The 72,089-nt window shown below is 46.6% G+C and overlaps 2 protein-coding genes across 2 annotated transcripts; one reads left to right on the forward strand and one right to left on the reverse strand.

Moving 5' to 3' along the window:
• Window positions 1-30,672: 30,672 nt before the first annotated feature.
• LOC125546271 (probable aspartyl aminopeptidase) lies at window positions 30,673-34,670 on the forward strand. Its single transcript, XM_048710482.1, has 9 exons — window positions 30,673-30,990; window positions 31,287-31,422; window positions 31,867-32,139; window positions 32,615-32,762; window positions 32,874-33,113; window positions 33,436-33,568; window positions 33,645-33,826; window positions 34,009-34,121; window positions 34,384-34,670. Exons 1-9 carry the CDS (start codon window positions 30,771-30,773, stop codon window positions 34,490-34,492), a joined length of 1,554 nt encoding a protein of 517 aa, XP_048566439.1. The 5' UTR covers window positions 30,673-30,770; the 3' UTR covers window positions 34,493-34,670.
• Window positions 34,671-34,929: 259 nt separating this feature from the next.
• Window positions 34,930-38,825, reverse strand: LOC125546270 (proteinaceous RNase P 2-like). Its single transcript, XM_048710481.1, has 6 exons — window positions 37,749-38,825; window positions 36,370-36,471; window positions 36,096-36,271; window positions 35,734-35,857; window positions 35,582-35,650; window positions 34,930-35,466 (listed from the first exon to the last, which is right to left on the reverse strand). The coding sequence occupies exons 1-6, from the start codon at window positions 38,817-38,819 to the stop codon at window positions 35,233-35,235; spliced, it is 1,776 nt and encodes a 591-aa protein (XP_048566438.1). The 5' UTR covers window positions 38,820-38,825; the 3' UTR covers window positions 34,930-35,232.
• Window positions 38,826-72,089: the final 33,264 nt, after the last annotated feature.

A 72,089-nucleotide genomic window follows, 5' to 3' on the forward strand; every position in this document is an offset into this window, starting at 1 on the left:
ACTAGTAGCGATGGAGAGTAAACACGCTACAACTAGCGATATTAGCAGTAGCACTGGAGTGAACAAACGCTGCTGCTATATGTCTTAGCAGCAGCGCGCGTAGCACGCGCTACTGCTAAGGAATAGCTGTAGCGCGTTATCAGTAGCGCGTCCTCCCGCGCTACTAATAGGCAAAATACCGGCGCTACTGCTAGGGTTTTCCCTAGTAGTGTTAATACATCATCCCGCAACTAACTCATTAGTCACATTGCTTGCAAGGCTTCTTATGATGTGTATTACCGAGTGGGCCGAGAGATACCTCTCCGATACTCGGAGTGACAAATCTTAATCTTGATCTATGCCATCCCAACAAACACCTTCGGAGATACCTGTAGAGCATCTTTATAATCACCCAGTTACGTTGTGACGTTTTATAGCACACAAGGCATTCCTTCGGTATCCGGGAGTTGCATAATCTCATAGTCGAAGAAATATGTATTTGACATGAAGCAATAGCAATAAAACTGAACGATCATTATGCTAAGCTAACGGATTGGTCTTGTCCACCACATCATTCTCCTAATGATGTGATCCCATTATAAAATGACAACTCATGTCCATGGTTAGGAAACCTTAACCATCTTTGATCAACAAGCTAGTCTAGTAGAGGCTCACTAAGGACACTGTGTTTGTTCATGTATTCACACATGTATTAAGGTTTCTGATCAATACAATTCTAGCATGAATAATAAACCTTTATCATGAATAAGGAAATATAAAATAACAACTTTATTATTGCCTCTAGGGCATATTTCCTTCAGCGATTGGTTTTGTCCTACTGTAAGAAGTATGTGCATCATTTAAATAACTACTAGTATGTATTAACAAAAACAATGTGAGGTTTGTAAATGTCCCAAGAGAGGTTAGGTTTGGAAAATTCAAACAATGAGAAAAAAATTGTTGAATAAGATTGATATTGATATCATTATCAGCGACTTTGCATATAGGATATTAAAAGAAAATTTTAGGGTAAAATATAATGGCCCTAGGTTCTTGTTTCTCCGGGGACCCCCAAAATCTCAGGACTGGCCCTGGGAGGAGGAAGAGGTGGCGATGTTGCTTGGCTAAGAGGCATGTGATCGGGCCTTGGCGGCTTCCATCCTTCATTGTACAACGCCACGAAGGGGACGATGGTCGGGTCGATCAATCGAGTTTGTTGTTGTTTTGTGACCGGCAGCCCCCGTGGTCATTGTATATATATGGTGGACCGATCCTACTTCGACTATGATTCTTTGCTTATCCTCCGTATTACCCTCGACAGGCCAGAGGATTGGAACACACCTAGCGTCTCACCCAAGGTTTTGGTTACCGCTCAAATTTTTGAGTTACCGTGTGCGGTTACTGAGAAATTTTTCAGCGTCTACATTGCCAAATAGAAACAATATAAAATTATGTTTGTGGTGCATCTAATGCTATCGTTTTTGTATTCTAGATGTTGATAGTTTCTATAAAACAGTTAGCCAAATTTTATAGAGTTTGACTTAGGATGAAATCTCTATGTACTACTCCCTACGTTCCATAATATGTGATATACTCTATATTGGTTGTAAAACATCCTAAATGGTGTACATACAGTAAGTAGGAGTCAAGTTAACCCGTCACCCTACAAGAAAATAGATGATAAACAAAAAGCATTTCATCATTGAAAAACAGTTGATAAGCAAGCACGCTATCATTTAAAAATAGGTTGATGAGTAGACATCATTACGTAACTCCATTCAGGAAAGACGCGGTATACTTAGATTGCCTTATCTCCAACAATAGTCAGGTGTCGGACCCTAAGATGTCTATCCATGTTAACGAGTTTACATCCCAAAGTTCAGTCCCACTGGTAGAAAAAGGGCCTATAGTCCCGGTTCGTAAGGGCCTTTAGTCCCGGTTCCTGAACCGGGACTAAAGTGTCGGTACTAATACCTCCCCCCTTTAGTCCCGGTTCAATCCAGAACCGGGACTAAAGGCCCTCCACGTGGGCAGTGCGCAGAGCCCAGTCAGGAGACCCTTTGGTCCCGGTTGGTGGCACCAACCGGGACCAATAGGCATCCACGCGTCAGCATTTCTGTGGCTGGGGTTTTTGTTTTTTTTTTGAAAGGGGGGAGGGGTTGGGGGTTTTGGGGGGTTAATTTAGGTGTTTCATATATTGTGTTAGCTAGCTATAATTAATATAGAGAAGTGTCCTCTCTTATGTCCGTGCTTGGTCGACGCTACGTACTATACATACGTATAGAGAGGACTAGACACGTTGGCTAGCTAGTAAAGCAAACGAAGGAAACAGAAGATCGTCATGAACATATATGCATACAGAGAGAAGTGATATCGACCACCTCTTCTTCTCCGAGAGATTGGTCGAACAACAAGTTCTCGTATATCTATCTGACACTACCGGCTACATATATACAATAATTATCTCTTACAAATATAATCATACGAACTCAGGGTCCACATAGAATTCTCCGTCTTCAGGGATCACGTGGTCAAGAAAGAATGCCGCCAATTCCTCTTGAATTGCTCGCATGCGAGCTGGTGCTAGGAGTTCATCCCGCTTCCGAAACATCTAATTTGAAGAAGGGGGTCAATACATATATATATGAATGAATGAAACTCAACACAAATGATGGTAATAAAATAAAATTGTGAATGTTGTTATTTACGTACTTCATATTGTTCGTTAGAGTACCTGCCCCGCTCACACGTCGTGTGGCGGATGGACTCGCAGATGTAGTATCCACAGAAATCATTCCCTTGTTCCTACCACAACCACTTTACAAGAAATAGAGGTCAATCAAACTGATAAGCAAGAATGCTAAATGGTATTGATGAACCTAGCGCTTGAATCACTAGGAGATGTGCGGAACATGCTACTATAGTACTTACTTTCGGGTGTCTAAATTCCAGCTCCTTCGGCAGTCCCGAAACTTTTTTGGTGAATTTTCTCCAAACCCTGCCGGACAAAGAAAACAATTACTTGATATCAGGAAATGAACAAAGTTGCTGATATGGTGGATAATGATCGATTTAACTTACTTCTTGAGGATTTCAGTCATGTCTGCATAGTCCTGGGGATCTTTTCGTTTTGAGTCTAAGACGGTTACTAGTCCCTGCTCAAGCTTAATCTCTAGGAGAATATAGTGGAAACTGCACACGCATGCATAACTCATGAATTACATTACTATAACCTTGACTAATATATAAGGGAAACCGAATACGCACAAGACAGTAACACTCACTTGAAGTTGTAAGGAAAGAGTATTATATCTTTGTTTTGATTTATTACGAACGATTGTAGCAAGTTGGCCTCGGTAGCTGCGGCATGAAGTTTAACCTAAGTTGCATCTATGAGATATGTGTTAATGAACCCAAGATCACCGACTTGTCTTTTCTTCAATTCGACGATCTTGAATCTGCATAATATAGTGAGGATGATTATAAATACATGCAATGAAAGAGCTAAGCTATATAGAGAAACTTAACGATAGAAGTAGTACTACTTACAGACAGTAGCAGGCGACCGTTGTTTTATCGAGGGCCAATTGATTGAAAAACTGATAGAACTCCTCAAATGGAACAGGCAACAGATCAATTCCAGCGAGGTCATGCTCCTTTTTAACTTTCACATACAAAGTACTCCTCCCCCCAGAGTCTCTGCAGATTTTCAAGTACCAATCATGCAATCTTCGCATCATCGTTGATAGAGATCTTTCATCTTTGACGAGAGGCTTCCCGTACTCGTATCTTTGTATCTGCATGTCCATGGGTTCATAATGTACTTCGTCGGGCAGGTAATCTGCAAGATTGCTATAACCGGGCACCATCCTCGGATCATTAGCGACGCTGTGGCTAGGCACCTTGAGCGGGGGGCATGATTGCTTCGCTTGTTTGCCGAGCTGGGCAATTTGTTTCCCAGATCGTCGTTCTTTCAGCCTTTGATCACTGACAGTACTTCCCGACCGCTCCGCTTCGGCAAATTCCTTTCCAATAATGCGGTCATAGTTTCCTTTCGGCGGATCAGACTTCGGTGGTTTTGTCAGGGCAGCCAGAGTGCGCTTCACTTTCACCCGATCTACCTTCTCCTCCGGAGGTGGATGTTTCTTTGCTTTCACCCCTTCAAAGAATTTCCTCACTTCTTCTCGCGCGATCTCGGCGTTCTCCTCCTGGGTCCTCTCGTATGGTAACTTCTCTGGAGTCTTTAGAGAAGGACCGAATCTGTATGTCCTCCCACCTCTGGTTGTACTGCTAGACGCCGACCGAGCAGACGAAGCGGTTGTCTTCTTTACTTGCTTAAGAGGCGGAGGAGAAGGACTACGACGCGCCGGAGCAGCTGGAGCGGCGGCAGGTCTCTTCCGCCCTTGCTGACGAGGCGGAGAAGGAGGAGGCAGGCTGCTCGGGCGCGTCGGCGCAGGCGGAGACGGAGGCGGAGTGCCGCCACGCGCCGGAGAAGGAGCCGGCCGAGGGCCCTGATCGTCACTCGCCGGAGGAGGAGGCGGTGGAGGAGGCGGAGTGCCCTGACTCGCCGGAGGAGGAGGAGGAGGCAGAGGCGTCCAGTTCCGAAGGTTGATGAGCTCCTTCCGCCATAGGCATGGAGTCTTCAGAGCAGACCCCAGCCGAGTCTCCCCTTCACCGGTAAGGTGGTCAAGCTGGAGGTCCTCAAATCCCTCCGTTATCTCATCCACCATCACCCTAGCATATCCTTCTGGAATCGGCCGGCAATGAAAAGTTGCGCCGGGTTCAGTAGGATAAACAGAGCCAACAGCCGCCTTGACCTTCAAATTCATCCATTGCGTCATAAGGTGGCAATTTTGAGACTCCGTTATAGCATCCACGGGATAGCTGGCAGGAGCCGTCAAGGCATGCTCCGGCTGAAGCAGCTCAGAGGAAGCCACGCTGCTTCTGCGCTGAGATGGCGGGGTAGCTTCGGGGGAGGCTTCGGCAGTACGTTTGCTGCGATTTGCTTCTCGTTCCTCTATCGCTTGTACCCTTGCGTGCAGCGCCTGCAGTTCGGTCTGCTGCACTTTTTTCCTCCTCTCATGGGATTTGTAACCGCCTGCGTCCGGAAACCCAACCTTCCACGGAACGGAGCCTGGCGTGCCTCATGTCCGTCCAGGGTGCTCAGGATTCCCGAGGGCTATTGTGAGCTCGTCGTGCTCTCTGTCTGGAAAGAACGTCCCTTCCTGCGCTGCTTCGATATACTGCTTAAGCTTACTGACTGGTATGTCCATTTGTTCGTTCGTCCAAATGCACTTCCCTGTTTCAGGGTCCAAGGTTCCGCCAGCTCTGAAGAACCAAGTCCGGCAACGGTCTGGCCAGTCATTTCTCTCTGGTTCGATCCCTTTATGAACCAGATCATTCTCAACCTTGGACCACTTAGGCCGGGCTACGAGGTAGCCACCTGACCCCGTGCGATGGTGAAGCTTCTTCTTCACAGCATTTTGCTTGTTTGTCGCCGACATCTTCTGACTCTTTTCCGATGTCTTGTGAGCCACAAATGCGGGCCAGTGATCTCTGATCTTCTCATATCTGCCCTTGAATTCTGGTGTCTCATTATTTTCGACAAACTTATTATTCAGCTCTTTCTTCCACCTCCTGAATAGTTCTGCCATCCTCTTCAGAGCAAAAGACTTGATTAATTTCTCTTTAATTGGGTTCTCTGGATTATCCTCTGGCGGTAGGGTGAAATTTGACTTCAGCTCAGTCCAAAGATCATTTTTCTGCATTTCATTGACATAAGACACCTCAGGGTCTTCTGTAGCCGGCTTAAACCATTGTTGGATGCTTATCGGGATCTTGTCCCTAAACAGAACCCCGCACTGAGCAACAAATGTGCTCTTTGTCCGGAGGGGTTCAATAGGTTGGCCGTCGGGCGCGATTGCTGTGATCTCAAGCTTTTCATCCGAGCTCAACTTTTTCTTCGGGCCTCGTCTCTTTACCGAAGTTGTGCTCGATCCGGAGGGCTAGAAAAAAGAACAAAGACTTAATTAATATGTGTACATACCAAAACAATGAATGCATCAATCAGCTAGTCAGCATAGGCTTAACTAATATATATACCTGGCCGGACTCGGTTCGGTCACCGGAGCCGTCATCACAGTCTCCTTCTTGGACCGGCATTGGGTCACCGGAGCCGTCCTCATGTTCTTCTTCTTGCACCGGCATTAGGTCACCGTAGCCAGCTTGTTCACCCTCTCCTTCCAGACCATCGGTTTCGTTGAGATAGTACGAGACGGCATCACTTCCTTCTGCAATTATCTCCCTCAACAACGCTTCTTTTGTTGCTTCATCTAGGGCGGTGTCCATAGTTTCTACAAATATTTACAACATGGCAATTATTATTCAAACATGACAGATGGATATATTAGTGCCAAACGTAGAACTAGATACCTAATCATAGTAAGCTATCGGGAGGGGGTATATATCGACAACGACGACACTACATCTATGTCCCTCGACGACCCTCCTTCCCGATAAAAAAAAGAGGAAGAAGAAGAAAAAAATAGGAGAAGAAAGAATAGAGGAGAAGAATCCTCGAACCCTCGAACCCTCGACCCCTAGACGACCCTCTTCTTCCTCTCATGTTTGAGAGGATCGCCGAGGGGTCGGGAGGTTGCCTACTGTCAAAGGATTCAACAAAACCATGTCTTCATCATTAGGCGAAAGTAACATGTGCATGATGGTACGAAGCTCTTCAAAGTTGTTCTGGAACGGAGTCCCAGATAGGATAATTCGCTTTTTGGTACAAAGTTCAAAAAGAGCCTTCCGAATATCGCTATTTGGAAGGCCTTTGCTGAATTCGTACCAAAAGGCGGATTATTCTATCCGGGACTCCATTCCAAAACAACCTTGCAGAACTTCGTACCAACATGCCCTGGTTACTTCCGGCTAATGATGAAGGCATGGATTTCTTCAATACTTTGACACTAGGAAACCTCTCTCGACCCCTCGGCGATCCTCGACCCCTCGAACCCTCGACGACCCTGAAACCCTCGACCCCTAGACGACCCTCTTCTTCCTCTCATGTTTGAGAGGATCGCCGAGGGGTAGGGAGGTTGCCTAGTGTCAAAGGATTCAACAAAACCATGTATTCATCATTAGGCGAAAGTAACATGTGCATGATGGTACGAAGCTCTTCAAAGTTGTTCTGGAACGGAGTCCCAGATAGGATAATTCGCTTTTTGGTACAAAGTTCAGAAAGAGCCTTCCGAATATCGCTATTTGGAAGGCCTTTGCTGAATTCGTACCAAAAGGCGGATTATTCTATCCGGGACTCCATTCCAAAACAACCTTGCAGAACTTCGTACCAACATGCCCTGGTTACTTCCGGCTAATGATGAAGGCATGGATTTCTTCAATACTTTGACACTAGGAAACCTCTCTCGACCCCTCGGCGATCCTTGACCCCTCGATCCCTCGACGAACCTGGAACCCTAGACCCCTAGACGACCCTCTTCTTCCTCTCATGTTCGAGAGGATCGCCGAGGGGTCGGGAGGTTGCCTAGTGTCAAAGGATTCAACAAAACCATGTCTTCATCATTAGGCGAAAGTAACATGTGCATGACGGTACGAAGCTCTTCAAAGTTGTTCTGGAACGGAGTCCCAGATAGGATAATTCGCTTTTTGGTACAAAGTTCAGAAAGAGCCTTCCGAATATCGCTATTTGGAAGGCCTTTGCTGAATTCGTACCAAAAGGCGGATTATTCTATCCGGGACTCCATTCCAGAACAATTTTGCAAAACTTCGTACCAACATGCCCTGGTTACTTCCGGCTAATGATGAAGGCATGGATTTCTTCAATACTTTGACACTAGGAAACCTCTCTCGACCCCTCGGCGATCCTCGACCCCTCGAACCCTCGAACCCCCGATAAAAATTAAGAAGAAGAAGAAGAAGAACAAGAAAAAAGAGGAGAAGAAGAAAGGAATAGCTAGAGGAGAAGAAGAACTAACAAAGTCTTCTCCTCTATTCCTTCTTCTTCTCCTCTTTTTTTCTTCTTCTTCCTCTTTTTTTCCTTTTCTTTTTTTTCTCCTCTTCTTCCTCTTCTCTTCTTCTCCTTCTTCGGGTAAGCCCTAGTTTCCCGACCCTCGACCGCTCGACGACACTCTCGACATGCCCTCGTTCCCGATAAAAAAAAGAAGAAGAAGAAAAAAGAAGAGAAGAAAGAATAGAGGAGAAGAACTTCTTCTCCTCTATTCTTTCTTCTCCTCTTTTTATTCTTCTTCTTCCTCTTCTTTTTTTCCTCTTCTTCCTCTCCTCTTCTTCTCCCTCTTCCCCGCCTCTCTCATGAATGTTCGCCGTCCCCCCCCCCTCGACCCCTCGACGACCCTCGTTCCCGATAAAAAAATAAGAGGAAGAAGAAGAAAAAAGAAGAGAAGAAAGAATAGAGGGGATCTTTTTTTATCCTCTTCTTCCTCTCCTCTTCTTCTCCCTCTTCTTCCCCTTCCCCGCCTCTCTCATGAATAGAGGTTAACATCATTTGATCATCTATCATCTATGAACAAAAAATTCATCATTTGATCATCTATCATCTATGAACAAAAATATTCCTAGATACATAAAAAATTTCTACAAATGAAAATAACCTAAAAAAAATCATATGATCATCTATGAACAAAAAAAACATCATTTGATCATCTATCATCTATGAACAAAAAAATCATCATTTGATCATCTATCATCTATGAGCAAAAATATTCATCATTTGATCATATATCATCTATGAACAAAAATATTCCTAGATACATAAAAAATTTCTACAAATGAAAATAACCTAAAAAAATCATATGATCATCTATGAACCAAAAAAACATCATTTGATCATCTATCATCTATGAACAAAAAAACATCATTTGATCATCTATCATCTATGAACAAAAAAAATGCAAATTAAGGGAGGGCGCCGGCGGCCGGACCAAGCTAATTAAGGAGAGGTCGGCGGCGAGGATGGCGTCGGGGCAGGGGCGCGGGCGACGGCGAGGGCGGGACCGGGGCGGCGCGCGGGCGACGGCGACGGGGGCGGGCCGGGGCGGCGCGTCGGGGCAGGGGCGGGCCGGGGCAGGGGCCGGGCGACGGCGAGGCGCGGGGCGACGGCGAGGGCGCGGCGACGCGGCGACGGCGAGGGCGCGGGCGACGACGGGCACGGGCGAGGCGACGGCGACGGCGGGGCAGCCTGGCGGCGTCGGCGTCGGGGCGGCAACTGCGAGAGACGAGAGTGAAAATTTCCAGAAGTGTGAACTTATATAGCAAAGCCTTTAGTCCCGGTTCGTGGCACAACCCGGGACTAAAGGTGGGCATTAGTCCCGGTTGGTGCCACGAACCGGGACCAAAGGCCTTTTCGGCAGCCCAAAGGGCGGGAAGCGAGCGGCCTTTGGTCCCGGTTGGTGGCACCAACCGGGACTAAAGGGGGGCATTGTCACGGTTGGTGCCACCAACCGGGACCAATGCCCTTGTGCTGCCCCGCGCCCAAAAGTTTAGTCCCACATCGCTAGCTGAAGGGCGCCGGCACTGGTTTATAAGCGCTGCTCTACCTCCCCATTCGAGCTCCTCTCTAATGCAGGCTTTCGGGCCTAAACTTGCTACTGCCTATGGGCCTATTGGGCCTCTCGGGCCTGAATCCTGGCCCATGTAGGGTTTCTAGTCGTATTCAGGCCGTGGAGGCCCAAGTAGGAGGCATTTTTTTTGGTTTTTTCTTTTTTATTTCTACATTTTTTTGGTTTTTTATTTTTTTATTTCTACTTAAAACTAAATACTTACAGTTTTTTAGTGATTTCTTTTTGCTTTTAGGTCACAAAAATTATAAACTTTCTGTTAGTGCCATTAGTTTTAAATTTTGAATAGTTTAAATTTGAATTTTTAAAAATTTGTGTGAATCACTAGTTTATGAATAACTTTACTATAAAAATAGAATTTTTTTTCTATTTATTTTTTATTTATACTTACAACTAAATACTTATAGTTTTTTAGTGATTTCTTTTTGATTTTAGGTCACAAAAATTATAAACTTTCTGTTAGTGCCATTAGTTTTAAAATTTTTGAATAGTTTAAATTGGAATTTTTTAAAATTTGTGTGAATCACTAGTTTATGAGTAACTTTACTATAAAAATAGAAATTTTTTCTTCTTTGCTATTTATTTTTTATTTATACTTACAATTAAATACTTATAGTTTGATTTTAGGTCACACAAAATTATATTCTTTTTGCTATTGAAGAATATTATAGTTTTATTTTAGTTGATCATAACATAATATTTTAATTGATTGTTTTTATTTTCATAAAAGTTTTGTAGTTCATTCTGTTTGCTATTAATTCATTCTTTGAGCTAAATGACTCTGAAATTGGAAAGCATTTCAAAATGAACTCTGAAAAGGTTGAAAGTTGGCATGGTATCATCATTTCACCCACATAGCATGTTCCAAAAAGTAGAGAGGGTTACGACAAAAACTTGATGCACTTCGTGTACAAAATGGACAATCACTTTCGAAGTATCAAAGTTTCAAACCATAAGACATGAAAGCATTTCAAATGAACTCTGAAAAAGTTGAAAGTTGGGATGGTATCATAATTTCACCCACATAGCATTTGCTTATTGCGGGAGAAAGTCTTCACTTTTTCTTCGCTTGTGTCATTTGCTTATTGCGCCGTAACCATGGATAATCTTCATTGTTTATCAGGATGCTTGGGTCAGCCTTGACATTGAAGGGAGGAATTTCATGAAACTTTTCATAATCTTCAGACATGTCTGTCTTGCCGTCCACTCCCAGGATGTCCCTTTTTCCTGAAAGAACTATGTGGCACTTTGGCTCATCGTATGATGTATTCGCTTCCTTATCTTTTCTTTTTCTCGGTTTGGTAGACATGTCCTTCACATAGATAACCTGTGCCACATCATTGGCTAGGACGAACGGTTCGTCAGTGTACCCAAGATTTTTCAGATCCACTGTTGTCATTCCGTACTGTGGGTCTACCTGTACCCCGCCGCCTAACAGATTGACCCATTTGCACTTAAACAAAGGGACCTTAAAATCAGGTCCGTAGTCAAGTTCCCATATGTCCACTATGTAACCATAATATGTGTCCTTTCCGCTCTCGGTTGCTGCATCAAAGCGGACACCGCTGTTTTGGTTGGTGCTCTTTTGATCTTGGGCGATCGTGTAAAATGTATTCCCATTTATCTCGTATCCTTTGTAAGTCAATACAGTCAAGATGGTCCCCTGGACAACAAGTACAACTCATCACAAACAGTGTTGTCACCTCTGAGACGTGTTTCCAACCAACTGCTGAAAGTCCTGATGTGTTCACATGTAGTCCAGTCGTCGCACTGCTCCGGGTGTTTGGAGCGCAGACTGTTCTTGTGTTCATCGACATACGGGGTCACCAAGGTAGAGTTCTGTAGAACTGTGTAGTGTGCTTAAGACCAAGAATGCCCGTCCCTGCATATTATTGAGTCCGCTCCTAGCGTGCCTTTTCCAGTCAGTCTCCCCTCATACCATGATTTAGGGAGACCTATCTTCTTAAGGCCAGGAATGAAGTCAACACAAAACCCGATGACATCCTCTGTTTGATGGCCCATGGAGATGCTTCCTTCTGGCCTAGCGCGGTTACGGACATATTTCTTTAGGACTCCCATGAACCTCTCAAAGGGGAACATATTGTGTAGAAATACGGACCCCAGGATGACAATCTCGTCGACTAGATGAACTAGGACGTGCGTCATGATATTGAAGAAGGATGGTGGGAACACCAGCTCGAAACTGACAAGACATTGCGCCACACCACCCCTTAGCCTTGGTACCATTTCTGGATCGATCACCTTTTGAGAGATTGCATTGAGAAATGCACATAGCTTCACAATGGCTAATCGGACGTTTTCCGGTAGAAGCCCCCTCAATGCAACCGGAAGCAGTTGCGTCATAATCACGTGGCAGTCATGAGACTTTAGGTTCTGAAACTTTTTCTCTGGCATATTTATTATTCCCTTTATATTCGGCGAGAAGCCAGTCGTGACCTTCATACTGAGCAGGCATTCAAAGAAGATTTCTTTCTCTTCTTTCGTAAGAGCGTAGCTGGCAGGACCTTTATACTGCTTCGGAGGCATGCCGTCTTTTTCGTGCAAACGTTGCAGGTCCTCCCGTGCCTCAGGTGTATCTTTTGTCTTCCCATACACGCCCAAGAAGCCTAGCAGGTTCACGCAAAGGTTCTTCGTCACGTGCATCACGTCGATTGAGGAGCGGACCTCTAGGTCTTTCCAGTAGGGTAGGTCCCAAAATATAGATTTCTTCTTCCACATGGGTGCGTGTCCCTCAGCGTCATTCGGAACAGCTAGTCCACCGGGACCCTTTCCAAAGATTACGTAGTGTAAATCATTGACCATAGCAAGCACGTGATCACCGGTGCGCATGGCGGGCTTCTTCCGGTGATCTGCCTCGCCTTTGAAATGCTTGCCTTTCTTTCGACATTGATGGTTGGTCGGAAGAAAATCGACGATGGCCCAGGTACACATTCTTCCTGCATTTGTCCAGGTATATACTTTCAGTGTCATCTAAACAGTGCGTGCATGCGTGGTATCCTTTGTTTGTCTGTCCTGAAAGGTTACTGAGAGCGGGCCAATCGTTGATGGTCACGAACAGCAACGCCTTAAGGTTAAATTCCTCCTGTCTGTGCTCATCCCACGTACGTACACACCGTTTTCATTCCACAGCTGTAAAAGTTCTTCAACTAATGGCCTTAGGTACACATCAATTTCGTTGCCGGGTTGCTTAGGGCCTTGGATGAGAACTGGCATCATAATGAACTTCCGCTTCATGCACATCCAAGGAGGAAGGTTATACATACATAGAGTCACGGGCCAGGTGTTGTGATTGCTGCTCTGCTCCCCGAAAGGATTAATGCCATCCGCGCTTAAAGCAAACCATACATTCCTTGGGTCCTTTGCAAACTCATCCCAGTACTTTCTCTCAATTTTTCTCCACCGCGACCCGTCAGCGGGTGCTCTCAACTTCTCATCTTTCTTTCGGTTCTCACTGTGCCATCGCATCAACTTGGCATGCTCTTCGTTTCTGAACAGACGTTTCAACCGTGGTATTATAGGAGCATACCACATCACCTTCGCAGGAACCCTCTTCCTGAGGGGCTCGCCGTCAACATCACCAGGGTCATCTCGTCTGATCTTATACCGCAACGCACCGCATACCGGGCATGCGTTCAGATCCTTGTATGCACCGCGGTAGAGGATGCAGTCATTAGGGCATGCATGTATCTTCTCCACCTCCAATCCTAGAGGGCATACGACCTTCTTTGCTGCCGTATGTACTGTCGGGCAATTCGTTATCCTTTGGAAGCTTCTTCTTCAATATTTTCAGTAGCTTCTCAAATCCTTTGTCAGCCACAGCATTCTCTGCCTTCCACTGCAGCAATTCCAGTACGATACCGAGCTTTGTGTTTCCATCTTCGCAATTGGGGTATAACCCTTTTTTGTGATCCTCTAACATGCGATCGAACTTCAGCTTCTCCTTTTGACTAATGCATTGCGTCCTTGCATCGACAATGACCCGGCGGAGATCATCATCATCGGGCACATCGTCTGGTTCCTCTTGATCTTCAGCAGCTTCACCCGTGGCAGCTGTTGGAAATATGCCCTAGAGGCAATAATAAATTGATTATTATTATATTTCCTTGTTCATGATAATCGTTTATTATCCATGCTAGAATTGTATTGATAGGAAACTCAGATACATGTGTGGATACATAGACAACACCATGTCCCTAGTAAGCCTCTAGTTGACTAGCTTGTTGATCAATAGATGGTTACGGTTTCCTAACCATGGACATTGGATGTCGTTGATAATGGGATCACATCATTAGGAGAATTATGTGATGGACAAGACCCAATCCTAAGCATAGCACAAGATCGTGTAGTTCGTATGCTAAAGCTTTTCTAATGTCAAGTATCATTTCCTTAGACCATGAGATTGTGAAACTCCCGGATACCGTAGGAGTTCTTTGGGTGTGCCAAACATCACAACGTAACTGGGTGACTATAAAGGTACACTACGGGTATCTCCAAAAGTGTCTGTTGGGTTGGCACGAATCGAGACTGGGATTTGTCACTCCGTGTGACGGAGAGGTATCTCTGGGCCCACTCGGTAGGACATCATCATAATGTGCACAATGTGATCAAGGAGTTGATCACGGGATGATGTGTTACGGAACGAGTAAAGAGACTTGCCGGTAACGAGATTGAACAAGGTATCGGGGATACCGACGATCGAATCTCGGGCAAGTATCGTACCGATAGACAAAGGGAATTGTATACGGGATTGATTAAGTCCTTGACATCGTGGTTCATCCGATGAGATCATCGTGGAACATGTGGGAGCCAACATGGGTATCCAGATCCCGCTGTTGGTTATTGACGGAGAACGTCTCGGTCATGTCTGCATGTCTCCCGAACCCGTAGGGTCTACACACTTAAAGTTCGATGACGCTAGGGTTATAAAGGAAGTTTGTATGTGGTTACCGAATGTTGTTCGGAGTCCCGGATGAGATCCTGGACGTCACGAGGAGTTCCGGAATGGTCCGGAGGTAAAGATTTATATATAGGAAATCCTGTTTCGGCCATCGGGACAAGTTTCGGGGTCATCGGTATTGTACCGGGACCACCGGAAGGGTCCCGGGGGTCCACCGGGTGGGGCCACCTGCCCCGGGGGGCCACATGGGCTGTAGGGGGTGCGCCTTGGCCTACATGCGCCAAGGGAACCAGCCCCAAGAGGCCCATGCGCCTAGGGTTTCAAGAGGGGAAGAGTCCCACAAGGGGAAGGCACCCCCTAGGTGCCTTGGGGGGAAGGGACTCCTCCCTGGCCGCCTCCCCTTTTCCCATCTAGGGCTGCCGCCCCCCTAGGGGTGGGAACCCTAGAGGGGGCGCACCCTTCTCCCTCTCCCCTATATATAGTGAGGCCTAGGGGCTGCCCATAATACACGCGATCTGATCTCTGCCTCTTGGTGCAGCCCTCCCTCTCTCTTCCTCCTCTTCTGCGGTGCTTGGCGAAGCCCTGCAGGATTGCCACGCTCCTCCATCACCACCACGCCGTTGTGCTGCTGCTGGATGGAGTCTTCCTCAACCTCTCCCTCTCTCCTTGCTGGATCAAGGCATGGGAGACGTCACCGGGCTGTACGTGTGTTGAACGCGGAGGTGCCGTCCGTTCGGCACTAGGATCTCCGGTGATTTGGATCACGACGAGTACGACTCCTTCAACCCCGTTCTCTTGAACGCTTCCGCTTAGCGATCTACAAGGGTATGTAGATGCACTCTCCTTCCCCTCGTTGCTAGTCTCTCCATAGATAGATCTTGGTGACACGTAGGAAAATTTTGAATTTCTGCTACGTTCCCCAACAGCAGCATCATTGGGCACATCGTCTGGTTCCTCTTGATCTTCACCAGCTCCCCCTGTTGCAGCATCACCGTATTCAGGGGGCACATAGTTGTCATCGTACTCTTCTTCTTTGCCGTCTTCCATCATAACCCCTATTTCTCCGTGCCTCGTCCAAACATTATAGTGTGGCATGAAACCCTTGTAAAGCAGGTGGGAGTGAAGGATTTTCCGGTTAGAGTAAGACCTCGTATTCCCACATTCAGTGCATGGACAACACATAAAACCATTCTGCTTGTTTGCCTCGGCCGCATCGAGAAACTCATGCACGTCCTTAATGTACTCGCGGGTGTGTCTGTCACCGTACATCCATTGCCGGTTCATCTGCGTGCATTATATATAATTAAGTGTCCAAATTAATAGAAGTTCATCATCACATTAAAACCAAAGTGCATACATAGTTCTCATCTAATAACATATAGCTCTCCAGAGCATCTAATTAATTAAACCATACATTGAAACTATGTAAAACATTTCAATGCGAAAACAAATGCGATCATAATCTCAACCAAGGTAACAATTGATCCAACGGCATAATGATACCAAGCCTCGGTATGAATGGCATATTTTCTAATCTTTCTAATCTTCAAGCGCATTGCATCCATCTTGATCTTGTGATCATCGACGACATCCGCAACATGCAACTCCAATATCATCTTCTCCTCCTCAATTTTTTTTATTTTTTCCTTCAACAAATTGCTTTCTTCTTCAACTAAATTTAACCTCTCAACAAGGTCAGTTGGCATTTCCGCTTCACATACATCCTAGATAAATAAAATCTATGTCACGTTGGTCGGCATAATTTTCATAAACAATAAATGAACCAATAGTTATAAAGATAATATACATACCAAATCCGAATCATAGACAGGACGAGGGCCGATGGGGGCGGATACCAAAACCATCGCACTATATAAGATGCAATAAAAATGTAAGAAAATGATACAAGTATCTATCTAAACATACAAGTAAGAATATTTTTCCTTTCAGAAAGAAGATAAGAACAAGAGGCTCACCACGGTGGTGTCGGTGATGAGATCGGCGCGGGTGATCGACGGCGGTGAAGACAGGGACGGGGCGTGACGGACCGCTAAATCTAGACAAATCTCGAGGAAAATGGAGCTTGGAGGTCGAGCTTCGAGAGGAGAAAGCTAAAGTAGTGTGGCTCGGGCATTCCATCGAACACCTCATGTGCATAGGAGGTGAGCTAGAGCACCACAAAGCCCTCTCTCCCCCTCGGCCAGAGAAAAACAGAGCACTGGGGTGCTCTGCTCGCGAGCGAGGGGTATATATAGGCACCTCATTGGTCCCAGTTGGTGACATGAACCGGGACTAAAGGGGAGCCTTTGGTCCCGGTTCAATCTACCAACCGGGACCAACGGTAGTGGACCAGGAGGGAGGCCCATTGGTCCCGGTTCATCCCACCAACCGGGACCAAAAGGTCCAGACGAACCGGGACCAATGGCCCACGTGGCCCGGCCGGCCCCTGGGCTCACGAACCGGGACCAATGCCCACATTGGTCCCGGTTCTAGACTGAACCGGGACTAATGGGCTGATGCGGCCTGGACCATAGCCCTGTTTTCTACTAGTGTCCCAGCCAGAAGAGGGACAACAACTTTCGTGACTATGTGAATGAGTGGGTGGTTAAATTTCACAGCACATGAGAAATGGGAAGATCGGAAGGCTATACCATAATCTCCATCAACATCTTCATCAACACAATCATCTCCATCAACCCCCTTCATCCCTTCTATCTGTTCTACGAACTTTCTTCTTGGATTCCATGTTGAGAGTAGTTTCTAGTGTTGATTGCTACTTGTAATTGATGCCTAGCTAGAAGTATTATCTATGAAAGATTCATATGTTCAGATTGTTAATCATATATTCATCTCCACTAATCATGACCCATATGATGCATGTGTTGTCAATAGTTCGTTAAGTTCTTGAGGACTTGGGATAAATCTTGTTGCTAGTAATATTTTAAAGTTGAATCTAGTTCAATGTTTTGATATTGTGGTGTGGTGTAATTCTCTAGTGGTGTTGTGCAAACATCAACTGCTTACCACTTCACCTATAAGAGCCTAGAGAAGAGCATTGTGTGACTAGTTTGTTTATAGTTGGGTGGTCGGAGTGACAGATATTAGTGTACCCTGAGTTTATGAACTGTTACATGAGGGGTTATGAAACCCTAGAATTTATTTCTATGGTTAGATTGTTATCTTAATTACTCTCATGTATTTTTGGATGCTTACATAGAGGTATAATCATAAGTAGGTTTCTTGTTGAAGTAAGAACAACACCTTATCATTGGTTGCACCGACAAATTATCAAAATAATGAACGGGAACTCAATGAATCTTAATGGAAGTAATAAAATGAAAGTCCCATGTGTCCAGGAGAATGCTTCCATCCATATAAGTAATGCAATTGGTTTGTACTTATCACAATTAAGGATTGGTCCATCAAACACTCTTTGCAGCTTCTACAGTGATCTTTTTCCAGTTGCCACAAACCAATTCCTTCTGCTCATCGTTGAAGTCGAAACTCTTACTTATCAAAAAGGTTGCGATCGATCTCCTATACTTATGTGATATCAAGCGGCAGCGGAAAAATGCTCAATAATTAGGGTGCAGTTTTCAGTGTATATATATAGACCTTGGGGCACCAATGGCCACCTGGGGTCACCATAGGTCACAGGTGCCCCTGTAAGGTGGGCACCTATATGGAGTGCCTACACCTTGTGGGGCCCACCATGGGTTGGGTCTTGGCACTGGTACTCTCCCGGCGTGAAACTTCAAGAATTTTTTGGTTTCATTTTTTCTTGGACATTCTTTGTGGTGTTTTCATGAAATTCCGAAAACACCAAAAACTGGGTAATGGATTAATATGTTAGTCCAATAAAAATAAATAGAAAGAATGCCCAAAGTGTAGGTAATTGATAGCAATGTAGCATGAACAATACAAAAATTATAGATAAGTTTGAGATTTATCACTCTCTACTACCGGAAAACCAAAAAAAATATGCAAGGGGTCTTACGGTTGACTATGGAGTCCCCGCCATATGAGAGTTGAGGAGGCCCCCACACTGTTGGGCCGCACGATCTAAGTGGACCATCTTGGGGCCCTTATGGGTCCTATGGCCGGGCCTCCTCCCATTAGTCTATATTCCCTTTAGTATCTCTAATTTTTGGTGTTTTCTTGGTTTCCATGAAGTTTCTAGCATATGACATGAATAAACAGAATATGCTGGATTCTCTTAGCTGTTTGTAGATTTTAGTTTTAGAAACTATGAATTCTAAAGGAAAACAATATTTAAACTTGAAAACACTAGATATCTTTTGAACAAATCACTTATACAGAATAATAAACTAGAAAGGACTATTAAGATATATTCCGTAGGTCATCCACTTTGAAGATATGTACCAAAGTATTTAGGGATATTAAACACACACACACACACACACACAGAGAGAGAGAGAGAGTTTGTACATTAGAACTCATGCAAATATCACAACTTAATCCATCGGGTGTGCAATTTCTCCTTTTTTATCTTTCTTACATTTCAGATAATTTAATTCATTTAAAAATCTAAGGCATGATATACCAAAGAGGGGAAAATAAGAAAGCAACTGTTACAAAACATTAATTAACGAGAGTGCAAATATTTATTTAATTATAAACCTTAGAAATGTATAACAAAGGCATGGTAACGACATTGTTATGCAAGTTCATGCTAAATAAATGATATAAAAATTTAAAATGTATAAAAGTTTGACATAAATGTATCTCTTTATAATCATTTTAACATATTAATTAGTAAGGGCAAAAGAAGGATTTTACTTGTTGTATATAACAGTTCTTTTAAGGCCGGTTACGATTTCACATGTGCTTGCACACTACACCTCACAAGATGTATAGTATTCGATTATGTCTTTAAAATTTCATATCTACAAAAGTTTTAAACCAGAACCTGCAAAATCCGAAGATATGATGGCTAGTCATTTTTCTAAACATATGAATTTCACCGAAAATCTTCCATTAAACAAAACTCTTTCAGCCGATGAACAGGGCTTCTCAACTCTTTCAGCTGATAAAAGTCGGTACGGGAAGAATGGTCATGTTGTTGGAGGGTGGTTATGATCTTCCTAAACAAGGCGATTGCGTCTCCCAATGTGTGAGGGCGCTTCTTGGTGACACAGATGTATTGCTGGATTGAAGCGAACGTGATCTTCCATTTCGATCAACGAAGAAAACCATCAAGGACCATAAAGCTCTACTATGGAAGTGGAATTGTTTTAAGTCAGCAAAAGACCCATCCTAGATACTATTGTAGAAGTCTTGTTTTACTCTAACCCTATCTAGCTCGACGGTACAAGGATGATGGTAGAAGAATAACTCGACGGTACAAAGGACGATTTTACTTTGTTCGATAAAGGAGAAGTTTTCGAACAAGTCGTGCTCTGATACATAAATCTTCCGGTCTATTTTCATGGTTTTTAGCCTACGCGATTTTGAATGAGAAATTGATAAGTGATAACTCGGTAGGAATAGTTGTTTTTTCTTCTTCGTGTTATAAGTTTTCAGCTCGCCTTCACCTCTCACTCGGACTGGAGTGACTTCAAGATGTCATGGTTTTCGACCATGAGGCTGAAATTGGCGATGAACATCGCAAAGGTGGCAATGCCTGCTTCACTGCCTCCAACCACGCTTAGGCCGTGAGGCACTCCATGCTCCGGCTCCACGTCATGGGTAGAGGTGGAACTCCGTCACCGCCTCCTCCATGCTGAATCCGCCAAGCTCAACCTCCATTCCTGGCACCTCTTCCGGCACCTTCATGCATGGCTCCGACATGTCGTCCTCCTCTGCAAGGGGAGCAACACGATATATCTCGGTGGCGGGCATCTTCCGCGTGATTTCCACCTAGCACTCGAGAATGAGCATTTTGTAATATGTTATCTTCTGCCATACCATTGCGGACAGGAAGGTTGGATATAAATGGGGAAGATGTGGCGACACAGATGGGGGGAGGGAAGGAAAATGGGGCGTCTAGGGTATACCCTCACTGCCCAGCTTAAATAACCGAATTTGACCCCTTCGCCAGAGCGATGGCATGAATGCGTCCTCACCAAACCGGTGACCTCCCTGGTGGTTTCCATGCGGGTCCTATCCAGCTGTCCAAGGTGTAAACGCCTCATCTTTGCCCCACATATGAATTGGATATGTGGGGTGACAAACAACACAGAGTGTACGGGCTGGGTTTGGGGTCTGGTTGGCTAACATTTTTTGGTCCTCTAACCTCTTGCGCAAGGAATCCCACGGGATTTTTTTGGAAACGTAAGGCTGAAGCTGGCAATGGTTAAATGGTACCCGCGTCCCCGTGGGTAATTACTCCATAGGGGATAGGGATGTGCCAGCTTTCATGTCCACGAGAAAGCTGGTGGGTCAAATACATTACCCGCAAGACGGAGATGGGGATGATAACATTACACGCGACTGTTGCCTGCCTTACCCGTGAAGGCCTTAGTAGTAGACCCCATGCAATCCCCGACCTTATCGGTCCACAAATTTTCACCCATCCCACCTCTTGGCCAAAAATCCCTAAGAAAACCCTAACCTAGCCACAACATATTTTTTATTGTGTTGAAATATTTGTTTTGCTGAAATGCTATCGAAGATTGTAGTTGATTACGGGCCTGTTCGAAGACTCTCCCGTTCCCCAAGTCCGCTCCAGGAGTTGATGGAGCTGTAGCTAAAAATAACGGAGTGGGAAAAAGGTAGCTCCACATATTCTCAGATTTCAAGGAGCTGAAGGACTGCCGAATAGCTCCTACGTTTATGAGTTTCCTCACGTGGATAAAAAAACCGACGGATGGGGATGGTATAATATTTTTATCCCTGCAAACTAGTATGAGACATGAACCGATGGACGAACGAAGATGAAAAGCCATCAAACTCTGACACGAGACTAGCCACAATGGGTAGTAACATAGACTGGTAACATATGAATGTTACTGGTCTATGTTACTACCTCTATAGTAGGGAGTAACATATGTGTGGTAACATGCAACACTTCATTTATTATGCTATAGACTCATCTTGCCTTCATATGTGTGATATTACTCATACTACTAGTAACTAGCTATATTACCACTTTCCTCTCTTTCTTCATTTATTACTTGCCACATCATCTATTTTATCTACTGGGGCTCAGAAAAAGGCAAGAGGAAAGCACACTGGAAAGAGCGGGCACATCTTTTGCAACCCAAAGATAGAGGATGTGTAGGGTCCCGTAATTTTCGACTGTTCAATCAAGCCTTGTTTGCGCGTCAGGCTTGGAAGCCCCTATCTAGACCTGACAGTTTATGTGCTCAGTTGCTCAAGGCAAGATACTACCTGGAAGGAAATCTTAATGACACTTTTTTTGCTGGTAACGCCTCATCCTCTTGGCAAGCAATTAGCTATGGGCTAGACTTGTTGAAGAAAGGATCAGTGTGGCGGGTCGGCAATGGTCGAAGTATTAGAGTTTGGAGAGATAACTGGATTCCTAGACCATTCTCTTTCAAGCCAATTTCACAGCAAGGAGTTTGTCGTATTCGTTTTGTTTCGGGGCTACTTAATGATAATGGATCGTGGAATGTGGGGCTTCTCACACAGTACTTCGTTCCTGCTGATGTAAATGAGGTCATAAAAAATAGGGCAAGTCCAAGAGGCGAAGATGATGTTATTGCCTGGGGTCCCAGGAAGTTTGTTATTTTCACTGTAAAGAGTGCTTATCAGTTTGCTTTTAAGGAGGTTTATGGATTGAATGTTCCCTCTTCTAGCTTAGTGTCATCAGGTAGCCGTAAGAGTTGGCAGTACATTTGGAAATGTGAAGTCCCACCTACAGTACGAAACTTTGCATGTCGACTGGCCTCTGATTCCCTGCTTATGTGGAAGAACACACACAAGATAGGCTTAGAGACTACAAGTCACTGCTCAGTGTGTGCGGTTGAGGAGGAAGGTAATTACCATCCATTTTTGCGCTGTCAATTTGGACATGATTTGTATTTGGCAATGATGATGGTGTGGAAACTTCCAAGTATGGAGTCTGTATGCAACAATGGAAAGGAATGGCTGCTACATGCTCTAAGCCCACTTGCTGATATGGAAAGAAGCATGTTGCTAATGACCCTCTAGAGGAGCTGGCATGTTCGGAATGAACTGGTGCATAATAAACCAGCCCCGCCGATGGATGCCTCGGTCAGATTTCTGCAGAACTACCTAGATTCACTGATCGAAATGAAGCTGAACTCCCACTGTGACCCGGTGAAAGGCAAAACTGTCATATCGCCCCACGGTGGAAACCATCGATTGAAGGATGGGTTAAACTGAATACGGACGGGTCGTTTATCTCATACGACGAGGCGGGGGCAGGAATGATACTTCGTGATAATTCTGGAGCGATAATCTTTTCGGCATGCAGAGCCTTATTTGCTTGTAGAGATGCTCTGGAGGTGGAGTTATGTGCGTGTATGGAGGGGCTTTCTTTTGCTATTCAGCGCTCTGATCTCCCCATAGCGATTGAGATGGACTCGCTCGAGGCAGTTTCATTGATATCCAGTGAAGAGGTTGGCCACTCGGTTTACGCTTCGGTGATCAAGGAGATTAAATATCTTTTGAGTCTTAGACATACTTGTATTACTTATGTTTTTCGCTCGCAAAATAAGGCTAGTAATAGTTTAGCTAGCTTTGGTAGAAATAATGGCAGGACTATGACTAGGATTGCTTCAGGTCCCCGGAGGTTTTGGAGTTAGCTATCTCCGATTGTAATGACCTGTACGTTGTGCAGCGTATACGTCATGTTTCCCCTACGCCGCGAGGCTAGGGTTTCCTCTCCTCTCAGGCGATCGCAATCGCCTCCGAGTCTACCCAAACACATCTAGTCCCCGATCACCACCTGTCCGCCCACGCCCTCCGCCGCTCGTGTCGGTCTGTGTCTAGGGTAGGGTCGGCGAACGGTGATGGCGTCCCCCTCCGACGCCCAGTCTGCGACGAGCGGCGGTGACTTTGACGAGGCCGCGAAGACGGATCTGGGCGAGTTCTTCGACCACCTGGACCTCAATGATGAAGTGTTCGAGGACGTAGAGATCGATGAGGATGATCCCGATTTGCAAGCAAGTGTGCGCTGGCTTGCCCTAGCGCGGGTTCACACGAACAAGAGCTTCAGCCCATCGGCCTTCTATAAGGAGATGAGAGCTGCATGGAATCCAGCACAACCAGTGAGATTCAGGCCAGTAGGACCGAATCGGTTCATTGTCCAGGCATCTTGTCTGGGAGATTGGGAGCGCGTCATGTTGCAGGGACCATGGCTGGTCCGTAATATGGCGTTGCTTATGTGCCAGTATGATGGTTTTAGTAAGGCGGAGGAAGTAGAGATTGTGCATATGCCGATCTGGCTCCAAATCCATAAGTTGTCAGACCCCTATTGCAAGCATCACATTGTGGAGAAGCTGCTGAAGGGTGCAGGTGAGATCATGGAGATGCGTCTGAACAGAAATACAAGAGGTGATTACGTGAGGGTGAGAGTGAAACACGATACCCGAAAGGCCCTCAGTAAATTCGTTAGTATTGTTCATGCTGGGGAGAGGCAAGTATTCCTGGTTCGCTATGAGAAGCTTGCTAGGTTTTGCAAGGTATGCGGAATCGTTGGACATGAGCATAAGGAGTGTGGGCTGGGGATCCATGATGAGAAGGCGCTGAAGTATGGGGATTGGTTATATGCTGATAATCCGAGCCGGCCTCGTCAAGATCCCAAACCTAGCAGGGCAAAGGGCCAAGAGCCTACGGTGAATGACACTCCCAGGAAGGGCAAGTCAGCTACAGAATTTGGCCCGATAGACCCAGAGACAGCTGATACTGCTTCAAGCCCGGTTAAAATTCCGGGCGCGAGAATGGAGGTGGACAAGGATCCAAGAAAGCGATTGATCATGGATGGGGAGAACCCTCCGGAAGCCTCAGTCAAACCAAAACCATTGCTGGCCATCACAGACGGCAGTGGCAATGATCAGCAAGAGGGGGCTTCACCCACAAGCAGTAAATCAAGCTGTAAGAGGATGAAACTAGCCTTGGAAACTAACAATAATGAGATATCGGCGGCCTCCCTCGAGGAGGACCGCCGGAAGCAATGAATGTTTTATCCTGGAACTGCCGGGGGGGAACCGCCGGACAGTTTGTGAGGTGTTGGCCCTCTCAAAAGCCAATAACCCCAAGCTTGTCTTCCTATGCGAAACGAGGCAAGCTTCAGATAAAGTGCAGAGACTCAAGTGGAGACTTGGGATGAAAGGATTTCATGGCGTTGATTGTGACGGAAGGGGAGGAGGTCTAGCTCTATTCTGGGATGAATCGTTGACAGTAACAATTCTGGAATCTTGCAAGCGCTTCATAGATGTTCGGGTTGTTGATGGTTCCGCGGATGTCTCGTGGAGAGGGACCTTTGTCTATGGGGAACCGAGAGTGGAAAACAGACATATTATGTGGGAGCATCTGGCTAGGCTTCGAGCTGTATCGCAGGAGCCGTGGCTTGTCTGTGGTGACTACAATGAAGCGTTGTGGCAACACAAACATTTGTCCAGGGCAATGCGTTCTGAGACACAGATGTTGTCGTTCAGGGACTGTCTGATTGTGTGTGAGTTGGAGGATCTGGGGTTCTGTGGAGTTCCATATACTTACAACAACGGCCAGTCAGGCGACTGTAACGTGCAGGTGCGTCTTGATCGCGCGTGTGCAGATGAGGCATGGAGAGACTTATTTCCGGCAGCTAAGGTAGTTCATTTGGCCACCTCATGTTCAGACCATATGCTGTTATTGGTACAGCTGCATGGGGTACCAAACGTGCGGAAGAAAGAGTACAACCCGCGGTATGAGATCATGTGGGAGCGCCACCCAGCGTTTGCAGATGTAATTGCCAAGGCGTGGGAGAATAATAAACCTACTGAGGGTCTGAACTCGGTTGCAAGTTCACTGGCAGGGATGATGAAAGATCTAAAAAGTTGGAGCAAAGAAAATTTTGATAATGTCTTAAAGGAGATAGAAACTTTACGCTCACAGCTCATGGCACTTCAAGTGGGAGGGGCTGAACACTCTCAGATTCGACGAAAGATGTACGAGCTAGACGAGCTTCTGTATAGAGAGGAAATGATGTGGTTACAGCGTTCTCGCATCACGTGGTTGAAGTTGTTGGGGAACGTAGCAATAATTCAAAATTTTCCTACGTGTCACCAAGATCAATCTATGGAGTCGTCTAGCAACGAGGGAGGAGTGGATCTACATACCCTTGTAGATCACGCGCGGAAGCGTTCAAGAGAACGGGGTTGATGGAGTCGTACTCGTCGTGATTCAAATCACCGATGATCCTAGCGCCGAACGGACGGCACCTCCGCGTTCAACACACGTACGGAACGGAGACGTCTCCCACGCCTTGATCCAGCAAGGAGGAGGGAGAGGTTGATGGAGATCCAGCAGCACGACGGCGTGGTGGAAGTAGCGGGATTCCAACAGGGCTTCGCTAAGCGCTGCGGGAGGAGGAAGATGTGTCACGGGAGGGAGAGGGAGGCGCCAGGCCTTAGGTATGATTGCTCCTCCTTTTCCCCACTATATATAGGGCCAAGGGAGAGGGGGAGGCGCAGCTCTTGCCCCTTCCTCCAAGGAAGGGTGCGGCCAAGGGGGGGGAGGAGTCCATCCTCCCCAAGGCACCTCGGAGGTGCCTTCCCCCTTTAGGACTCTCCCCTTTTCCTCTTCTCTTGGCGCATGGGCCTCTTGGGGCTGGTGCCCTTGGCCCATATAGGCCAAGGCACACCCCCTACAGCCCATGTGGCCCCCCGGGCAGGTGGCCCCACCCGATGGGCCCCCGGGACCCTTCCGGTGGTCCCGGTACAATACCGGTGACCCCGAAACTTGTCCCGATGGCCGAAATAGCACTTCCTATATATAATTCTTTACCTCCGAACCATTCCGGAACTCCTCGTGACGTCCGGGATCTCATCCGGGACTCCGAACAACATTCGGGTTACCGCATACTAATATCTCTACAACCCTAGCGTCACCGAACCTTAAGTGTGTAGACCCTACGGGTTCGGGAGACATGCAGACATGACCGAGACGACTCTCCGGTCAATAACCAACAGCGGGATCTGGATACCCATGTTGGCTCCCACATGTTCCACGATGATCTCATCGGATGAACCACGATGTCAAGGACTTAATCAATCCCGTATACAATTCCCTTTGTCTAGCGGTATTGTACTTGCCCGAGATTCGATCGTCGGTATCCCGATACCTTGTTCAATCTCGTTACCGGCAAGTCTCTTTACTCGTTCCGTAACACATCATCCCGTGATTCAACTCCTTGATCACATTGTGCATATTATGATGATGTCCTACCGAGTGGGCCCAGAGATACCTCTCCGTTTACACGGAGTGACAAATCCCAGTCTCGATTCATGCCAACCCAACAGACACTTTCGGAGATACCTGTAATGTACCTTTATAGCCACCCAGTTACGTTGTGACGTTTGGCACACCCAAAGCACTCCTACGGTATCCGGGAGTTGCACAATCTCATGGTCTAAGGAAATGATACTTGACATTAGAAAAGCTTTAGCATACGAACTACACGATCTTTGTGCTAGGCTTAGGATTGGGTCTTGTCCATCACATCATTCTCCTAATGATGTGATCCCGTTATCAACGACATCTAATGTCCATGGTCAGGAAACCGTAACCATCTATTGATCAACGAGCTAGTCAACTAGAGGCTTACTAGGGACATGGTGTTGTCTATGTATCCACACATGTATCTGAGTTTCCTATCAATACAATTATAGCATGGATAATAAACGATTATCATGAACAAGGAAATATAATAATAACTAATTTATTATTGCCTCTAGGGCATATTTCCAACATGAAGGAGGGCGAGAGGAATACAAAGTACACGCACAGAAGGGCGGTGTGGCGAGCTCGCTGTAATCTTATTCAGCGGCTGCTCAAAGCGGACGGCTCTTGGTGCTCAGCTCCAACAGAAATGGAGAGAATGGCCAGGTCGTATTTCAAGGAGGTGTATACTAAGGACCCAACTCTTGATCCCAGTAAGGTCCTAGATTGCATTACTCCTAAAGTCACAGATGTTATGAATGAGTCACTGTGTAGACCATATTCCGAACAGGAAATTTCGGACGCCCTATTCCAAATCGGCCCTCTGAAGGCCCCTGGCACGGATGGCTTTCCCGGCCGGTTCTACCAACGGAATTGGGCGATGCTAAAAGAGGAAATCGTGGCAGCGGTCCAGAAGTTCTTTGTTACAGGAGTCATGCCTGAAGGGATCAATGATACGGCCATCGTCTTGATCCCAAAAGTCCAACACCCAAAGGAACTGAAAGATTTTCGACCCATCAGTCTTTGTAACGTGATTTACAAGATTGTGTCGAAATGCTTGGTAAACAGGTTACGACCTCTTCTTACTGAGTTGATCTCGGAGAACCAGAGTGCGTTCATTCTGGGAAGGCTCATCACGGATAACTCCATTATAGCTTTTGAATGTATCCATCATATTCAGACACTGTCGGAAAATTCGGAGGCCTTGTGTGCATACAAACTTGATATGTCCAAGGCATACGACCGTGTCGACTGGGTGTTTTTGGAGAAGGCCCTTCTTAGGTGGGGTTTCTCTCAGCAATGGATCTCCCGTGTCATGGCCTGTGTAACATCAGTCAAGTATTCGGTAAAATTCAACGGCAAGTTAACGGAGTCTTTCACCCCTTCTAGGGGACTTCGGCAAGGTGACCCATTGTCCCCCTTTTTATTCTTGTTTGTAGCTGATTCCTTGTCAGCTCTCTTCAACAAGTCAATGGTGGAGGATGGTTTGAGAGGGGTCAAAATATGTCGAGGTGCGCCCGAGATATCACATCTTTTATTTGCAGATGATTCCCTCTTATTCTTCCAAGCGTCAGAGCAGCAGGCTCTGCTGGTGAAGGGTTTGTTGAGCACTTATGCAGAGGCCACGGGCCAACTTATTAATCCATCCAAGTGTTACATTCTTTTCTCCGAGCATTGCTCACTTGCGGTCGCTACAGAAGTTAAAGGAATCCTGGAAATTACACAGCAATGTTTTGAACCTAAGTATTTAGGACTCCCTGTGCCGGAGGGGAGAATGCACCAAGGCAACTTTGAATCTATTCAGGAAAGACTAAGGAAGAGGTTGGTTGATTGGGGGAGCAATATTTGTCCACTGGCGACAAAGAGATTTTGATCAAGTCAGTGGCCCAAGCAATTCCGACTTATGTGATGAGTGTTTTAAGCTCCCTGCATCATCAGTCTGTGATGAATTAACTCGCATGATTAGACAGTACTGGTGGGGGGTGGAGAAAGGGAAGAGGAAAATGGCATGGCTGAGCTGGGAGAAAATGAAGCTTCCAAAAGCCATGGGTGGTATGGGTTTTAGAGACATGAGAGCTTTCAATCAAGCTCTACTTGCTAAACAGGCCTGGAGACTTATTGATACACCAGATAGCCTTTGTGCAAGATTGTTGAAAGCGAAGTACTATGCTGCCGGTAACCTTCTGGATACTGTTTTCAAGGGCAACGGGTCAGCGGTCTGGAAGGGTATTTTGCATGGGCTCGAATTACTAAAAAAGGGCATAATCTGGCGCGTCGGGAATGGCACCCTTATCTGGACTTGGAGAGACCCATGGATCCCTTGGCCATATTCGTATAGGCCTATTACACCAAAGCGTAACTGCCGTTTTAATAGAGTGTCAGATTTTCTTGATGGCAATGGAGCGTGGAGGTTGGACAGATTAACAGAACATTTTTGGTCGATGGACATTCAGCATATACTAAGGATACGCACCTCGTCAAGGCAACGCACCGATTTCGTTGCTTGGGCACCAGAGAAAAGTGGAGTGTTTACGGTGAGAAGCGCGTATTTTTTGGCCACATGCGATCATGATGCTTCCCTCGCAGGTGGTTCTTCTAGTGCGGCTCCTAATGGGAACCGCAATCTGTGGAATTGCATATGGAACTCATCGGTTCCCCAACGGATGAAAATCTCAGCTTGGAAGGCAGCGCCAGAGGCCCTCCCAACGCAGAAGTGCAAAGTTTACAGGCATCTGGCTACCAGATCCACGTGTCCCTTGTGTGGGGTGGAAGAGGAGGGTTCTTTTCATGCCTTAGTGGCGTGCCCTCATGCCAGAAGTGTCTGGCTGGGCATGCGCACTAGATGGCCACTTCCTGGTGATGAGGTTTTGATTGATACTGGTAAGGAATGGTTACTACATCTCTTGTCCAGGTGCCCTGATGACATACGGAACATGATCATTATGATATGCTGGCGTATATGGCAATTGCGATCTGATCAAACGCATGGCAAGGAGATACCTCCAGTCCAAGTTACGGTCGATTTTCTGGATAGCTATTATAATTCAGTCTTGCTGGCTGGCCGGTTCTCATCGGATGAAATCATCAAGGGGAAGATGCCATCTTCGGCAGCCCCTGCCATGCTTGAGAAGAAGACGCCTTTGGCCCTGCCGTGGCCAAATCCAAATCCAGGGCGGTTGGCTCTATCTGTGGACGGGTCGTTCGATAGCTCGGATGGTACAGCCGCCGCGGGGATGGTTCTACGTGACAGCAATGGACATCTCATCTTCTCTGCGTATCGAGTGTTATTTCACTGTAATGATGCTCTGAAAACCGAACTACATGCGATAATGCAAGGTATAGCTCTGGCCATCCAACATACTTCACTCCCAGTGATCGTTCAGTCGGACTCGGCGGAAGCACTATCAAGTTTGGCGAGCAAGGGACTGGAGCACTCTGCATATGGGCACCTGGTTCATGAGATCAAGGAGTTAATGTGTAATAGGGAGTTTTATTCTCAGAAAATTCATCATAGTCAAAATAGAGTTGCAGATCGGTTGGCCAACTATAGCCGTACGGAGTGTACCACTGCTGTATGGTTAACTTCGGCTCCACCTTGTATCGAGGAGCTTTGGCCTCTTGATTGTAACACTATTATCAAGTAATAAAACTCCTTTTACCCCCGCAAAATAAAAGATTGTAATGACCTGGTAACTGAGGAATACAAGTATTTCTATTAAAAAAAGTCATCTATTTTATTTAGATATGTGTGGTGTTACGAGTAGTTTGAGGACGGAGATGCGAGTCTAATACAGTACCCACCTGCGTAACAGCGTAAGGCACGTGGCTGGATTCGTGGACCGGTGGACGGAGCTACACTGCGGCTTGCGCTTCATCCATCGCGTCGTCCTCTCCATACCTCGCCGCCGATGGCGCTGCTCCGCCTCCACCTCCTCCGGCCGCCGCCTGCTCCGCTCGCCGCCTTCTCCTCCCCCTGGCGCCGCGCCCTCCCAACCACCAGACCCGCTGCACCCGCCTCCCGCCTCCTCTGCTCCAACCACCCCGCCGCCCCCTCCTCCCCCTCGCCCTCCATCGTCGGCGGCCTGCTCGACTACCTCAACGAGTCATGGACGCAGTTCCACGCCACTGGTGAGTGAACGAGCGAGCGAAAGCCCCTCCGCTCCATGCTTCTGCTTCACAACCCACGCCACGCCAGGCGTCCCGTCTCTGCTCCGCATGCGCGAGGCCCTCAATCTGTTCGGTCTTATTCCTCACCGGGACGAACGCTAGCTCGCCGCCCATTCTTACCACTAAATGCTGCTAATTATCTTGTGAACTATGTGCACCATGGACCCTGGCATTTAGGCATTGTTGCCTGTTGGTGGCAAATTCAACTATTCAAGTGCTTACTTCGTCCTGTTTGTTTGTGTTGGTCATGGTTTCAGCCGAGGCCAAGAGGCAGCTGCTCGCGGCGGGGTTCGAGCTGCTCAGCGAGAACGACGACTGGGACCTGCAGCCTGGTGGCCGCTACTTCTTCACTCGCAACATGTCCTGCTTGGTGGCCTTTGCAGTCGGGGAAAAGTGAGTTTGTTCGAAGAGCTCCGCTCCTCCATACTCGAAGTGCATTCGTGTTATCACTCAAGATTTCTTGGTTAACCTTGCCCTGCATATCTTATATTTTGGCAATTCAATCTTATCAAACAAACCTCTGTTGTAGCATAAAGCATGACCATAGTATTTAAGTGATTTAGATATCTGTAGTTAAGGAAGAGGTCATGACAGCATTAGAATTTGTTTTTCTTCTCATGCCTGTACTGTATTCGTCCTAATTTCGAAGATCTGTAAAAGCTCTGGATTGCTGGGTGGTATCCCATGGCAACATACTATGAGTTTCAAACTAATAATTCGTATCCCATGGCTCAGTACCAAAAACATGATTTCAAATAAAAAATTTGTGATTGTGAAACTGTCGTAAGTGCATGTTTAATCTGAAAGACATGCAAATGCCTTTGTTCTGTTCTGCAGGTACAGAGTTGGTAATGGTTTCAATATAATTGCAGCCCACACTGATAGTCCATGCCTCAAGCTGAAACCGAGATCTGCTTCTTTCAAATCTGGCCATCAAATGGTAGGTGTACAGACCTATGGAGGTGGGTTGTGGCACACATGGTTTGATAGAGATCTAACACTGGCCGGACGAGTCATCCTCAAGGTTCCAGATGGTTCATTTACGCATAAGCTTGTCAAAGTGAACAGACCACTCATTCGCGTACCGACACTGGCTATACATCTTGACCGGTTATTTCTCATGCCCTTTCTATCACTGTTAATTTCAATTTTCCATTGAGAACTAAAATGCAATCTAAGATGTAGTCTTCTACCCTCTGGCTAGCAATAGAGTTTTAGACATCTCTTCTAGTACTGCAGTCTCGTGTGGCCCTTCCCAAGTATAATGATTTTTTTTTCTATAATAGAAAATTTATCCATATCATGGTATTTGAGACCTATCCCAGTAACATTCTTTCAATGCATCCAGTAGATTGTTGATGTCCTGTTTAAATGGATTTATCTGTAGTAACATTCCTCCATTTTACCCATATAATCCACCATTTATCTGCATCTAAGTTTTTTGAAAGCTTATCTCGATACCATCCTTTCAAGTTCATTGAATCTGCAGCCAAGCATCTAGTAGGTTGTTGCTATTGCTATCCTATTTAGCTGTAACTTTATTTGGCCATTCCATGTGTAGCTGAGTGAGTTGTTTTCCTTTTAGCACAGTGAATTCTGAAGGATTCAAGCCTAATCTAGAGAATCATCTGGCTCCACTTCTTGCAACAAAATGTGAAGAGACTATTATCAGTTCTGATGACAAAAAAAGTTCAAGTTCCACAAAGATTGTCCATCATTCACTACTTTTGCAAGTAATTCCACTCTCTATCCTTTTCCTATTGCCCATCATTGAAGCAAGAGTTTAGTTTTAAATTTGTAAGCTGGCTTCAAATTGCACTTATAGCCAACTTTCTGACCCACAGGTTCTTTCAGAAGAAATCGGTTGTGGATCAGATGAAATTATTGGTATGGAGTTGAACGTGTGTGATACCCAACCTAGCTGCCTTGGTGGGGGGAAGAATGAGTTCATTTATTCTGGTAGATTGGATAACCTCGCTTCATGTTATTGTGCCCTTAAATCCCTCATGGGCTCTTCCAAGATGCCAGAAGATTTGTCCAACGAGAAGGGTATTAGAATGATTGCTTTGTTTGATAACGAAGAGGTATTCGAACAAGTTCTGCTCTCCTTGGTACAAGTATATGTATGCATATCCTGGATTCCTAATACTTGTTTGGAGCCTGTTTTGATGGCTTTAAGACTAATATGGTTGTGAATGAGAAATATCACTGATAAGTTATAGCTCAGTAGTTGCTCATGTTCACATAAACTATTGCTGATTGTTGGACTAAGAGTAGTTCTTAATGATATAGTTATGTATAAAATATTTGCACAAAGGATTTTTGAATTAGAACTATCTAGGGTGTCCTTGTTTGTTTTCTGTGCCTGGCTTCTTCTTCCTCGTGCTATAACATGACACTGTTCAGGTTGGTTCAAATTCGATGCAAGGGGCAGGTGCACCAACCATATTCCAGGCCATGAGACGAATTGTTGACTCCTTGATGCATCAGTCCATGGGGGAGGGGGCTTTAGAGCGTGCACTAACTTCTTCTTTCCTTGGTAGGATTCATGTCTATACTGTCTGTTGGGTATAGCGTGTGACAAGTCTCTGATTGAACTCTGTTCTCCCTTTCAGTTTCCGCAGATATGGCTCATGCCCTGCACCCAAACTATCCAGACAAGCATGAAGAGTACCACAGACCAGAACTACAAAAAGGACTTGTTATCAAGCATAATGCTAACCAGCGTTATGCCACAAGTGCTGTAACAGCTTTTCTCTTCAAAGAAATAGCTCGAATTCATAACCTTCCCGTCCAGGTATTTTTTGACTTCTTTGCTTTTAAACAACGGTTACAAAATTCCTTCTGGTGCAAGGTTCACTGTTTAAACAAATGATGATCGTTTTCTTACTCTCTATTTAACTATGAGATAAAATTTGCTGTCTTTCGAGTATGTGAGTGAGTTTGAGAAATGGTACTGATGCAATGAATACCCTACAGGAATTTGTTGTGAGGAATGATATGGGTTGTGGGTCAACTATCGGTCCCATACTTGCTTCCGGTGTTGGCATACGGACTGTTGATTGTGGTATTCCTCAGCTTTCCATGCACAGGTATGCTCAGCTTTCTCTTCTTTGCACCTGTTGGTTATCGCACACTGATTTAGCATGTATCTGGAAAAATATCAGCTATACGACTTCTCTTTCAGTTCACATACACAATGTCTTACCGAGATGCTGCAAATGGAACACAAATGACAATCACATCTCATGAATAATATGCTTCGATTTGTATCTATCTCTATCCGCATCATGGTTCTTCCTACAATCATGTGTTGTATTACAAGTACTTGACCACTATTGCATTGGTTTGCAGCGTTCGGGAAATGTGTGGCAGAGAAGACATAGACACCACATACAAGCACTTCAAAGCTTTCTTCGAGATGTTCTCGGACATTGACCAGAAACTGAATGTAGACTTTTAGCTCTTGACATCTGAATGTGCAGTCTCTGAATAATGTATGGATATTCAGCTCGGCCTCTGAATAATGTCTTGATCATAGTATCAGTTTTTGTTGTATATCCGATCTAGTTTAAGACAAGAGCACTGGCTTTGAAAATCATTTCCCAAGCAATAATACAAATTAACAGAAATTTCCTTGAGATTGTGTTTATAACTTAAATTTCTGAAGCTAATTGTTTCTCCTTGTTGCTGATCACAGTTAGTTTTATCCGTAAATTAGAAAATTTCTAATTGCTGTAGGCACACTTAACTTAATTGCTGCTGGTACAACTCCGCAAAATGATCAAACAAGAAAAAACAAATAACACATTCTAATAGCTTTTCTGAAACTTAACACTCAACAATGGCCGTTCTTGTTCACTTGTTCACACTATCATTGCCAAGGAAAAACATAGCACGGAAAATAAATGGTATAGCCAGTTTAACCTCCCACTGTTGTACAATGTGATCATGGATGATAACAACTATCCTTTGAACCAATGCAGTTCTTTTTGCCAAAAAAGAAAACTCGATGAAAACTGAACCAAATTGGTGCACAGCTGCACGCAAGTCAGGTGTACTTTACAATGCTTGTAAAACACAAACAGGCTGTTAGGGATGTCGCTAACACTGCATCCCTGTTCCTGGACTACTATAGGAACGCAGAACCAAGCGCGTCGCAGAAATACGGCATGCTTCAGTTGCCCACAAATGGCAGCGGCGTCAATCTCTATCCTTTCTTTTGCCAGTTACTGGTGCAGCCTGTTCTTCAGGTTGCCTCTGCCCAGCTCCGTTAGATGCCTCAGATGGAGATAAATCCTGGGCAACTCGGTTGGCCACCAGAGGTTCACAGGGTGGTTTGGTGAGATCTGTCCTACCAATACAAAGCCAAGTCCTAGCTCTCTCGTCGCCAGATTTCTCCTCTATTGGCACGTGCCAAGATCCTGTCTCAGATTCCTGCGATGAAGACAACATCAGTGACAGCACGTTCCAACATCGGCACATGCCGGGATCCTGTCTCGGATTCCTGTGATGATAGGAAGCTCTATATAAACCTAAGTTGGATACTTACTTGAATCTCCGAAGAATAGGGGGGTGGCAGAACAAGCACCGCCTTCCCTTTATTAAAAGTGTACTTGACCTGCAATTGCAATTAGATTAGCACATTAACAAATAAATAGGAATAGGAGTGGTTATATGATTCATAAGTTTTGCAGTGCACACCCGATGTCTTTGCTTCCACTTGTAGAAGAAGGATGATGATCCTAGGAGCTCAAATATGTGATCTCTCATTTCATCATTAGTCACGAGCAAACAGTTCAATCCAATTGCTGCATATAGCCAATACCTGCAAAGTTATATCACATATATTTAGCAAACCCAGGAAACATAACAGTTGGTAAGATGCTGAAAATCAACAACAATCTAATTTCACATATTAGTCAATATATGCAGTTCAGGGTAAGAGATGCACTTCCAGCTCAGAATAAGGCGAACTTGAACTTAGATTAATATCTGAAGCATACTACAAATGTGAAACAAGAAGTGCAAGAATATCCACGGCTAGAAAGTGGGGAAAACATTACCAGTCATCATTTGACCCACTTGGCGATGTGTACAATGCTCCATTTGCTCTCCAAGTTTCAATAAGATGCCTATTGGATGCAGTTTCCATAAGCTTAGCGATGCGTTTATTATGTAGTATAACAAGTGGCCATTTCCCATTATATCTATCTCGTAGCTCAGTTACAACAGCATCCAACTGCTCTATATTAAGCATGACAAATGGAACATGGGATTAGTACAAATTACTTCAGTGGTGACAGCACATCAGAATACAGTGTAGGATGATGCACAGACCTGAACTAAGCTGAAACCGCCCTCAGCAAAATTTTGTTGATAAAGTGCAATATTTGCACCATCGACTATAGCTTCGTATTCTTTATGTGCTTCCAGCCACTCCTACAGAAGTCAAAATTTCAGCTTGTAAAAGGAAAAACTATGTTCTGAACTTTATAAACATGTATTTCTCCAAATAAAAGCAACAGACAAATCAATACAGTATACGGAACATAATTTGATTGTCATCTTTCCTTAAGCTACCTTAGTTCCTAGACAGGTGAATACGGACTCCCCTGACTACCAGGTTTAGGATCAGTTTCTTGAGCAAGCAAATATTGTGCAGTATGGCAACCAAAAACAAGGCCTTTAGGGGTGACTAAAATGTTTTAACACAACTGCAGTTCAGTTTCCATAAACGAATCAACATATAAACTTACTGTACAAACACTTAATTTGGCTACAGAACAACAACACCAAAAGTAGTCATATGCACAAAACAGGGTGGCGCGCTTTCTTCAGGTATAGTTTTGATAAATTAGTTCTTAGTAATCACACAATGCCAGCTACTAATTGAGTAAAACCAAGCACACATGAGTCTGCCTATCACAATTTATGTTAATTTGATTGGCACTTCTCATTAGCTAGTTTTTATTTCTAGACTAATAATAACTGTCATGCTTTAGTTATATGATTTTTTTATGGATTTCACTAACTACAGCTTTAGGACCAGTTACTTGAGCAAGCAATTATTGTGCAGACATGGCAACCAACCAGAAGGTCTTTAAGGATGCCTCAAGTATGCTAACCAACAGTAGTTCAATTTCTATAAACCAAACATAAAATATAGATGAAGAAAGTAATCATATAAGCCCATTCAATTTGGCCACAACATATCATCACACAAGCAGTTATCTGCACAAAGCAGGGAGGCACACTATCTCCAGGTGAATGTCATGCTTTAATTATATGAAGATTATGGATTCCCCTAACTAAAACTTACGGAGCAGTTACTTCTGCAAGCAATTATTTTGAAGGCATGTTAACCAACCACAAGGTCTTTCAGGATTACTCAGATTGTTAACACAACCAGAGTTCTATAAACGGAGGTGAAAATTAACATAGATGAAGAAGCTTATCATATAAACCTACTGAATTTGGTCACGATACAAGTCACTATCCTCAGAAAACAGGGAGGCATACTATCTCCAGGTCTCGTTTTCCCAATTTAATTCTTAGAAAACCACACGGTGCCAGCTAGTAAATGGAATAAAACCAAACACAATATCTACTCTGCATATCACAATTGCCAGTAAACTAAAGAAACTAACTATATTAACAAAATGTGCAATGCTCCAGGTTAGCTAGGGAGTTAAACCCAAGGGACAGTATATATGCACCTGAAATTGGCTGAAATTTGCTTTGGTCTCCCTCTCAAGGGCCAACCCAGAAATAGAGTCAGCAAACTTCTGTGTCTCCTCCATGTCAATATCAACAGAAGCTAGGCGGCATCCGCATCCGCCACACTCGCCTTCTGCCCCAACTTTCACCCGCTGCACCATCCACGGGCCACTCTGGAGCCACCCCAGCTGATGGCACCCACCGCCATTCGCCACAATGGCGTCCTTCACCTGGCATGCATCCCAATCCATCTTACCAGCCGTCGCCGCCTTCTCGCTCCGAAACCATGCCTCCAACACCTCCGCAGTCTCCTCTTTAACACAGCCGACCGCTCGCCGCAGCTTGTGCATATACTCATACACCTTGTCTGCATCCCCCGCCTTGGCGCTCACCTCAAGGAGCGCAGCGAGCTCAGGCTCCTCCGGCGAGACGGCGGATGCCGCCATGTGTGCCTCAACCGCGTAGGCCTTGCCGGCCTCCCCGGCGCGCCGGAACGCCGCGAGCACGGGGCTGTAGGACCGGAGGCGTGGCGCGAGGCCGTACTTCTCCCGCATGGTGGAGACGAGCCCGAAGGCCTCGTCGGCACCCTCAGCGTCCGCGGCGGCGACGACGCGGGCGAGCGAGGTGATGGTAGCCTCGGAGGGGGGAGCCCCGACCCCGAGCATGTGGGCGAACACGCGGCGCGCGGCGGCGGCCGGGTGGGCCGGGAACGCGGCGCGGTCCGCGGAGGCGAGCAGGTGGAGGAGCTGGTTGTACTGGTGCGCGGCGAGGCGGAGGTCGGGCGCCGCGTCCGGGCCGGAGACGGCGGCGTCGAAGGCGGCCATGGCCGCCGCGGCGTCCCCGCGGCGGGTGCAGTCGGTGAGGGTGCGGGAGAGGTCCGAGTTGGGGCCCTTCCCGCCCCGGCCGCGCTTACGGCGGGTCCCGTCGCCGGCGGCGGCGGCGGCGGTGGCCATGGGCGGCTGGAGAGAAACCCTAACGGGAAGCGAGGGTTTGGACTTGGAGCCGCTCAGCGGCCATGGCCCATATACTCTTGGCAGGAGGGCGCTGCCGGTCGCTGAGATTAGTCCCATACCGCTAGCCGAGAGGAGTTCATCGCGGTTTATAAGGCGGAGTAGGTGCCTCTTGGAGCACTAGCCACAGGATGAAGTGAGCGGGCCTAACCAGCCCTGGAAAGTCCCCGGGCCCCATGCGCAGCGATGCGCCCACGGAGACGTGGACGGCCCATGAGCCGGCTCTCCCTGCCTCGGCGGGGGGCAGAGACGAGTGTGGAGCCCAATCACAGGGGGCCGGCTCTGGGTCAATTGGCCAATCTCACAGTTATTCACTTGGTCCGTAATGGATTAACAGAACGGGGCTTACACTCCTGTGGCACCACCTTTTTTTTTTGTCGTTATATTGAACACCGTTAGTGGTGTCGGTCGTTGTGATCGGACATCTATGCCTCGATTGACGTCGTTGTTCCACTCCAAGGTCTTCGTGGCCCACGAAAATAGCGTAGCAGATGCCGAGGCCTGAATCCAGGTTAAATCATGGCTCGTGGTTGGATTGCACTTGTTAATGATGTACTCCTTCGTCCATGAATAAATGTACTTCTAGCTTTTGTATTAAGTCAAAGTTTTAAAACTTTGATCAACTTTATAGGAAAAAGTAGCAGCATTAATGACACTAAATTAGTATCACTAGATTTGTTTTGAATTGTAATTTCATAATATATCAATTTTATGTCATATATGTTACTACTCTTTTGTATATATTTGGTCAAAATTTTAAAACTTTAACTTAGAACAAAAGCTAGAAGTACACTTATTCGCGGACGGAGCGAGTAGGCATTGATGTGAAGGTTGGGGGTCAAAGACGATGCTAAAGTCCCGGTCTTTCTTGCCATTGAAGTAAAAGTTATCCCGGTCACCGCATGAGACTCCGGGGTTAGAAATCACACACTCAAGGGAGAAACGTTGATAAATAGTATTGTGCATCATCAGGACATGTATGTATAACATCGTTTCAAAGGTACACATTAACTACATACTTGCATTGCCACTTATGTAGGAAATGTGCGTATCAAATTTATCCTAGGCATACTCACTACAGAACGTCTTGCAGCTGAGCGGCGGGCCATGCATCCGCTGCCACCACCTTGAATTCCTTGGGTAGAGTCGCACCTGAGCGGCGGCGCCAACAAATGTGACGGCACAAAAGACCACCATCGCAGTAGCAACCACGGCTACCAATTGCCACAACATGCCGTAGCTCGAATTGCGAGTTCTTGCCTGAGATAGTACGATCCGTATGTGCACTGTATTGCTGCTGCTGCCTGCTGGTGACCGGTTATGACGAGAATTAACTACCTTGTTTATACACGAATTGACCCGAAGGACTTTATTTTAATGTTGTACCCATGGTACTTCCTCCGTTCCAAAATACTTGACTTCCATTTGTCAAAAAAAAAATGTACCTATATACTAAAATATGTCTAGATACATCTATATTTTGATAAATGAAAGGCATGTATTGTGAAACGGAGGGAGTACATAGTTGACATTCACGTGGGTCAGTTGTACTAAACCCATCATGGGTAAGTAAAAGCCATGCAAAAAGAATGACATTGAGTGAAGCTTGACCTACAAATTAACAAATTTAGTCTAGGCCACTCAGAATATGCCAAGAAAAGCAAAAGGAGAAAATAATAGAAGAACAGCTAGGTTTTTCATGGTTCTAGCCACTAGCTAGTGTTACATCACCGCCTGCACATAATCAGCATAGAGGCGAGCCAATGATCCCATGGCTGACCTAGGTAGGCTCAAGAATTGGCTTTTAGACCGTTGGATGCTGGTCATGAAGTGTCTAATTAAAGATGTTTTGCCTTCTAGTTTTCGAAGAGAATATTCTTTTAACATACAATCATATGAATTGATGTGCCATTTGCAAAGGAACCCTCCGGAACAAGACTATTTGAATTTTTAATTTCACATTAATCACAAGTACCTTTTGTTCCTTAATTGTTCAACACTCCTTCCATGAATACTATTTTCACTAACAATTTTCTACTTATTTCACATGCTATTTTTTTTGTTCAACTAGTTCTTCTAGTTCTTTGGGTAGGTTTTTTCCATCCATAAGTTTATATCAATTCCAATTAGGTTGTATTTTTCCAACACGACCTTTAACTGTATTGAAATTCTGAAAATATATTCTCTAAATAGCGTTCCACTATTTCCCTGTAGACACACCCACTGATACCCCGATAAAGTAAACATAATCAATTGGGAGGTAGTATGTCGTCCCTTGGAATATGGTGGTCTAGGTGTCCTCAACATTGAAAAATTTGCGCGTGCTCTGAGACTGCGGTGGCCTTGGTATGAATGGACAGACCCATCCAAACTCTGGGTGGGTCTGGGCAACCCCTGTGACGAGAAGGACCTTGAGTTCTTCTACGCCTCCACCGCCATCACTGTGGGGAACGGAGCGAGAACGCCTTTTTGGAACTCTCCTTGGCTGCTTGGCCGTAAACCAAAAGACATTGCTCCCCTTATTTACGAGGCCTCGACGAGGAAAACATGGAAGATGATGTGATTGTGTGGAAACATAAAAATGATGGGGTTTACTCCGCGGCCTCAGCCTATAGGGCCCAATTCTTGGGCCTGGTGATATCCCCCTTGGACCGCATGATATGGAAGAATTGGCCACCACCAAAGGTCAAGTTCTTTGCTTGGTTGGCCCTTCAGGACAGAATTTGGACTGCCGACAGACTTGCAAAACGTGGATGGGAAAATTGTGGCTTATGCCCGCTTTGCAAACGGGAGCCCGAGACCGGGCCACATCTCTTCTTCAAATGTCGTTACACCATCAGACTCTGGAGCATGCTGGTCGCAAAACTTGGCCTTGAACATGTTGATATATCTACATGGCACTTGGCGGGATCCGTTGAGGAGTGGTGGGATAGAAGAACCGACATGGATATTCCATCACGCAAGGCCATGGCCTCTCTCACCATGCTTGTCTCTTGGGCAATTTGGAACGAAAGGAATGCCAGGGTCTTTCGACATAAAAGTGCACCGCCCCCGATCATCCTCAACATCATCCTCGAGAAAGCGAAACTATGGGTCGCCGCGGGTGCAAAGAAACTAGGGGAAATCATAATACGCGAGTAATTGTCATGCGGTATTGTATGGACACTTGTAAAACTCTGTTCCTCTCTTAATTAATATATGAGGCAAATCTTTTGCCCTGTTTTAAAAAAAACAATAAGAAAAAGAGCCCATGAAATATGTGTATGTGCGTATATATAAGGGTCACTGTGTTTTAAAGAAAAAGCCCATGAAAAAAAACTAGAATACGTAATAAGGGTGATCCTTCCATGGACCCGAGATCGATCGTGCGTTCCTGCCAACAACCACACCGATCCAATCTGCCACAGTCGCGATTTAACAGCGATGGCCGGCGACAGATGGCGGTGGGCCGACCTGCCCAATGATCTCCTCGGCACGGTGTATCTCAGAGCCAACTCCGCGTACGACCGGGCGCGCTTCGCTGCCGTCTGCACTACATGGCGCGCCGCCGCGTCGTGCCACCGGCCGCTGCCGGCTCTGCCCCTGCTGCTCCTGTCGCCGGGAAGCGGAACGAGCCAACGGGAGGCGCTAGCGTACAGCCACGAGGACGGCAGGGCCGTGCACATCCCGCTGCAATGGTTCCCGTGGGGCGATCGTCTTGTGGGGTCGCATGACGGATGCTGGGTCTCCACCGTGTCCCGCTCCGACGATCTCCTCGTCGTGAACCTCTTCTCCGGCACTCGGGTGCCCGTCCCCACGCAACAGAAGTTAGAGCGCAACCGAGTGCGCCTGTCCTAACTACGAGAAAATTCCTTATATAACACTGTTTTAAATATTGGTTCCCTATTTAACACTCCAATAAATGTTCTTCCCTAAATAACACCAAGTGTAATTTTTTTCCCTTTCTAACACTTCCGTCAAGTCCGTTAGCATATGCCGTTAAGATCTGGATTGACTGATGTCAGTATTTTCTCGTTGGACGAAATTACCCCTTTGAGGAAAAAGAAAACCAGAGACCAAACCGGTCTCTCTATTCTCTCCCGACCCGACTCTTCTCACCCCCTTTCTTCCCAACCCTAGAGGCGGCGGCGGCGAACCTCCCAGACCTAGCGGCGGCGGCGGAGGGCTATGGATGGCGGCAGTTCTGCGGATGGAGACGACGCCGCGGACGACGGCCATGGCGCGGCTGCGGACGTGCTTGCCGATGGCGCCGGCGGGGCTGAGGTCAGGTCAATCCAGGGCATCGGGCTAGCCTCGGGCTGCGGTGGGGTTGAGCCAGCATCGGGCCAGGCCGGAGACTCGGCTACAGCTGGCTCGGGCCTGGCCGGTGGCTCGGCTGCAGCTGGCTCGGGCCAGGGCGCGGCAGTGGCTGGGGTCTCCGGCGAGGGCACGGCTGGGTCGTTCTTGGCAGCAGCTTCAGGCCAGGGAGGTACTCAGTTGCCGCCAGCAACATGGGCGTGTCCAGATGGGTAAGGGCCAGTCCATCTAGTAGCAATTATCATGCATAGATTGTGCTAGTTTGTGTAGCTGTGTATTTGAGGAAGAGATCTTTTCACTTAATTTCTGTTAATGATCAGATTGTCTAGCAATACTCATGTATAGGTTTAAAGCAAAGTTTAAAGTTGTCTTTTAATTCACAGGATGGATCCAAATTCGAAATTGTTTGGCAATCCAAAGAAAGCTCGAAAGGACATAAGATGTTTTTGTTTTGAGAAGGTTATCGATTGTGACTTGACAAATTATAAGGATTTGGTCGAGTCAATTGTAGAGCAGTACCCGCCGCGTTATTTGGAAGTTGCACATGTGCAATATTATGACTATGCTCTTAAAAACTATCCAGAAGTAAAATCTGACCAAGATTTGATGATTATGTTTGAAAAACACTCGGAGACAAAGATGTTGCATATGATTATTGCATATTGTGATCCCTCGGAACCATATGAGCCTATCACCGAGTGGGATGAACCTAACAGCAATATAGAACATGAGGATGATACTTACCTTCGCAACCCAAGACCTGAGAATGAGCATGTTGGTGTTGATGAGGAGAATATGTATGAAGTGGACGAACCTATGCCCTTTGATGTGGTTCTTTATCGTAATAAAGAAAAGGATGATGAAGTAGAGGCGTCTGAAGTAGAGGAGTCTGAAGTAGAGGACGATGAAGTAGGGGAGTCTGAAGTAGAGGATGATGAAGTAGAGGAGGATGAGGAGTGCCATGAGGCAGAGCATACTCCACATGTAGAGTATGACAAATTAGACCCTCCAATGACAAAAGGCTTTACATATCCCAGCATGAAAGAGTTCAAGTTGGCACTTTCTCAGCATGCAATCAAACATGAATTTGAGTATAATACCGAGTATAGTACACCTCATCGGTTTAGGGGCTATTGTTCAAGACAAGATGCTGATAATTGTCCATGGAGGATACATGCTTCTACGACGGAGGATAAGTGTACTGTAATGGTAATTGTTTAACTCTATTCATTTGTGAACATTTATTGCATAATTGTCAAGTGTTTTTAGCTAATTACCTCTATCTCTCTTTTTAAGGTGAAGAAAAACCCATGTGGTCATGATTGCTCTAGTACAAGAAGGAAAAAGAAGATGAAGAATGCAACCAAGTTTTGGATATGTGATGAGGTGAAGGATTGGCTGATTGAAGATGCTACTCTCGGAGCGAAGGCATTGCGCAAAAAGATTAAAGAACACCACAAGGTTGACATCCACTACAAGAGGGTATATATGGGTAAGAAGCTAGCTCTGAAAGAACTATATGGTGATTGGGATAGCAGCTTTGACAATTTGTATAGGTTTAAAGCACAAGTTGAAATATCTTGCCCTGGTAGCATAGTGCAGATTGATCATTACACTATAAAAGAAAAGATCAGGTTTAGAAGGTTCTTCTTTGCTTTGAAACCTTGCATAGATGGATTCCTTAGTGGTTGCAGACCATATTTGGCAGTAGATAGCACATTCTTAACAGGCAGGTTTAAGGGGTAGCTAGCCAGTGCTATTGCTGTAGATGGCCATAATTGGATGTATCCACTTTGTTTTGGAATTTTTGATTCCGAAACAAATGAGAACTGGATCTGGTTCATGCAATTGCTTAGGCAAGCCATAGGATCGCCGAGGGGTTTAGCCATAAGCACTGATGCTGGGCAGGCGGTGATGACAGGGGTAAAGGAAGTTTTCCCAGAGGTAGAACATAGGGAATGCATGTTTCACTTGGTGTCAAACTTCAAGAAAAAGTATCACGGAAAGGTATTTGATGACCATCTTTGGGCTGCTGCTTACTCATGGAACAAGTATATATTTGAGAAAAATTGGGTTGCAATGGAGACAGCAAAGCCAGTGGCAACTACATATCTTAGGAAGTGGCACACTAGGTTGTGGACTAGGAGTCAGTTCTCAACCATTTGTAAGGTGGGCTATGTAACCAACAACCTGGCAGAGTGCTTCAATAAATGGATTAAGCACCACAAGTCCTTGAACTTGGATGACTTAATGGACAAGCTTAGGCAGATGATTATGATCATGTGGAATCGAAGGAGAAAAGTAGCAAAGAAGTTAGCTGGCTTATTAATTTTGCCCCACATAATGAAGAAGTTGAATGCAAAGAGTAGAGAGTTAAACCTGGAGGTGGTAGAAAGCTCGGAAGAAGTTGCTGAAGTTACTCAATTGGGAGGCAGCGGGTTTAGGTTTGTCGTCAACTTGCATGACACCACATGTTCTTGTAGATAATTGCAAGTTTCCGGCCTTCCTTGCAAGCATGCTCTAGCATTCATCACATCACTTGTCAATGCACATATACAGAATTATGTGGACTCATATTACTCCATTGACAAGTTTAGGGCAGCTTATGGCCAACTAATCCCTGCTATGTGTGACAAGACCCAGTGGCCTGAATCTAACCATGGATTCTTCATGCATCCACCCTTGTTAAAAGCCGTAGCTGGTCGGCCCCAAACTGAGAGGCATAAGGGTTGTGGTGAGAAAAAGAGGAAAAGTGGCCAGCACGTGTGCCCTATTTGCAAGGAATACGGGCACCATTGGCATAAGTGCAAGAAGGGTAACAAAGATGACATTGTTGCTTTCATGGCTGTGAGGTAATCAACTATCCATTCTACTCTCCTATTGCATGTTAACTACTTTCTTGCATTATTGTTTGTAATCACCTATGAATGTTCACTACTTTCTCATTTCTCGTGTAGAGAACCACCAAAGAAGAGGAGGAAGACTACTAAAACATCCGAGTCATCCATTGTGCCAAGAGGTGATGACGCGCCGACAGCCGCTATGTATTTTCCACCAAGGTTACCTATTCTACACCAATGCTTGTTCCAAATAATAACTGAGTTTTTATTTGTGCCAAACGAAAACTGAGTTCGATTTGTATGTATTCATGCAATCCATAGCCAAAACTTGGAAACTACAACCAAGAAGAAGGGAAAGCATAACCAAACATTGGAGACTACAAACAAGAAAAATGCAAAAGGGGGGAAAAGGTGACCTTTTCTGTTTCTGGATTTTAATATCACATATTATGCATAGTTGATATTGTTGTTTGCTGCCATACATGTATCAAATATATCCATATGTATTGTTGTCATACATGCACTACAATAATTTGACAGCCATGTTGTTATTTTAAGGGCCACAAGGAAGATGGAGCTTGCTAAAAAGGATCAAAACAATCTGATGGTTCCATTTGACAGCCCTGCAATGGGCACTAGAAGCAAAAGAGCTTACCCAACTAGCCCTGCAATGGGCACAAGAAGCAAAAGGCGGCTCAGCTTGTGAACTCCATCTAATTTCTTTCACTTAATGTCACTTTTGTTGCTGCTCATGTCATGTTGTGTGGACTTGGAGTAAGGTATGTGAACCTGGGTATGATGTGAGCCACTTTTGGGTTGCTAATATGATGTATGTGTGGACTTGGAGTAATGTATGTGAATCTGGGTATGATGTGAGCCACTTTTGGGTTGCTAATATGATGTATGTGTGGACTTGGAGTAATGTATGTGAACCTGGGTATGATGTGAGCCACTTTTGGGTTGCTAATATGATGTATGTGTGGACTTGGAGTAATGTATGTGAACCTGGGTATGATGTGAGCCACTTTTGGGTTGCTAATATGATGTATACGCATGATATATGTGAGTCATATATGTGTACTTGGATGTGAATCTGGATGTATATGGAGTGCCTCATGCCATTGGCAAATTTGAAAGGTGTGTGTTGAACAATATATATATATATGAATTGTGTCACAGGTTCTGCACAATTTTGAATTAAATTTTGAAATAAAAAACTGTCCAGAATTGCATGTTTACAAGGAAAGTTCTGCCCAGTTTTGCAATTAACAGCAGGAAAAGTTATTGATCCCCATGTGAATGATTTTGATCACAAGTTGCATTAGGGGTAAGATCGTCTTTTCATGTACCATTTAACACCGTTAGTACTCAAAATAGACGGAAGTGTCACAAAGGGAACAAATTTTAGCATTGTTGTTAGATAAGGAAGAAAAAAATTTACGGTGTTAAATAGGGCACAAAAATTTAAGCGAGTGTTAAATAAGGAATTCTTTCCCTAACTACTCCACCATGTGGAGGGGTCTTTTCCATGGACCTAATCTACGTGAAAAAAGTCATCTTTTCCACGGACCCTTCCTCGACCAGCTGCATCCTCGCTGCGATGACCCAACTGTGCTCTGTAGCGATCTGCAGGGCTGGCTCCTCGGATGGTGATTGGACGACACAAGAATGGGGCACCATGCTCACAGACATCACCTTCTGCAACGGCGAGCTCTATGGCATCCAACGCGGTGCACTCTTCAAGTTTGGCATCAACATTAACAAAGACGGTAATCCAGTGGCAAGCCCAATCCACCGCCTAAACATCGAAATGAAGGTCTTGCACGTGTTGGAGGTGACATCCCACCCAAGATACATCTTCCAACTGCGTAAGCGTAAGAGCATCTCCAGCCGCGCCCTCAAGAAGGCCTCCCATGCGTTTTTTGTCCGCGGGCGTCAAAAAATCGGCCCAGTCGCGTCCCCAAGAGCCCAGTTTTCGCCGGCTCGAGCCGAAATTGGCGCCGGCGGACCCAACCCGAACCCGGGGCGCTGGGGTCGCTCGGGGGCGCCGGGCGAATCGTTTTTGGCGCGAAGAGCCGCGGGCCCGTCGCGTCAGCGACTGTACTCTCTACTCGCCCCTTCGTCATCCTCATCGCCTCGTTTCCCGCGGCGAATCAATGCCAAAGCTGCCGCGTGCTGCCGCGCCGGTCAGCCTCCATTGATGCCTCATGGGCGGCGCAGTGAAGGCTGGGCGACGCGTCCCTCGGCCGCCACGCAATCACGCCACGCGTAACGCGCCGGCCAAGCTTACCACGCGGCGTCTTCGCCTATAAAAGCCGACTGCAAGCGCACCAGAGAGACTCACCCCGATCATCCACCGACGACGCGCTCATTTCTCCCCGTTTCCTTCTCTCGCCGTCACCAATTGAGAAAGCATGGCCGAGCGTTTCCCAGGCGACGGCGTGGCAGCGAACGGATTCGGGCGCCGTCATCTGCACGAGGACGAGGCTCGCCTCCTTTTCGAGGCCGAGTACCTGGTCCCGCCGGACATGCGTGTGCCCGGGGCGTGGAGGATCAGCGCCGGCGGCATGCCGGTGCCCCCGGTACCCACCGGCGAGGCGCGGCGTGCGGAGATCGCACGCATCCGCTCATCCCTGCCGCGTGCGGCGAGGGAGGGGCCCCGATACGTCCCCGACAGCCCAATCTGGGAGCCATACTTCCGCCGCCGGCACGACGAGCAGCTCGAGGCCACCAACGACGTCGTGCCCTCCGGCAGGTTCAACGCCGCCGGCCGGCGTCGGTGGTGAGGCGTGCCCGGGCGCACGTTGGAGTCCGTCCTCGAGTACATCGAGAGCGGCAACACGCCGCGCCTCGAGTACCCCGCTCCCCCGTCCTTCTCACGCCGCCGGGGAAGCTCCTGGACGCCGAGGCGCATGGAGACCGGGGTGTCCTCCTCCTCGTCCGGCGGCTCTCCTTGCCTCCACCTCCGCCCCGTCAAGCCGGAGCCCCAGGACACGCCTGTCAGCGCGCGTACCCACAGCTCCGGCGCCCTCGTCGAGCCCAAGGTGGAGTCCAGCCTCCCCCCGGAGTACGAGGAGATAGTCCGGCGCGACTTCTCCGACGAGGACGCCATCCGGTGGTCGCGCGACGACTACCTGCTCGAGGAGATGGTCCGGCAGCGCCGGGCCCTAGAGGAGATCGCCGCCCGCAAACGTGGGCGTGAGGACGAGGACGGTGTCGTCGTCCTCGATAGCGACGACGACGACGCCCCCGGACTGTCCAACCCGCCGCGCCAACCGGGGGAGGGATGCAGCAGGGACGGCGGAGGCGTAGGCGGGGGCGACGACGACGACGACGGCGGTGACTACACGCGGTTCTACAGCCTCCTCGGCATGTAGAACCGCGTGGGCGGGCGGCGAGGCGGGCGGCGAGGGAGACGGCGGGGGTAGCCCGCGGTAGTTTTTTTTTTCTTTTTTTGTAAAATATGTTTAAATTTGAACGAACTCGCCCGTGTTTGCATTATGTTTGCGCCAAATTTAAATATTTTAAAAAACCCGTGGGGGCCGCGACTGGGGGCATCACACCCCCAGTGCGCGGTTTAGCGCCGATGCGCCTTTAGGGGGCGATTTTTTGCCCTTCCTGAGAGGCCAACGGCTGGAGATGCCCTAACAAGCTAGCAATAGCGGTGGAGGTCTTGCCAGACAGTCACGACCATACCACTAAATTTTTCAGGGTCTTTGAGCTCACCAATGACGACAAAATGTGGGAAGAGGTGATGAGTTTGGATGACTACATCCTGTTTCTTCACCCAGCTTGCTCCAAGGCGGTGGTCGGGCGAGGTGGGGTGGATAGAAACTGCATCTACTACTCCGAACAAGACCCCTGTCTCCACTACCATGTGGAGTGCTTACCAAAGTTGTACATTGGAAGCTGCACTGTGTATTGCTGGAAAAGTGAAGACGTGCATCACTTGCAGAGGATCATATCAGGGGGATACCATTACCGCAAGTGGGATGCTGGTAATGGCCGTAACTGTTGCATGTGGCTTCTTCCTCCAGAGTTTTAGTTCCTCGTACTGCATGTACTTCTGTTTTTATGTTTCCCATTCATTACCTAGAGGTATGCAAATAAATTGAACGCTCAATTTCAAAATATAAGGTGTGCAAATTGTCTAAAAAGTCAAATATATTTATGTTTGATCAAGTTTATACAGGAGAAAAATCAATATCTAGAATACAAAGTCGTTGCCATCCTATTCTTCAGGAAAAGTATTTTCATACTCTATGTATTTTGCAATTTAGATATGTATATATAATTGTCTTCAGATGTTGAGAGGTTTGAATTTTGAAAAAACTAATGCACCTTATATTTTGAAACGGAGGGTGCAATTTATATATAGGCACCAGTTTCTGCACCATAATTTTCATTACTAAAAAAAGTAGGAGTTACAAGGTGGTGCGCTTGAATGCAAGGAAAATATTCACCATGAACAATGTGTTTCACTTTTTTATGGTGTACTTGAATTTGTTTATCAAGCACATAAATAGTAAGTATATGTGCTTATAATTCTTAAAAATATGCAATCTTTTTTTTTGAAACGTCCAACATTGCTGGCTTTCCATTGATTTTAGCAGAGAGATAGATGACAAAGGTGGTGATCAAGTGATTGGAAAGGAAAATTACAGCCAGTCCGAAGATGCAAATCTCCGGACAAAGTAGCACGGTAAGGGAAAACCTTACGTTACATCCCCGAAGAGTTGCTCTATGCATCGTGCACCTGCCATTCTCCATTGCTCTATGTCGTGCTTGCATGCATCAGCAATGTGCCTCGCGTTTGCATGCTTTCCTCTGAAAACGCGGGAGTTGCGCTCCAACCAGATATGCCAGGAGATGAGCACAACCATAGATTTCGTGCCCTTCTTGTGGGATGGAGCTGCTGCAGTTGTGATTCTCTGAACTCTGTTTGTTGTTGATGTGCCCGTGCGCCATATCCGTTGGTTCAGAGCACTGCAGCCAGCCGCGGTGTGCCAGACCTGCAAAGCAATCGGGCATTCCCACAAAAGATTAACGAAGGTCTCAAGATTGCGGAGGCACATAGAGCACAAATATCCATTTTCCCAGCCCCTCCGTTGCAGCCGATCGTTGCACTAGAGTTTGTCTAGGTGCAGCAACCAGAGGAACATCTTGATTTTGCCTGGAGCCCAGATTTTCTAGATGAGTGCTCTGAAGTTGCAAGGCTGGTTGTTGACGAATTGGGCATTGTATATGCAGATCGCGTGGAGTATATGCCCGAATCGCATAGTGTCCATTTGATTGTATCTGGAGTCCCCTGCTCCAAAGTGATGCCAGCTTGCCTGATTTCCCTCGCTAGCTGAACGACTTGCTGGGCTATGCTGCTGGAGTCACCGTCCCGCAGGTAAAGGATCCACCGGTCTGCATGTAGCGCATCTCTCACATTTTTATTCTTCCCGAGGGATCTGGCGAAGATCATCTGTCTCACCCCCCCTCCCCAGCCACGAGCAGAAGCAGAAGGAAGTTGGCGCCCCATCGCCGATGGTCAGCACAGTAGAGGCCGCAAACAGAGCTTGGTCAGAAGTGTCGCAAGGTGTACCAGTGCCTATCCAGGGCCTGTCCGGTTGGCGCCAGGTTTGCCAGAGCCATTGCGCCGCAAAATACGGGCAAACCGAGGTAGGTCGTGGATGCCCAGTCCGCCGTATTGCTCCGGCGTGGTCACCGTGATCCATCCCACTTTACATTTTCCTCCAATTATCTCCTCGTCCCGCGCCTAGAGGAAGCAGCGTCGCGATTATCTATATCCTTAAAGAATTTCTTGGGCGCATGCAGGGTTGTGAGCGTGAAGGTTGGCCTGGCCGAGAGCACGCATCATACAAGAACACGCCGGCCCGCTAGCGGCATCAGCCTACCCTTCTAGCTCGCAAGTCTAGCTCTGATTCTGCCAATTATAGATTGAAGATGGACTAGCCTAACCCGCCCTATCGTAACAGGTAAACCTAGGTACCGAATCGGGAAAGTCGCCGTGGTGCTGCCAAAATTTTGCAGGACAGCCCGTATGTCTATGTCGCGGCAGCCGATGGCCACTGCTGAAGATTTGGAGAGGTTGATGCGGAGGCCCGTGGCGTCGCCGAACCGCTGTAGAAGATCAAAAATTCTATCTATTTCCTGACGCACTTGGTTGATGAAGATAACTACATCATCAGCATACAAACTTGTGCGCTTCGGCGCAACCGTACCCGGAATGGTGTTCAACACTTCCGTCCTAGTGGCCGCCTCGAGAAGTCGATGCAGTGTGTCGATGAAAAGGTTGAACAGCAACGGCGAGAGGGGGTCCCCTGCCGCAGCCCTCGTTGGTGCATAATGCACTCATCGGGATCACCATTGATTTGGCATGTCGAAGAGGAGGACGAGAGAAGCAGTGCTATCCCATCTCTCCACCGAGAGGAGAACCGTAGCTGCTGTAATAATTCCATGATGTACTCCCATGAAACACTATCGAAAGCTCTAGCAATATCCAATTGGAGGAGAAGCACCGCCGTTTTATTCCTATGGAGAGTGTTAGAATAAACCTAAGGCATATCGTTGATCATTCGAGGACCAAGCAATCACATGAGCATGACACCGAGACTTGTTAACGAGGTTCACCGATATGGCTACATCCCCGGGGCCTGACTATGGGCGCTCCTCCCCATGACGCCGCTACAATATCGCACCGGGTCGTCCTGGACACCGGCACATGCCTCCGGCTTCCCCTGCGTTCCGGTGCTATTATGTTGGCATAGGTTACATCGTGTGTCTACCCCCGCTATATAAGAGAGGCCTAGGATACAAGTGTCCTACTAGGACACGACTCCACATCCTATGTAAACACAATACAACTCATAGTCCAACTGTAACCTATCTTGTACACAATATTCGACACAACTCTAACAAACTCCACCTTGGCGAATATACTCCATCATCCTGGATTTGTCCATGCGTCAAACTTCCATGTACATTGGACTTGAGCTTATCCCATGAGCACCGCTGCTACTTCAAAGAATCCATATGACTCCACCTGCAGCTTGTAGTCCCTTCTTTTCTTGATCACAGTCAACACTCGAGCGAAATCAAGTATCACATTACTCTAGTTTACGCTCCCAACTTTCAGAGTATTAGTCCAACGCCATCACACATTGATCACTGACCTGCGTGAAAGTGAACAACTCACATATTGGGTGTCACACATAAGAGTTACCTGAACTCAACATCACCGCTCCTTTCTTGACCGTCTGTCTGAAACTTGAAGGAGTTTCACCGTTGCTTGTAGTCATCCCGAGTCAAATTTGCAGTTGTCTCACCACATGTATGACCACCAGAGCCCTGGCCCGTCTCCATGCCCCGTGCATACCGCACGCCTCGCCGCTATTATCGCGTCGAGCCTCCGCTGTCCCGGTCGAGTCTCAAGCGTCGCGAACCCACACTACTCAACCCCCACTGCAGAGTACCACCGATCATCACCGACCGATGACGAGTTTCACGTTTCCATCAGACCACCGGGCTTCAGTCCGAATTACGTGTCCCTCGCTTTTTCCACTTGCTGAATAGGCTTCGATTCTTTGGATCCTTACACCTAGCCCCTCAATCCAGCTCCACCTTCAACATGACTCCATGATAGATGAGTCCACCCTCGCGCCTCGTCGACTTCAAGCTCTCATGTGCGCACCGTCTTGAATCAACCCCGCGCCATAGTCTTGTCAAAGCCACACAAGCCTCGGGCATGTGCCACGTGTTTCCACGCCCAGAAGTCGGTCACCATCAGCATCACGCTCCTATGTCGCTGTCGCCGATCCCACCACCGTCTTCTGTACCGACCAACTCGCGTCGATCCCCTCAGACTATCTAGTCCGACCCAGGCTCCCAGATCATTCCACGAATTTCCATCCATCACATGATAATTCCATCTTAGCTGACATGACTTCCTGCAACGCCGTCAAGCATCTCTGTTATGCCAACAATCTTTTACCCATATCTGCCATAACCCAAGGTTTTCAGTTCCGTTGAACTTCTCCACCTCAAAACAGGTATCTGTTGACGCCATGGTTCTTCGTACGGTTGACCTTGTGAAAAATACATGAGCAATCTCCTTCTGATGCACAAGTACAGACACATCCGTGTACTACTAGCAATTCCAACCAAAAAACTTTTGATCTCCACGTGGAGTAGCTCTAGCTCAACCTCCCATGCTAGCTGTTGCATTATCACGACGCTTTCCAATGAACGCGCATCCTTGATTCTTTTCATCCGTCGAATTGATCTGGCTGCCTTGCCTCGTACCAAGGACCCGGTCCTCCTTTCTCTTCAAACAAATCTCGAACGTACGCAACGCTCCTGAGCAGCCAGCCACGCGTACGTGCTTGGGCCTCGTCCCGGACACGCTGCCGGCTCCATGATGCAGGAGACGCTCACCCGATCGTCTCACCAGCCGCTTGCACGCGTCTGACCGCTGCACGCTCCCCGATCGATCCTCTTGATCCATCGCCGCACGTCCAGCCTTGTCTGCGCACGAGCCTCCCATTGATCTGCTTTCTACCGATCTCGTCAAGAACCACGCCGATAGCCGGCTGCATCTTAGACTCAATCCTTCCTCTAAATCAACGATCCGCAGCCTTTTCGTAACCTTGCTCATGATACCACTTGTTAGAATAAACCTGAGGCATATCGTCGATCATCTGAGGACCAAGCAATCACACGAGCATGACACCGAGATTTGTTAACGAGGTTCACCGATATGGCTACATCCCCGGGGCCTGACTATGGGCGCTCCTCCCCATGACGCCGCTACAATACCACACCCGGTCGCCCTGGACACCGGCACATGCCGCCGGCTTCCCCTGCGCTCCGGTGCTATTATGTTGGCATATGTTACATCATGTGTCTACCCCCGCTATATAAGAGAGGCCTAGGATACAAGTGTCCTACTAGGACACGACTCCACATCCTACGTAAACACAATACAACTCATAGTCCAACTGTAACCTATCTTGTACACAATATTCGACACAACTCTAACAGAGAGCTCAGACAGAATTCTGAACATATAAGTAACTGTCATGGATACACTTACTCCTTTAGAAGGCCATCTGCGTAGGTGAGAAAATCCTATCTATAACAACAGCCAATCTCATGGAGAGCACCTTTGTGATCAGCTTTGTGATAGAATGAATAAGGTTGATTGGTCTGAACTCGCTCATTCTTGTGGACCCATCTTCCTTCGGTATGAGGGCAATCATGGCCGTGTTAAGCTCTGCAAAGTTTCCATCGACCAACCTATAGAAGTGATCAAAGACCGCCATCACGTCGCCCTTGATCGTGCTCCAGCATGCTCTGAAGAAAGCTCCCAGAAAACCATCAGGTCTGGGTGCTTTCTCGGCCGAGAAGCCATGACTGCAGCCCAAACTTCAGGTCCAGAGAAGGGTTTTCAAGTCCCTCATTTTGCAGCCTTGGCATGTCCAGTTCATCCCAATTGATGGAGCACTGCCTTGTTTCCTTTCTTCCCAGCAAGTTCACAAAGTGATTGTGGGCAACGGAGGCTTTCTCCTCATGCGTAGTGGCAGTGACTGTGTCCGTTTGCAGTGAATGTATAAAGTTCTTTCTTCTTCTTGAGTTGATCTTATCTTGAAAAAATGTTGCGGGTGCGTCCCCCGCCTTGAGCCAGGTGATCCTAGAGTCCTGTCTTTTCCTTGTCCTCTCCACTGTAGCCAGACCTAGGATCTTGAGCTTAAGCTGTTTTCTCAGCATGAATTCACTTTGAGTCAACCCTTTTCTCTCCTGTGCGACACCTAGGCGAAGGATCACCTCACAAGCCAGAAAGGCGTCCTTGCACGCATCATCCACCGGTTCATACACCGTCGTGAGCCAAAGCCATGATCCATCCTGCAGCAGTGAAACCTTGCCTGTGATCGAGAAACATCCGACGGCCTGAGTCACAAAACTGACGGTGTTCTTGTTCCATAGGATAGCAGCCCCTCCCTTAGTGCCCATGGCTGGCAGTACATCGCAGCCTTCCAGTCTATTTCCTCCCAACTCTCTGACGGTATTGGGCAGCCAAGTTTCTAACTTAGTCTCTTGCAGGCAGAGGATGGATGTCCGTTGTGCTTCAGCAATAGGCCCCAATTGGGCACTATTCTCCTCGCCAGTGAATTCAAACCCCTTACGTTCTAGCTTAAGATTGCACAGGTTGTGTTACTCATTGGGCACAGTTGTCATCTCCAGAAACAACAATAACAAGTTCCGACAACTAAAATCACTAATAGCAAACAAGTACACATCCGAGCATGCCAGGGAACACCGCCGACCATCAATAGGCCCCAAACCTCGACAGCGCCAGCTACACCACCTGTCACTACTGATACGGAGTGAAACTGAACCTAACTTAAGCCGACCTATTGTGGACCGCTGCCGAAAACTACTACAGAAACAAATGGCGAGCTAACATGACTACACTACGGCCTCCTGCCAGTGCCAGGCCTACTGCCACCCGCAGGGCTTCCCTGTTGAGTATGGTCAGCTTGGCGATGACGTTGATGTTGTCGTCGGTGAGTGGCTCATCGAACCTGCGGATGAGGGCCTCGGCCGCCTTAGCAGTCATCTTCTCCTTTGGCCCCAGCAACACCAGTCCCTGCACCCCAGCAACACCAGTCCCTGCACCAAGCGGAGCGTGGCGCGCTGGGCCGCCGGGGTGGTGTGGTGCTGCTCATGCCCTAGTTAAGGAAGGATGTTGCGTGGAACTGTGCGAAGTCACGGTTTCCAGGTACGTACGCCCAGATTGTACTGTGGATGCATGCTTTGCACTCGGATTATGCTGACATATATATGAATAAAAGGGGCAATACTTCCAACAGAGAAAAAGGTAACGGTGAGTGGTCGACTTCAATGGAGAAATAACAAAATTTTAACGGAATTGTAACACGCAAAAGTCCTACTACCTCCGTCACAGTTTAGAAGGCACAATTAAATTTGCGTGCATTTTCACAATAGACAAGGTTTAGGGCGCATTGCATTTATTTCTAGTAGCTAATTAGTACTCCTATATACTATTTCTATATGCATGCATAGTGTGACTGCTATTTTTTAGCTCATCTCACAACCAATAGATAACCACCTAGGTCCCAAAGAATTTCCAAGCGCGCCTTCTAAACCGTGACGGAGGTAGTACTAGTATTTCACGTCATGGAAGTAGAAGTTGTTGCCGAACCTGCTGGTGACCGGTTCTTTCTTCGTCTTTCTTAAACAGCGTGTACAACCAGTTCATCAACAAATTACTACTATTCCCGATGAGTTTCCTGAGGGCATCTCCAATGGTTGTAAGATAGTTGTTGGTATACTTTGCCACATAGGATTTTTGATGATGTGTCATACAATAAATGAGGAAAGAGAGGAAGGTTGTATGTACATGAACCAACACCCATTGCACAAGCTCCAATGTAGAATGAGAGAGCACCTCATTTATTATCTCACATTTTATTGGGCAAACTAGCTACAACCCATTAGAGTTGTTGTATGTTAAGGTGTTGGTTGATGACATGGCATATTTTACCAACAAGCTAACATACAAACTATTGGATGCCCTGATGAACAGTCTATTGGAGGTCGTCTTTCCCATTAATTCCTCGTCCAACCCCCTCACATGCATGCACCGCTGACTGGGGTTCAACGGTCGCAAGGGCCGTCCAGATTCCCGAATGAGCTCCTGGTGTGATTAGGCTGGTTGTAATGGGGAGTATCATATAGTAGTATCATGCATATGATACTAGTGTATGATACTACCTTATTAATGCATAGTATCATATATTAGTATCATGTAGTACTCTATTTATTACCATGTATGACACAAAGTAGCATAGCATTTATTATGATACGGTATCATAATATGATATTCCATCATCTTTTTCTTCATTTAATGATATGACACCTCATCAAAATTGCCTAGTTGGCAGGGGCGGAGCCAGGATTTGAGTATGAGGGGGGCGAAGAGGCCAATATCAAGAAATCGTATATAACATATATAAAATGCGATTATAGGCGTCTTTTAGATATATATCACCGGGATCAAATTGCAATGACATATACTCCCTCTGTTTCTTTATCTAAGGTGCATTTTTTATAATTTAAAAGAAAATGACACTTTTATTACTATAAATATAATTCTAGACGGCAAAAATATCAAACAAATCAACAGTATCACTCTCGGAATATATAGCAAACTGAAAAGTAAATATTAGAACTTTATCTTGACGTATAGTTGTTATATAACTTTAAATATTGTAGTAAGAAATGTAACAATAACATTACCTAGTAATTTGCATAGTCTAGTTGTATGTTGGATATACCTTTAGATTTGGTCTAGCTATGACAATATGAGTCATGGGACTGGATAGTATAGGATTTGATACTGACTGAGAAGCAACAACTGCTTCATTGGGATGAGCCGGTGATGACGGTTGGAGGAGACACAAGAACGAAAGGGCAGAGCTTCCTTATATGGCTGATGGCAATGCGGCAATGCCCTAGCGCGCGCAGGCGATCGATCCCAAAATCAAAACAGAAATACTAACAATCAGACTAAGGTTTGGATTCATAAAAAGAAATTACTGCCAATAGCTGCAATCAGGTGCGGAGTATATTGATAATACACTAGTACCTGCTTGTATCCATAGGCTGGCCTCCTGGCGCGTAGCTGTATAGCGTTGTCGTGAGCGACGGCGGCGGCGGCCATCTACAGTCAGGCGCACGTTCGATTGATCTGATCGATAGCATTAGGGCTAGGACCTGGCCTCGACCAGCAAAACAATTACACACATGAGGCAGGCCACGATCGTACATGGGCTACTGGGCTGGGTCTGATGCATACTAGTTACAGGATAAATCAGCTGGGCCATCATTAATCAAGTCATTACTCGGCCATTAGCACACGTAATACACTAGTGCGTATACCAGAAATTTTCAAGGGGGGGGCGAGCGGTTTTGGGGGTGTCCTGTCTCCGCCCCTGCTAGTTGGCATGCATGATACTAGATATGATACTACCATTACGACCAGCCTTAAACTGCTCAGCTTCTCCATGCATGCACCTAGGAAGTCGATCCGTCGAGTGTAAACACGTTCCACGCGCATTGATTTGAGTGAACGAGGCACAGTGCCATCGCTGGTTCTCTGCCATATAAACCCAAGGGCCGGCCGCCGTCCCGTCTCCGTCGCTAGAGGTCTGTAGCCATCTATACTTCTAAACATTGAGAAAATCTTGGAGCTTGCGCTCGATGGACGCCGCCGCCGCCGAGCTGAAGCGTGCACGCGGCGGCGGCATCGGCGTCAGGCAATCCGTGGACCGGCTGAGCGCACTGCCGAACGACCTCCTGCACGCCGTGCTTTCGCGCCTCAAGGCCCGGCAGGTGGTGCGGACGTGCGTGCTGTCCGCGCGGTGGAGGCACCTCTGGCGCTCCGTGCCCTGCCTCCGCATCGACCAGCGGGAGTTCCATGCCGCCGACGGCTCCCTCGCCGAGCTGCAGCGGTTCAAGAACTTCACCCACACCCTGCTGCACCGCCATGACGTCGCGCTCCTAGAAGATTTCCGTCTCCTCGTACACCATGGTAGCGATATGCCTCACTATGCCGACAGCTGGGTCCGCCGCGGCATAAGTCAAGATGAGACATGGCCATGCAGGCTGAAAAAGTTGCACCTAACCAACGTGTTTTTGGATGGTTATTTCGTGAGGCACATCAATTCGCGGTGCCCTGCTCTGGTGGAAATGAAACTGGAAAACTGCAGCTACTTGCTTGCCGATGATACTAGCATCTCCTCCTCCTCGCTGAAGAAATTGGCTATCATCGGGTTCCGCCGTTCATCACTGGAGAGCATTTTTTCTGGATTGATTTTGGAGGCTCATGCTCTTGCTTCCCTCGGTCTGGAAGGGGATTATTGTGATATCATCGATACATGCCAACCAACTTCCATGCCATCTCTTGTCGATGCATCAATCCGTCTCACTGAGAGCGAGGAGTTCAATTACAACAACGATGGAGATAACTACCGGATTCGGAAGCAATTGTCTTTCCTCGAAGAGCTTTCCAATGTGACTAGTTTAAATTTATCTCGTTTCGGGGTCATGGTACATATCATCTCAGTTTCTGCCTATCGATAACGCCCCCCCCCCCCCTCCCCCATGTATTCAGCTTGTCTCTTCTTTACCTATGGCCATTTACTAATCAGAAATTTAATTATGTGTGTATGTTTCAGTTTCTTGTCATTGATGATGATGCTGGTCGGTATCTCCCTGAGTTCAAAAACCTCAAGACATTGTCCCTGGTCGAGTGTGATATCAGTGATCACTTCCTCACGCTGGAGCATTTCCTGCGGAACTCGCCTAATCTGGAGAAGCTCACTTTGCGTTGTTGCAAGGTGCTACTACAACATCTTCTTTCATACCTAAATTTAGTAAGTAATATTAATTCTTTTATTCTGTCAGCAGCTCTCGGATTTCAGACAAAAAAGATCTAGAAAGGATATAATGGAAAAGGCTCACTCATATTCCAATGGCATGGCAAGTGTTGAGTGCAAGAACCTCAGGCTCACTGAAATCATATATGATGATGATGATGTTCACCTATTGGTCAAGTTTTTGTTGGGCATGTCGAAGAATATGCCAAACAATAAGATCGAGATCACTAAAGTCTGATTACCCATACCGTATCCATATTGATAGGCAGAAAGGGAGAAGATATGTTGTCTATCGTTTTATGCCTTCCTTGTTTTAGATGTCATACCGTATCACCAAGTTTACCTTTTGTTCTTTCCTGAAGTCCATGCTTTGATTTAGATAAGTTGTGCATTATGAAGTTTCTGGAAGGATGTTATCTATCGTTTGCTGACTTCCCAATATGCTTTTTGTTCTTTCCTGAAGTCAAAGCTTCCATTGGGATCAACATCCATATGATCTAAGGTTGTGTGTTATGAAGATTATGTTCTTGATTTTTCAAGCTAATGTTCTGTAAATGTTCTTCCTGTGTACTGGCATACTCACATAGTATTGCATATATACTACTGCAAATAGGTTTTTGCTTGGTGCTTGAATGATTTTGTGGAGCCGTGAGTGTATTTTGTCGGAAACTTGGGATACACACAACTTTCTTAAGTGTAAAAATACACTTGGTACTAATCTATAGAGTCAGTACAAAGTAAACAAGTCGACACGTCGTTTTCTCTTCAGGACACTCAGTAAACAATCTTTTCTCTTCAGGACACTCAGTAAACAAGTGGTCACGTTCCTTCTGACAATAGTTAACAGACCGGTGAAACATAGTCCACCATGTTGCAATTAGTTGTTCATCTAGTGAAATAGTACTACTTGTGGTTCCCGTGGGGCAACCGGCTTATTTAGGGCATTTCTAACCGATCCCTAATATATAGTGGAGTATCTGGTGGAGTAAACCCTTAGTGGAATAAGTTTACTTCACTAAGTTTTGGCTGGACCTAGCCAATCCCCTATATATAACAGAGTAAAAAAATCATTTGCATTTCATTTTTGGCCACCGAAACTCATTTCTTTGCTTTTTTATTTCATTCAACGACATTTTGATACACGGCAGTACACAATTCACCAATTCTTTGCTATGAGAGCAATACCAAAGAAAACAAAGAACCACAATTAGTCATCTATAATACCTAAATACTTCATCTTCACTAAGTTATTTCTCTTGACATGAAACCTATCCACATCACTAATCAACATGCAGCCATCCACCTCACTCCACCTCAGCAGTCTAGCCACATCACCAATTCTAATACCCATTTATTCCTATGATTTATTCCTTCGTCAGCTTCCTCCTCTGTCTTTTGTAACAACTGTGATAGTTGAAGAGCCAACCATCATCCGTCATTAAGACCGAGCAGATGGGAAACACTGGAGTCCTATCTCCAATTCGTCTGCTCCCATCTCTCTTCAATACGCCTCCATCAGTCTTGGTGGAAATCATCGTTAGGCTTCCGCGAAGAAGAGGTGTAGCCCGTCCATGGCACAAACTCTCTGTAGTCCCAACCGAGATCCCCTGCCGCAACTTCTCCTCACTATCTTACTGGATGGAGTTCGAGGCTGCGAGGGTCAACTCGGCTCCGCTGCGAGTCTATGTTCAAACAACAACAATGGACATCCATATGAAGTAACGAATTGCTGGACCTAAAATCAGTATGAGCGTCAAGCACGCAACGAGCCTTGCTGAGCGCAACGGAGTTGTGGAGTAGCCGGGGAGGACCACGACTGACGAGGCCGGTGGAGCCTCACAGCGCGTGGTGCCTCTGTCTGCTGTGTGGAGGACCATGCTTGAAGGTGTGGCTTCCCCGACGTGCCGTGGGTTTCTGCATCGACGGCAAGAGGCTTACATGATAGGGCAGTTGTGGAGATTCTGAACCATCGGAGGAGCAGAACAGTGTCAGCTGAGGGGTCGAGCGCATAATCTACTCATCCGATTGCTTTTTGAGAACACATGATTGTAGGATCTATAATAATAACAAAACTGCCCTTAGAGCCCCCGCAGGCTTAGGGCATGTTTGGTTGCCGTCCACACTTTTTTTTGATGATATGGTTGCCGTCCACAATTTGCTACATTTGTGTGCGACAAGTGTGGCATGCCACAATTTTACTGTAGTATTGTCTGGACCACAAAAATGAAGGGCTAAAAAATGATCAGATGTACTGTAAAAGAAATCTAAATTTACACATCTTTTTTTTGCCATACTTACACATCCTTTCATGACTAGCGAAACTTACTGTCTAAAAATGTCTTACATTGCTGCTATTTTCACTTGCATTCATTCGAGCCTCTTAGCATGATGACTTCCCGACTGTCTACTACAACAAGTTTTGCCCGACTCTGACGAGGGAGGGGTGATGACGGCCGCACGCCTTCGGCTCGCTTCAGTACTTGTAATCACCGCTAGATGGTCTACGGATATGAATGCAATTTTTATTATTTCTGGTATTCGTTGTACTGCCATGATTGAAAATGAATAGATCAAAAAATTTCTCGCAAAAAAGAAAAGATGTTCAATGCTTAATTTTTATCACTGATGCTCTTGCACCAGATGCAAAAATGTAGGAGCATATCCATTTTTTTCTGACAACGTATTTTTGTTGTTGTTGTTGTGTGCATAGCACGATACCACATTAATCTTTTAGTTGCGGTCTAACTGTTCCATTGCAATGTTTTGATTTGGATGTACTCCCTCCGTCCTAAATTTCTTGTCTTAAATTTGTTTAGATACGGATTTATCTAATACGTCTATGTGATGTATGTATAAGGTAGTGTCTTATGGAGTTTATGGAAGGATGTTGTCTGTCGTTTGCTGACTTCCCAGTTTGCATGTCTAGTAATATGTGTAATCAGGTTTACCTTTTGTTATACTATATGGCTGCAGTAAATAAATTAATTCGGTTACTACAGCGGTGTGAAGATCGGTCTGTGCTGGTGGAGTGGCGCGTCGAGCGGGACAATTAACGACCGGAGTGTAGGATTAGGCATTCTACGCTCTCGCTTATTTTAGCGCTATATACTATATAGTACGCGTACATACTTTCCGATACGATAGATACTACCTAGAACGTATGAAACAAAAGTGGAAGTAACTACATCCGGTAGTAGAAAAAATGTGTCCATATGTAGTACTTTCTCTGTTCCAAATTACTTGTCTTCAATTTGTCTAGATACGGATGTATCTAGCACTAAAATGAGTCTAGATACATCCGTATCTAGACAAATCTAAGACAAGTAATTCGGAACAGAGGGAGTATATAAGAATGTTTAGGTAATATATATATATATATATATATATATATATATATATATATATATATATATACTATTTTTTTGGTAGTATGCCATATTTTGTGTATACTCTGTTTCGTGTACAAATATGTAGGTATTTCACAAATACAATAAAACTATAAGCTCACTTACAATTTTTTCATATAACTCACTTTGGAGTATTTTAGATATAGTATATAACACACTAAAAATAATAAAGTAGAGTATATACTATCACATGGTAGTATATGAGAAATAGGTGTAGCTACACCCGGTAGTAGGATGCATTTTCCTATAGCTTATTCTACACCTGTAGTAACGCTATATACAAAATCTAGTAAAACAATATACAAAATGTAGTAGGGAAAATCCATCCTACCACCTGGTGGTAGTTACCCTACATGTCTCGTATACTATCATGTGGTACTATATATACTATTTTATTATTTTAAATATGTTCATATACTATATCTAAGATATTTTAAAGCAAGTTACGTGAAAAAATTGCATATGAGCCCATAGTTTTTGTTATATTTGTGAAATACGTACATAATTGTAAGTAAAAAAGAGCATACTCAATTAATGATACATACGACTTAAAAATTAGTATATATACTACCTAATCATTGTTATATACTACATACTCCACGTACATACTCTCGGTTTCGACAGATAGTACATATAACATACAAAACGCAAGTGATGGTAACTAGCACTGCTTGTAGGAAACATTTGTCCTATATATATGTATATGTATATGTAAAATGTTTGGGGCACCTAGATGCCTGAGCTTGAGGAGGAGTATTATAAGCACGAGACGACATGCCGTCTGAGGTGCGACCACATGGGGTATATATGAGGGGTGAGGGAGTCCTGAATTAGGGGGTGTTCGGGTAGCCGGACTATACCTTCAGCCGGACTCCTGGACTATGAAGATACAAGATTGAAGACTTTGTCCCGTGTCCGGATGGGATTTTCCTTAGCGTGGAAGGCAAGCTTGGCGATGCGGATATTCAAAATCTCCTACCATTGTAACCAACTCTGTGTAACCATAACCCTATCCGGTGTCTATATAAACCGGAGGGTTGTAGTCCGTAGGACATCAACTCCATATACAACAATCATACCATAGGCTAGCTCCTAGGGTTTAGCCTCCTTGATCTCGTGGTAGATCTACTCTTGTACTACCCATATCATCAATATTAATCAAGCAGGACGTAGGGTTTTACCTCCATCGAGAGGGCCCAAACCTGGGTAAAACATCGTGTTCCTTGCCTCCTGTTACCATCCGGCCTAGACGCACAGTTCGGGGCCCCCTACCCGCGATCCGCCGGTTTTGACACCGACATTGGTGCTTTCATTGAGAGTTCCTCTGTGCCGTCGCAATCAGGAAGGATGCCTCCTCCCGTCTTTAAAGACGGCGCCGTTGCTAAGGGAGCCTTCGCTGTCGGCCAAACTCTCCGGTTAGGTGGTTTCCTCATGATCGTCTGTTCGGCTGTTGCGCCGACGGTGACCTCTCGGGTCATCAAAAGCAACCTACACGTCAGCTTGGAGCTCGTCGAGCAGCTAGATCCAATGGAGCTCTCTTCCGCAAACGAGCTCTTGGATCGCATCGCCGCCCTGGGGGTCGCTACGGATTACGACCAGGTTGGGCTCAAACCCGATCTAAGAGAAATTAACTCTCCCCAGGTCACCCACCACGTTGCCGTGGTAGAGACGCAGTGCGGCGACCCTTCATCTATTTTAAGGACTAGCTACGTCTGAATTCCCGACCCCACCAAGCCGGATACCCGCGGAGGGGAGGATGTAACTCAAGACCTGAGCTTAGGATCAGGCAACGGGCCAGATTCATTGGACAACACCCAAGAATCCGAACTTCAGAGTTCGGAAACTCTTCGGCCTCCGAATCTTGGATTGGGTGAGGTTTCAGATTCAACGACACCCGCCCACCCGATCATAAGCGATCTCTCCCAAATCAGGCAGAGGCCCGAGGAAACAGTACATCATTACTGGGCCAGATTCCTCCTGGTTATGAACAGGATAAAGGATTGCCGCGAGGAAGACGCGATCTCAATTTTCTGCAGTAATTGCACGGACAAGTGAATCCTTAACGCCGTAAGTTGTCATGATATTACACGCTTCACTGACTTGGCGTCCATAATACAAAAATACTGTGCGATGGAAAGCGCCTGGAAAACCGAAATAAAATTTTGGGATAATCCGGCCTTGAATAGTAATCCCGTCCGAACTAAGAGGGTGCATCATCATAGGACACCCGGGATAAACACATAAAAGCCAAAACCCTCTACAGGGCATGGAACTGTACTGGAAAGATGGCTTGATGGACCCTGTAGAATTCATAGTACAGAGGACGCCACACCAATTCACAGCCTTAGAGCATGTTGGATACTCCGGCAGGTGGCCAAAATCGGCGAGGACCTCTTAATTCCGGAGGCCGCAGAAAGCCAGCCCAAGGACACCACTACCGTTCTCACAGTCTTCGAGAATTTCGCATCAAACAATGTGCGAAAAAGAACAATCCGCAGCCTCGCCGAAGTCTATCAAGTTGCAACAATAAATCATGGAGCGACACTGCCATTACCTTCAACGCAAGTGATGAACCTAGATTCCGAACAGCCCGAGCACCAGCCGCATTGGTCCTCAGTCCCATAGTGGACGGCTTTCGCCTCACCAAGGTGCTCATGGATGAAGGCAGCGGACTGAACCTCATTTATGAGGAAACCCTTCAAAAAATGGAAATAGACTGGAACCGCGTCGAGCGAAGCAGCACAACCTTTAGAGGAATAATCCCCAGTCGGGAAGCGCGCTGCACAGGAAAAATCACACTAGATGTGGTGTTCGGCACGCCGGATAATTACAGGTCCGAAGAAGTCACGTTTCAAGTGGCCCCGTTTAAGAGCGGATATCACGCTTTACTAGGGCGGGAAGCATTCACAATCTTCCAAGCAATACCCCATTACGGGTACATGAAGCTTAAGATGCCCGGGCCGAACAGAATTATCACTCTAGCTAGTGATCCGGACATAGCACTCCGCGCCGAAAACAAGACGGCTGCATTAGCCCTTGAGGCGCTATCCGAAGCCTTAGCGGCCGAGGAACTGACTGCGCTGCGCTCCACGGTTAACAGGGATGATGTGATACTCGATAAGAGATCCAAATCCACATCCTTCAAGCCAACTGACGAAATAGTCAAATTCCAGATCCATCCAACGGACCCCAATAAAACAGCTTCCATCGGGGCACGACTGAACCCTGATGCAGACGCCGCACTGCGAGAGTTCCTATGAGAGAACTGGGACATCTTCGCCTGGCACCCTTCAGACATGCCAGGGATCCCACGCAGGCTGGCCGAACACAGCTTAAATATCCTAAAAGGATTTAAACCTGTCAAACAAGCCCTTCGGCGTTTTTTTGAACCCAAGAGACAGGCTATGGGAGAGGAGTTAGCCAAGCTATTGGAGGCCGGATTCATCAGAGACATAAAACATCCGGACTGGCTAGCAAACCTGGTGATGGTACCGAAGAAGGACAAATCCTGGCGCCTGTGTGTCGATTTTAAAGACCTTAACAAGGCTTGCCCAAAGGATCCCTTCCCCCTCCCCCGTATCGATCAAATTATCGATGCCACCGCAGGACACGATTTGTTGTGTTTCCTCGACGCATACTCCGGTTACCATCAAATCAAGAAGGCAGAATCAGACCAAGCTGCAACAGCATTCATCACACCATACGGCCCATTCTGCTTCAACACAATGCCCTTCGGGCTGAAAAACGCCGGCGCAACATATCAGCGCATGATCCAGACATGTCTGGCAAACCAGATCGGCAAAACAGTGGAGGCGTATGTGGATGATGTGGTCGTCAAATCAAGACATGTAGAATACCTAGTAGACGACTTGAGGCTTACATTCGATAACTTTGGAAATACGACATCAAGCTCAACCCAGAAAAATGCGTCTTCAGCGTTCCAGCCGGAAAGCTCTTGGGCTTCATTGTATCCGGTAGAGGAATTGAAGCAAACCCAGCCAAGATCCGAGCTTTGTCACAATTGGATGTCCCAAAGGACCTTAAACAAATACAAAAATTAACCGGATGCGTGGCGGCCTTAAGCCGCTTCATCTCCCGCTTGGGAGAAAAGGCACTACCCCTTTATCGCCTCCTTCGGCGCACCGAACACTTCGAGTGGACGGATGTCGCCACGGCCGGACTTGATGAAATAAAAGCCATATTGCCAACAAACCCAGTCCTGGCCGCGCCAAACACCGGCGAACCAATATTATTGTACATTGCAGCAACACACCAAGTTGTCAACGCAGTGCTCGTTGTCGAGCGAGAAACGGACGGACACAAATTCCCCCTTCAAAGGCCGGTCTACTACGTGTCCACTGTCCTCACTCCATGCAAATCACGGTACCCGCATTATCAAAATATTGCATATGCGGTATTCATGGCATCCCGGAAGCTACGACACTACTTTCAAGAGTGTTCCATAACAGTAGCCTCGGAAGTGCCACTAAACGATATTATCAACAACCGCGATGCAACGGGCCGGATTGCAAAGTGGGCCATCGAGCTTCTCCCGTTCGATATAACCTATAAGCCACGGCGAGCTATTAAATCGCAAGTTTTGGCCGACTTCGTCGCAGAATGGACGGAGGCCGAGCTCCCTAAAGAGTACGGCACATATTCAAACTGTATTATGCATTTCAACGGCTCCAAAATGTTGGCCAGACTGGGGGCCGACGTCGTCCTGACGTCCCCCACAGGAGACACAGTCCAATATGTGCTCCAGATCATGTACACGGATTCCAACAATGCAGCCGAATATGAGGCCCTCCTACATGGCCTCCGGATAGCAGTATCCATGGGTATCCAGCGCCTAGAGGTACGCGGGGATTCAAACCTCGCGATATCCCAAATAAACGGAGACTTCGACGCCAAGGACCCAAAAATGGCAGCTTACCGCAACGCCGTCCTAAAAATGTCAGCTCAGTTCGAAGGGCTAGAGTTTCACCATATAGCCCGAGAAAACAATCAAGTGGCGGACGTCCTAGCACGCATCGGAGCAAAACGCGATGCAGTCCCCCCAACATCTTTTTGGAAAGATTGTTCAAGCCATCTGTAGCATGGGAGGGGGAACCCGCAAATAACAGCCCGAACCCAGCCGACCATCGGCGCCGAACAATCTGACACAATTGGAGGCTCTGCCAACGAAATTACACCTTCAGCCCACGTAATAATGGCGGTTATCGCCCCGTGGACAGAACCATTCCTAGCCTACCTTACTAGGCAGGAACTCCCAGAGGACCAAAACGAGGCCCGCTGCATAGTGCGGCGATCTAAAGCCTATAGAGTCCATGAGGGAGAGCTTTATAAGAAAAGCACTACCGGAGTCCTTCAAAGGTGCATCTCCGAAGAGGAAGGGCGGAACCTTCTAGCTGAAATTCATGCCGGACTCGGTGGTCACCACGCCGCTGCTCGGTCCCTTGTTATCAAGGCTTTCAGTACTGGTTTTTATTGGCCGACGGCCCGGGCAGACGCTCAGGACCTAGTCCAACGATGCGCTGGTTGCCAACTTTTTGCCAACCAAAGCCATATGCCACCCACGGCACTCCAAACTATACCCATCACCTGGCCTTTTGCGGTCTGGGGGCTTGACATGGTCGGACCCCTTAAAGGTGGGACCCATAAGAAAAAATACTTACTGGTCATGGTGGATAAGTTCACCAAATGGATAGAAGCCAAGCATGTTAAAACGGCCGAATCCGGTCCTGTGATAGACTTCATATCCGGGGTTGTACACCGTTATGGCGTCCCCCACAGCATCATAACCGACAACGGTACAAACTTTACCGCCGACGAGGTAAAACTCTGGTGCAAAAACATGGGCATCAAGCTCGATCACGCTTCCGTCTATCACCCACAAACCAACGGCCAGGTCGAACGTGCAAATGGTCTTATCATGAGCGGCATTAAACCCAGACTGGTGTGGTCCCTCAAGGAATCTAACACACACTGGGTAGAGGAGCTCGACTCCATGCTACGGGGGCTGCGGACCACGCCAAATCGCACCACCAGATACACACCATTTGTTATGGTGTACGGCGCAGAAGCAGTTCTGCCCTGCGACATAATTCATGACTCACCTAGAGTGCACATGTACGAAGAAAGAGAAGCCGAGCTCGATCGGCAGGACAACTTGGACGCCTTGGAGGAGGAGCGGGACGTGACAAAAGCCTGTTCCGCATTTTATCAACAGCAGGCCCGAAGATATCCAAGCAGAGAAGTACGGGCCAAAAATTACAACGTTGGCGAACTAGTCCTACGCCTGCCGGATAAGAAAAAGGACAAACTCAAGCCCAAGTGGGAAGGTCCATTCATAATCGACCAAGTCCTGACTGGTGGGGCGTACCGCCTGCGAGATGCGTCGAACAACCGACTCGAGCCGAACCCGTGGAACGCCACCCATCTCCGAAGATTCTATGCCTAGCGCTGGACTCTGTGTTCGTCTCCTTCCTCTGTCCATTCTTTTTTGAATTTTTCTGTCTTACATTTCTCTCCTTCCCATTTTTTCTTTTATAGCCCTTAAAGGCTCACCTAGTGACGCGCCACTCGCGCTCCTTAAACCTGGGGGCTTCTTTAACAGAAGCTTATTTATACGGGCTTCATGCCCAACACATGCGTCAAACTTCCGCATGTACCTTTTTCTTCACCATTATATGCATCGATATGACTTAAGTTTTGGCCAAGCTGGGTTGCCTGGCTCCTGTGCTTACCCCTACGTTCCCGATTGTTCGGCTAGGTGGTAAAGGGAGCACCTCTGCGATTGTTACTGCCGGGTCAGCCGGACGTGTACCTCAGACTGGGTGAAGCCGAAAGCTAGCGTTCTTAAGGGAATATTCGATCGGTGAAATAAAAGATGATCTTTTTACTCATTTTATGCGCCCCCAGATGCTTTTTTTTCTGCATCTCTTCACGCAGTCCGGACATGCACCTTAGGGCATGCCTCCCAGCGAAAGGAACCCTTAACGAAACTATTCTCTCTGGAAGTTGTTTCTTACTAACCATGTAATATAACATAACTAGTTGGGCACTTGTCTGATAAAGCACTGATGACCCCTACGCCTGGTCTCCACGCATACCCCGGTTCTTATATAACCGCTAGGGTATTCGGACACACTCCGCACCGTCAGGTCCCGAGGTTGAAGCGAAAAGGTCGGCAACGACAAACGATCTACAATCCGGCTAGAAGGCATTACACATGTCAATTCAAAATTACACAGTCATTCTGACTGATTGTATTCCTCTTCTATACCATCTAACAGGCTGTCTAATTTACAGTCCTGCTGGGAATACTTCGCGGCCAACTCTACTTGACCGTATACTAAGCTTACAGGGATCTCCTTCCCGTCAGGCCCCACTGGTCTGACCTCGGCCATGTGGTTTGGGTCAGACTTCGTAAAACGGGTCTTCACCATGGCCCAGGCCTACCTAGCGCCTTGTCGGCAGGCCGATATCTTCCACAACCGGAAGCGCCGCCGAGCTCCCTTCAGCTTCTCCGCAAGCTCTCCAAGGCCCTCGGGCACGGAGTGGGCAGGACATAAGGCTTGGGCAATACCTCGCATCGCCTGCCGAAATCGCTCGTGCAGTTGCAAGAGTTCGGGAAGAAGGTCACCCGTAGAACCGGGCATCTCCTCTGCAGGACGACCTGTGAGCATACCTACAGACATTACTCTGTTAGTCGACTTCCTCGCCGAACTCTTTTTTCAAAGTTCGTTCAAGCACTTACTAAAAATGCCGCGTCGAAGCCGCTGATTCTCCTTCGTGGAGTCCGACAGCTGGCCACGAACATCTTTAAGCTCGACGTCCAGCTTGGTGTTGGCATCCTGAAGACCATTCTTCTCTCGCCTCACCTTTGTCAACGTACTCTCACCGGCCTTTAGCCAGCGTAAGAGTTGTTGCTTGTCCGGATCGAGTCCGACGCCATCTGCAATATGATTTGGCAGATTTGCACCCACACCGCACAATACTAATCTTTCGAAGTGTATCTTACCTGAGGGGGTCTCTTTGGGCTCCCCTGCTGCGGCTAGTGCGGCCTCTAGTTGGGCCTTGCACTTTTCCAGCTCCTGGGTCAGTACTGTATTCTTCTCTGTAAGAACCTGCATATTAAATGATCCTTAAATCAGTTGCTCTAACTGCTTCAAGTCTCGGGGGCTACTGGCATATATATATATAACCAAAATTTTCTTACCCGTATGTCTTTTACATACTGCTCCGTGGCTTTGGCTAAACCATTTTGAGCGGCACGGAGGTACGCATCTCCCGAATTAAAAGCATCTAAAGCCT

The sequence above is a fragment of the Triticum urartu genome, chromosome 3 (genome assembly GCF_003073215.2).
Source record: "Triticum urartu cultivar G1812 chromosome 3, Tu2.1, whole genome shotgun sequence".
In the NCBI taxonomy this organism is placed as follows: domain Eukaryota; kingdom Viridiplantae; phylum Streptophyta; class Magnoliopsida; order Poales; family Poaceae; genus Triticum; species Triticum urartu.

Coding starts and splice junctions, on each gene's coding strand:
- LOC125546271 (XM_048710482.1), top strand. CDS start 30,771: ATGGCGCTGCTCCGCCTCCACCTCCTCCGGCCGCCGCCTGCTCCGCTC. Junction 32,140..32,614: donor CTGGCTATACATCTTGACCG/GTTATTTCTCAT, acceptor TTTTCCTTTTAG/CACAGTGAATTCTGAAGGAT. Junction 33,114..33,435: donor CTTTGTTTGATAACGAAGAG/GTATTCGAACAA, acceptor GACACTGTTCAG/GTTGGTTCAAATTCGATGCA.
- LOC125546270 (XM_048710481.1), bottom strand. CDS start 38,819: ATGGGACTAATCTCAGCGACCGGCAGCGCCCTCCTGCCAAGAGTATAT. Junction 36,472..37,748: donor CAAATTTCAGCCAATTTCAG/GTGCATATATAC, acceptor TGACTTCTGTAG/GAGTGGCTGGAAGCACATAA. Junction 36,272..36,369: donor GCGGTTTCAGCTTAGTTCAG/GTCTGTGCATCA, acceptor AATATAGAGCAG/TTGGATGCTGTTGTAACTGA.